This window comes from Salvia splendens, chromosome 3 (genome assembly GCF_004379255.2).
Source record: "Salvia splendens isolate huo1 chromosome 3, SspV2, whole genome shotgun sequence".
Taxonomy (NCBI): Eukaryota; Viridiplantae; Streptophyta; class Magnoliopsida; order Lamiales; family Lamiaceae; genus Salvia; species Salvia splendens.
Window position 1 is genome coordinate 32,593,729 of NC_056034.1, and position 72,089 is coordinate 32,665,817.

At 38.3% G+C, this 72,089-nt stretch overlaps 2 protein-coding genes and 1 non-coding gene across 4 annotated transcripts; 1 reads left to right on the forward strand and 2 right to left on the reverse strand.

Annotated features, from left to right (window-relative positions):
- Positions 1 to 26,102: 26,102 nt before the first annotated feature.
- LOC121793762 (E3 ubiquitin-protein ligase DZIP3-like) lies at positions 26,103 to 27,534 on the forward strand. Of its 2 annotated transcripts, none has more exons than XM_042191795.1 (3): positions 26,103 to 26,399; positions 26,483 to 26,583; positions 27,236 to 27,534. In XM_042191795.1, exons 1-3 carry the CDS (start codon positions 26,238 to 26,240, stop codon positions 27,474 to 27,476), a joined length of 504 nt encoding a protein of 167 aa, XP_042047729.1. In that variant the 5' UTR covers positions 26,103 to 26,237; the 3' UTR covers positions 27,477 to 27,534. The 2 variants fall into 2 exon arrangements, with proteins under 2 accessions (XP_042047729.1, XP_042047730.1); XM_042191796.1 differs by having other exon boundaries at positions 26,486 to 26,583.
- Positions 27,535 to 48,621: 21,087 nt separating this feature from the next.
- Positions 48,622 to 53,244, reverse strand: LOC121797346 (GTP-binding protein YPTM2-like). Its single transcript, XM_042196102.1, has 8 exons — positions 53,106 to 53,244; positions 52,516 to 52,588; positions 49,815 to 49,862; positions 49,683 to 49,730; positions 49,531 to 49,602; positions 49,287 to 49,442; positions 49,015 to 49,118; positions 48,622 to 48,891 (listed from the first exon to the last, which is right to left on the reverse strand). Exons 1-8 carry the CDS (start codon positions 53,117 to 53,119, stop codon positions 48,795 to 48,797), a joined length of 612 nt encoding a protein of 203 aa, XP_042052036.1. The 5' UTR covers positions 53,120 to 53,244; the 3' UTR covers positions 48,622 to 48,794.
- A 17,944-nt stretch (positions 53,245 to 71,188) lies between these two features.
- LOC121797505 lies at positions 71,189 to 71,341 on the reverse strand. The gene has a single exon (XR_006049870.1). It is a non-coding gene; the product is annotated as a U4 spliceosomal RNA (small nuclear RNA).
- Positions 71,342 to 72,089: the final 748 nt, after the last annotated feature.

Genomic DNA, 72,089 nt, shown 5'->3' on the forward strand with positions numbered 1-72,089 from the left:
CTACACCAACCGCCGCTCCACTACCCGAGGTGGACGAAGAAGCTCAACGACGCTTGACAAGAATCCTCCAAAGTTTTCCCTCTGATATGAATGTCGCGACGGTTTACGCCGCTGTAAAAGCCCAAATGGGAGTAACCCTGTCAGAGGACATGACCGTAGCTTCCACATCCCAAAATCCTCCCTGAAACCCTTCATCCACCACCCAAACACAAGCCCCACTTCGTACCACAGACCCTACACCCGTCGCACCTTTAGTGTAGTATAGTGAGGATGACTCCGAGGTGGACGAAGAAGCGCAACCGGCAACCACCGAAGCAGAATCCGTGCCTCCCCCACATGCAGAGGGCACGACCGCTCTCAACGCCCCTACGCCACCGAGTGGAGGAGGCTCCAACTCCCCAACGATTCTATGGAGGACTTTCAACCTCCACCCAACGAAATATTGCAACAAAAGGAGGCGGACTGGAACTGCATTCCTCATGCAGAGGATGAGTCGGTCCCGGAGAGGGAGGAGGAACCATTGCACCGCCGGACGCGCACGGTGGAAGTCGACAGGTTGGTGAGGGAAGTGGAGGCTCGGACGGCCAGCATGAAGAGGGCAGAGGAAGGGCAGGAGGAAAGACTCCGTGTAGCGCGGCAGTTGTTGAATGAGCCGGGGAACGTAGGAGCCGTTGGGGCGATAAACCAGGAGGCCGGAGAGGCCGTGGATGAAAGTATGGCTGTTGAGGACAGCCGCCAGAGAGCTGAGAAGAAAAGGAAGGGGAAGGAGACTGTTCCTCCTCCCCCGAAGAAGATGCGCCCCGCATCCCGGGGCATCGTTATTGCTAATACAGACCAACCAGCCCCTCCACAACAAGGAGTTGATGGCAGCAACACAGAGGAGAGAGAGCTCCGGTGGGCCCGTACTTCCCGCAGGCAACAAGGAAGGCCTGCAACACCCCCCGCTGCTGAACATGCCAAACAAACTGTGGTGTTGACCACGGACCTCCTTCGGTAGATGCTAGTGTTTGAAAACCCCAAGTGGAATGAGGGGGTTCACCACAGGGTAACAGCCACAAAGCTGATGAAGGTAGGCAAGAGACTCCACCAGCCAGCCTTGGAGACGATCAAGGTTGAGGTGAAATTTACCCAGTATATTACTGGGATTGGTTTTGAATGGCTGCTGGAGATCGAGGATACCTTCGTGCCCGAAGACCTGGCCAAGGAATTCTTCACCTCCTTCCGATTTTCCGGAAGTACAAACTTGGAGGCCAAGAGCGTCTCTTTCCGGGTATTCAGGCGTAAGCAAAAGATGAGCCTCAACGAGTTCTCTGTAAGGATGAGACTCCATACCGAGGCCCAGGTAGCTAGTGGAGAATGGTTCGGGCGCGACATTGGCCTTCCTCAGAGGAAGCCAGATTTTGATCAGCAGGCAGTCTGGCAAGCCCTGTGCAACGGACATGCCCCCGAATTTAAAGCTTCTGAGTCCAGAGCGGACTATATTGCTGATCCGACCCTCCGCCTTGCCCAAGCCTACCTGGCCTGCAACCTCCTGGGCCAAGCCAATACATTGTCAATCCTTACTCTAGCCGAACTTTATTTCATGTGGTGCATGAAGGATCACAGGAGGGTGCACCTGGGCTATTGGATTGCCCACTCAATAAGTCAGATTGCCAGTCACCCTACCCGCCACCTCAACGTCTGCCACCTTCTCGGAGCATACTTAAGACGAAATTGGACCCTGGAATTCCAGGATGGTGTGGAGCTTCCCAGTCGCTACCCAAAACCTGATCTGTTTAATATTGATTTCTTTGTAAGAATTCAGGTGCTTGAACGATTGAGCAACGGGAGACTTCGCTTTATCTCGAAGGCTCGGAAGGAGAAGCGGGCAGAGCAACAAGAGACCAGGCGAGAAGAGCTGGAGGAGGCCAGACGTGAGAAACGGAGGAAGCCGACGGATCGACCGGCAAGTCCCGACAGGCAGCCAAGGCAGAGGTTGGAGCTATCCACCGTAGCAGAGCCAGAGGAGGCTGCACATGCTACCAATGAATGGAGGCTCCGCATGGAGCAAATGATGACGCAGCTAGTGGAGAATTCACAAGCACAACTGGTTGCTCAAGCCAAGGTTCTGCAGGCTATTCGCCAACTGACCCTCGCTATGCAACCACCACCTCCCTCTACAAGCTCTCCTCCACCTCGGTGCCCGACATCTTCCAGGCCACCTTCAGCATCCCCAAATCAACCTCACAGGAAACCCTAAGTACACCTCCCCCGATCTCTACTCATTCCAAGTTCCAAAACAATCTTAATTTTACTTATTTTTGGGTATGTATAACTGATATTCTGCTCCACACCACACTTAGACCTATGTTGGGTCTAAGTGTGAGAAGTATGCATGCGTACTTTTGCTATCTGTTTTGTTCACCTGCCTATATCTGTTTTGCTTTTGTTTGGTTATTAGCATGTTTTGATTGTTGGCACTATCTCACACTTAGCCCAGTGTCCGGTCTAAGTGTGAGAAGTTTCCTTTGATTGTTGTTATGCCGTTGCCTGTACCTAACCCTTCTTTCCACTGCATCCAGCCCCTCGAGGACGAGTTCATATGCAGTGGGGAGGGGGGACGAGTTAGTTACAGTAGAATCATACATGCTAAAAAAATTTTGAAAACAAATTCCAGATAGTAATAAAATAGGCAATATGCATGAAATTGGATAAATGGAAGACTTGATTACTTCTTGGGAGAGTTAGAAAAAGGATTCAGTATGCTCACATGTAAAACTTGATTGCAAAAGCTTGATCAATTTGAATGACGCAAGTATGATAGAAACGCTCAATTTCTAAACCAACTGTGAAGCCTCTCTATATGTGAGTTATAAGCCAAAAGTAGAACACTTTCTACTATTTTTACAAAAGAAAAATTATGAGAGGCTGATTTTTAATATTGAGATGAAAATTACACAAGTAGTAATGACTAAAGGCATTAGGACTTAACCATTTGAGCCGTGTTCTTCCTTGGCTCCACAAACCCGCCTCATTAGTCAAGGCACCCCCTAGTTAGCCAATTCGAGCTTATACACTCTTTCCATTTCTTTGAAGCCGTAGAACCAAATTCAAAGTTTCATATCATATGAGGAAAGAGGGTCAAAGAGATGGAGTTTGTCAAGGTTAACGAAAGGGGATAGCAAGAAAAATGAGGGGCAGCCAGGTTGATCAAGTTAGACAATCGGGTTGATCATTGATCATATAAAAAGAAAATGATGAAAAGGTTTAAAAAAAAGAGAAAAGGGCAGGAAATAGTTGTAAACCCAGAAAATCAAAAGCAAAAATAATATAAGGCTGAAGGTCGAAATCTGACCAAGAAGGAGCACCGAAGAAAAAAAAATCCCAATTCTGATCCAGCGAGTCTAGGCAAATCTTTGGCTTTTTGACTCATGTGATTTTTCTTTAAAATTTTTTATTTTTTTATTTTTTATTTTTGAACTTAGAACCCCTAGGACCCCACCCTAATACGTTACTAACCTTGAGTCTCGTTACAACCTTAAAACAAAGACCTTAAGGAACTATCTTGTGCAGTCCGATTCAAGGTATTAAATTTATGGCAACATCGAGTGAACAGTCCTAACTTCTCAGGTAAGGAATGAGTGACTGAGTGAATCCAACAGTGGTTTTTGAATTGAGCAATCTAGACAAGCTGACACCTTGATCAAGCAAAGGCGAAAGAGAATGAACACAAGCTACTGACAAATGGATTGACCTCGACCTCGGGTATGATTGTTGGAAAATTATTCGGTCTAATGCATACATGTGAATACGTGTCTTTATCTTAAGGTCTTTTTTTTCTTTTCGTCTTTTCTTTTACTTAAAAAATAAATAAACCATGCCTGAAATTTGCCCTATCTTTTTCTTTTCTTTTTCTTTATACTTGGGGACAAGTATGTTTTAAGTGTGAGCAGTTTGATAGGGCCTATTTCATGTATCAGTTTATGGGTGAAATACATGCTACTTGATCGGTTTATCGCGCAAAACAAGTGTTAAATGTGCAAAATTATCACTTGACCAAGGCATCAAGGCCGACCTGATCAAGCAAGTACAAAGGCGATAAAAGGCCCAGAATCGGGGGAGTAGATCAAGGGAGCGATCAATCAGTTAGGAGGGGACCATGGGCTTCTGGAAGAAGAGCACGTGAGGAAATGAGCTGGATACAGCGCACCATTCCGTTATCAAGGACGACGTTCTAGAAGGGGACATGTGCTGGAATATGAGACGCAAGGACGAAGCTGAGTCAGGAATTTGTTACCAAAAAGCGTCGACATTCTAGAAGAACAGCACGTAGCAATCAATGAGTCGCTCATTCTCAGAATGAGTGAATATTCCCTAACAAGATCGTTATCCAGCTGGAGGCCGAATCGAGCTTATAAATAGAGGGTGTGCCACCACAAGAAGGAGACACTTTACTTTCCGCTTAGTTTAGTTTAGCATAGTTATCTAGCGTAGTCCAGCTCTCTAGCTTAGTTTAGTTTAATTCTCTAGCTTAGTTAGATAGCTTAGTTAGAAGGGCGACCAAAGGGAGCGCTGCAGAATACTCATTTATGTTAGCGTGACTTAAGTTTCTCGCTGAGATTCTTCTCAGTTTACCGCTTCTTAGACTCCAAGTGTAAGCTTAGTTTAATTTCACACTGTAATCAGTTTTTAGTTTAATCAAGTTATTTTCACTTTAAATCCGCGCATTTACTTTTCTGTTGTTTCCTGCAAATCACTTGACCCAGTAGTTAGAATTCCGTTGATCAAGTTAGCTAGTTTAAATTCTGTCTAGATTAAAACAGTGGTTAAAACTCCCAAATTAAAGTGTGGCAGCAGACAAACCCCCCGCTGTTCACTACTCACACACTCGACACACCAACTTCCCTGTGGGATCGACCCCGAACCTGCCGCTTTACTGTTAAAGTTGTCCAAAATTGGGAGTTATAAATTACTTTGGCATGGCGGAAAGGGCGAGAGCTAGAGTGCATTGATTAAGTGGCAACGACATTTGCTAACTGATCCAATCGGTTCGGTTATCACTCCATATAACATGATCCGCATTCTATTCGTGTTTTCGATCTCTTTCCTAGTCCCCCCTCCACCCACCCCCTAGAAAGCGTGGCGGCAGCCATTCCCAAGTCGTCAAGCAAACAAATGTCAAACACATCATCTCTGTGGGATCGATCCTTACTTCCCTATACTAGTTAATAGTATTGAGGGTTAAGGTTTTGAGAGCGTCTTTTGAGTTCTGATAGAGAGGGGGAGAAATGAGATGTGAGGTCAAACAGGTCTATAGGATTCACTTGACTGCTAAGCCTAGGGACCCTCTAAACTATCTGACTATGTCGTTGGGAGACTCTCAATCACTATCAAAACCTTAACCCATTTACTATTGGCTTGTATAGAGAGTAAGAATCGATCCCACAGAGACAGACGTGATAAGCAAGTGTTCAGAGGACTTGGAAGGGGTCGGCTGCTGCCACACAACTCATGGGTTAAGATAGGCATGCACAAGGGTCACGAACCGCCGGTTCCGGTAATGAACCGGCGGTTCACGGTTCAGGAAATGCTTGAACCTGAACCGGCCCGCCTACCTCCCGGCGGTTCCGGTTCCGGTTCAAAAAACCGCCGGTTGACCAGGCGGTTCAAGACCGCCGGTTTTTTGCCTGAACCGCCGGTTCCGGTTCATGAACCGGCGGTTCAACCGAAATTTAAAAAAAATATTTTTTATTTATAAAAATTGATTTTTATATTTGATGGGCTTGCGAATTTGATGGGTTTACAAACAAATGATGGGTTTACATTTGATGGGTTTATAAAAATTGATTTTTATATTTGATGGGTTTACAAACAAATGAATACAATAAATTCGTAATAGCCCATATATATTTGATGGGCTTGCGAATTTAAGAAACCATTCTTGGTTGTTTCTCTTTTATAGAGACATCCTTGAATGTTTTATGTTCCACTTTCGATGTGGGACAAACTCATTCTTGGTTGTTTCTCTTTTATAGAGACATCCTTGAATGTTTTATGTTCCACTTTCGATGTGGGACAAAATCATTCTTGGATGTTTCTCTTTTATAGAGACTTCCTTGAATGTTTTATGTTTCTCTTTTGATGTAAGACAAAATATGTTGAAGTATTTTCTTTTATAACTACATGTTTAGAGCATTCATTCATCTTTTTCCAATGTGGGATACAAAACTTTCTTTTGTCTTCTATTTTTCTTCATGTTTTGTATGATATATATAAACAAAATTATTATTCAAATATATTCTTGATTGATAAAAATAATTAATTATTGAGAAATATGATTTGTATATAGAAAATATTTATTTGTATAATAATTATGGTTAGGTTTATATAATTTGTATAAAAATTATTTTTTTAATGTGTATAATATTATTTATTAGTTAACATATACATAAATTTATAAATATAAGCAAATCATTAATGATAAATAACTAATGAATAATAGTTTATGTAATAATATTTGTTATTATTACATAAACTATTATGTCCAATATTAAGTATTGATATTTTATAAATATATACATAAATAACTAATGAAATAGAATAATTTGCTTTGATCATAAATACATAAATTTATTATAGAATAATATTGGACATAATAGTTTATAAATACATAAATAATATTGGACATAAACTATTATGTCCAATATTATTATCAATACTTAAAAAAATATCAATACTTAATAGGACATAATAGTTTATGTAATAATAACAAATATTATTACATAAATTATTATTCATTAGTTATTTATCATTAATGATTTGCTTATGTTTATAAATTTATGTATATGTTAACTAATAAATAATATTATACACATTGAAAGAATAATTCTTATACAAATTGTATAAACCTAACAATAATTATTATACAAATAAATATTTTCTATATACAAATCATATTTCTCAATAATTCTTTATTTTTATCAATCAAGAATATATTTGAATAATAATTTTGTTTATATATATCATACAAAACATGAAGAAAAGTAGAAGACAAAAGAAAGTTTTGTATCCCACATTGGAAAAAGATGAATGAATACTCTAAACATGTAGTTATAAAAGAAAATACTTCAACATATTTTGTCCCACATCGAAAGTGGAACATAAAACATTCAAGTATGTCTCTATAAAATAGAAACAACCAAGAATGAGTTTGTCCCACATCTAAAGTGGAACATAAAACATTCAAAGATGTCTCTATAAAATAGAAACAACCAAGAATGAGTTTGTCCCACATCGAAAGTGGAACATAAAACATTCAAGGATATCTCTATAAAAGAGAAACAACCAAGAATGATTTTGTCCCACATCGAAAGTGGAACATAAAACATTCAAGGATATTTCTATAAAAGAGAAACAACCAAGAATGCTTTCATAAATTCGCAAGCCCATCAAATATATATGGGCTATTACGAATTTCTTGTATTCATTTGTTTGTAAAAATTGATTTTAAATATAAAAATCAATTTTTATAAATAAATTTTTTTTAAAATTCGGTTGAACCGGCGGTTCAAACCGCCGAACCGCCGGTTTTGAACCGCCGGTTCACAGTTCACAATTCGCCGACCCTGAACCTGCCCGTGTTAACCGGCAACCCTCCGGACGGTTCAAACCGCCGGTTTCGGTTCATGAACTGGCGGGCCCGAACCGGCGGTTAACCGCCGGGCCGGTTCGGTTTGTGCATGTCTAGGTTAAGACTTGACTAACTACTAGACTTGGGAGAAATTAAATGTGACTATCCTATCTGCTAGACCTAGGGAATAGAAAGAGAATGTACGCATGCATGGATAACAAAAATGAAGTTTTAACTACAGAAATTTAATACCTAACTACTTGACCAGGTAAACGAGTTTCCTAAAAGTGCTAAACAGAACATAAACATGCGGTGGGGACCATTTTCCTGAATTAACAAGTACGACTGAAAAGCTGCAAAAAGCAAACAACACAGATGACGGATACAACTTCTAATTAACTTCTATCTTCATCTTCTCCAACAGTCAAGATAACAGAAACGAAAACAGAGCATCAACATATGAAAATAAAGCAATAAAAATCAACTTCAAACGTTACGATCAAACACAAAACGACTAGATCTAAACTTGTAGCATCCCAAAAATTTTGCGACTTTTGCTTTAATGTGGATGTCGAGTGGAAAATTTTCTTTTATGAAATTATTCGTTCCTATGTGATTGACTAGATTATGTGAAATAATTGTCATGAGCGATGTGGAATGAAATGTTATATACATTATATTTTACAATGTGGGGAATTAATTAAATGAGATCATGCATTTTGTTCTAGCCAAATTCATTGGGAATTTTCGGCCCCTTCAATTATTGGAAATATTTTCTTCTTGGATTGAATTGATTGTTTTGGGATATTTATCCAAATTAAATCCAAATCGAATTATCCCTAATTTGTGCTACATGAAATTCGAATCCTAGCCTAATCTTGTGTGTTTCGAAAATCCCCTATTTTAATTAGGAGGATGAATTATTTTCTTTGATTTAATTGGTGCCTTGTTGATTCCCTTCTTTTAATTTTGAATCCAATTAAATCATGCCACACTTTGTTTCCTCACCCTAATTAAATTAGGATTTGAATTATTTCCTTGTGGCAATTAAAGTCAATTTTCGGCCTTCCCTATTTGTAGAGGAAATATATTTGTTTCCTATTTTGTGGAATTCCTTCTATTCAAATAAATACCAAATTAATACCTATGTCTAATTAATTGAGGATGTGAATATTTTCCTTTTAATTTCCTCCATATCACACGCCCCTTATGCCTTCAATTTTCCTTGTGCTCCTTATTAATTTTCGCCCCCCTCTTTATTTCTTACTTGAAGATTTAATTTATTTGGTTCCTTTTTTATGAAATACTCATTGTTTTATTTTCTAAGTTGTGAATATATTTCTCTCCAAGTAAATACCAAATAAATTCTTAGCTAATTAAATAGCAAAATTTTTTAAAACCCACCCCCATTCCACACGCCTATTCCTTCTTTTAATTGTGAAATTTTATTCATTGACCTCTATTTTATTCCTCCATAATTAATTAATTAATTTGTGGGATTAAACCTAGGACTATAAAATCAACTAAACCTAACCCTAGCCCCCATTCTTTTCCCCTCCCACACGTCCTCTCCCTCACACGCCTCCCTCCTCCCTCCTCCCTCTCTTCATTCTCTCCAAAAAAAAACCCTCCTTCAATCCTTTGTTCTTGTGTCAATTGGAGTTGGAACTTCAAGATTCACCGAAGAATCGCACCAGTTGTTGTTTCTACCGTTTGTTTTTGACCAAAGAAGGTATAATTGAATTCTTTTCCTCATCCTTTTCATTGAATCATTGTTCTTGATTCCCTCATGCATATAGTGAGTGTAGGAATCATAGATAAAAAATTTAATCGGTGGGGATTGATGTGTTGTGTGAGGAAATTTGTGGATGTACGTTTGTAAATGTGTATGTGTGAAGTTTGATGATTCATTGGTAAATGATGTGTGAATATATGAGAACATGAGTGTGAGATCTTTTTTGAAGCCTGATTATGTATTGGAAGCATGAATAAATGTGTTTGGATGAATGATGAATAAACCCTAATTTTGAAATTGTGAAGCATGAAAACTCTGGTGTTCGGATAATGGATTCCGACGTGTGTTTTACTAGCCAAACGATCTTATTTTGACATGAATTTTTAACTGAGTACATCTTGAGATGTCTTCTGTATTGTGTATGAATTTCAGCCCCTTTTGACGAATGATGAAATTTTTATGAATTTTTGAAGTTGACTGCGCAATTCTGCCAGAAACTTGTATTGTCGCCCAGAGAGTTTCGTTCTTGATTTGACCAACCAAATAGTCTTATTTTGATGTGAATTTTTGACTAGATGAAATTTTAAGTGTCTTATGTGTTGTGTGAAAATTTCAGCCTCATTGGACATCAGATGAAGTTTTGACAATTTTTCAATTGAACTGCACAGTACTGACAGAATTTGTGTGTTCCGACCAGAGAGTTGCACTTTTGTTTTGACTGACCAAATAACATTATTTTGATGTGAAATGTTAACTAGATGAACTTGAATGTGTATACTGTGTGGTGACCAAAGTTTAGCTTCATATGAGGTCGGATGGATTTTTGGTGAATTTTATAAAACGACGGCACAGTTCTGCCAGTTTTCTATCATGTTAAAAATAGTACTTGTTGTCAAGTTTAGATGAATTACATGATGCATGTGTGATTAAGGAACATATCCTATGGCGTGGTTATGTTCTATACGTTGAGATATATTATGGTATGTTTCCTTATGTGATGAACGTTTGGGATGGGTAAATTAAGAAAATGATGAAAGGAACGATAGGACATGCATGATAATTTGTATTGATGGAAGGCTGATTGTGTTGTGGTGTTGGCAAGGGTTGTTGTGTGTATGTGAGCACAAGGAACGAGGGTTGCTTTGAGTTGGGTATTGTATGTTTAAGCAAGCGAGGTGTGCTTTCTTTTACAAATCTCTTTACCTTTCGAAAATATGATGTGGTGTTATAAGGGTGGTTTAACTTGTTATGTCATGCCATGTTGTTTTTGTTTATGAGATTGTTGCCTGATGCCTAGTTCGTCTGAGCTTGCTCCGTTAGGCTATATGGCTGTGTTGTGAAGCGAATTCAGGTCTGAGTAGTGCCGCAGACCTTATCAGGCTGTGTACACTGGTGGGATCGTGAGTCGTCCTTGCTAGTCAGCCGGTCTCGTGGGCGAATAGTGTGGCCACACTTTCATCGCACTGTGGAATGATGATTGTGATTGATGGATTGTTGAGAAAATGGGTAGATTGTTTGACTGGCCAGTCTATGAAACGTTTTTGTGTTCTCGATGATATTTCTTAACTACATGTAAAACTCGAGATCACTGGTATGAATGACATAACTGTTATAAAATGTTTTCGGCATAAGCCCATTGAGTACAACAAGTACTCAGCCCTGCATATGTTTTCCCTATGTGCAGGTTGAGCGGGATGTTGCGTCGGCCTAGGAATTTTGGATGCGTTGTGTCCTCATACATAAACTGTTATTGAAACTGTGTCGCAAGAATTTATTTTATTTCGTACGATTTTTGTCTTGTCAAATACTTTGAGACTTTAACCCGCTGCTTACTTCGTTACTCTAAAATGGTTTTCGTAAACTAAAACAAATGTTCTTTTAGGAGTTAATTGGATTTTTGGTATTTATTTTTCCGCTGTTTTCTTTGAAAAATTGTTTGCTAGAAATCTCCGCACTATTTGATATTGTAATTATGACATTAAGTATTTTGAACTAAAATCCGTTGCTTAACTTTTCAATGAACTAAAATATTCTCCTTCTTAAGTTAATTGGGTCTTTCATATGAACTGTCGTCCTTTAAATGTTATCCTTTATTGCTTTCCCGTGGTCACGACCTCCTCGTTTTATTATCCCTAGTATGGGCGGCCGTGACAAAACTACTAGGCCGAGCAAACACACAGAAAGTAGTAAACATCTATAACCATGCAAAATTTAGAACATCCCGACTCAGATCCACAACTCCATTTAACAATTCAACTCAGATCAACCAAAAACCAACTCCAATACGTCAAATCCATACTCCTCAACTCCGATTCAACCGATTCAACGACAAATTAACTTCGATCAAACCGATCTCCACTCAAAATCAAACATCAATTGCGAAAATCATCCAAAATAGTAAATACCAAAAATCAAACATCAGAATCAGCTAAACAGAGAACATAAACTTCCATAGCTACGATATTTAAGGTTCAACACTGAAACAATAAACGCCGAGCTTCTAAAACGATGAAAAAAAAACAAAAACAGTAATTGTATCTTCGCCCTTCACAAGGACGGTGTTACACCACAGAAACTGAGCTAGGCTACCACGAACTCCCAGAATTTTACCCCATAAGTGCTTAAGTGCGCAGAGAAATGTGTGTGAAGTGATGAGCTAAGAACGAAAATGTGAATGATGATTGGTGATGCCTCTCTCTTCATGTTATCTCTATTTATAGTTGAGGCTCGAACTTCTAGGGTAGTTTCTCTGTTGAATTGTCAATTTTGCCCTCCTAGAAAGTCCTTTAAAAAGATACTTTTCCGCTCACAACTGCTTGCTAGATCTCTTGGGTCAGGTTGCAAACTGACTTCTTCACTCTTCTTTTCCTTCAGTTTCCCCTGCCAGGTAGATTTTTCCTTCCGTTTCCTTGACTTGGCATATTCTCTACGCACCTAAACTTAAAACGTGTATTAGTTCACAGAAATCATAGAATTTAACACCATAATCGATGCATGAAATTGGCCTTATCAAACACTCACACTTAAACCATACTTGTCCTCAAGTATGAAAGACAAAATAAAGGAATAAGATAAATTTTGTGCATGGTTATTATTTAACTAACTTAAAGAAAAATAACAAACACAAACTCCTAGACCTAGACACGAAAAGACTTAGACAACAGATGCAAACACACAAGAGAAATCAATCAGAAACAAAAAAGAACAGAGATAAGGATAGATGTATAAACTGGTTTAAGTTTTAGCAATTGTCCCCACAAGCTTAAGGTCTCTCCAATCGTCTACGGTCTCAGATTCCTCCCTCTCCCTTCGTCTACCTAGTCAGTTTGTCAGTTCGTCAAGATAGCCTCTATTTTCTCTAATTGTTGGATTCACTCAGTCAATCATTCCTCACTAGAAACGTTAGGACCATTCACTCATTTATGCTTTTTCCACACCACTGATGCCTTGGGTTCTACTAACACAGGAAAAGTTCCTTAAGGTCTTTCATTTAGTTATAACGGGGCTAGGGGATTGTAATGTATATAGGTGAGAATCCTAGGGGTCTTCATTCAAAAATTATGAGTGCAAATAAGCGAATGACATGTGAACTTAGGGACAAAAGATGGAAACAACCTCCCTATTTACAATTCTGACTTCCCAAAATTTGGAGCTGTTCCCTGGCCATTTTGGCCTTATTGCCTAACTTCCTTCTACTGGGTCAGGTATCAAAACTTTTTCTTGCCCACCTTTTCTAACTTTCTTTTCAATTTTTTTCTTTCTTTTTTTTCGTATGTTTCCTGGGTCAGGTTGCACAATTGTTTCCCTGCCCATTTTCTAACTATTATTTCTACCGGGTCAGGTTACAGAAGCTCCTGGCAGTTTTATTTTCTAACTTTCTAGTTACTTTCCCCTGTTTCTCAACCTAACTTCCTACCCTGAATGGTGAGTTGCCTCCACTCCGTCCCCTTGTTCACATGAAATGAAGGTTGAGGTGTCAAAGGAAGGGACAATTTTTATAGGCTCAACTTGGTTAACTAATGGGTGCCCTTACAATGAGGCGGGTTCAGTAGATTCGAAAGAATTTTAAGCTCAACTGGGTTCTCCTATTGCCTTTAGTCCTCACTCCCCTATGTCATTTTCCCCTAAGCATCAAGTGACAGCCTCTCTTTCTATTCTAATAGTAGAAAGTGTTCTACTCTAGGCTTTTAACTCACTTTAAGAAGGCTTCAAAACTAGATCAAAACAAGGCATTTTCTATCGTTCTCACTTCGTCCAAACTGATTTTGATTCATTAAGGAAAGAGGTCTCAAAATTGACATGCGTCCTCTCTTTGATCACTCTAACTAAGGGAATCTTGCTTTTATTTTGCCAGTGTATACTTAAACACATAATCCTAAAAAACTAAAACTCCACTAACTCAAAACTAACAACAACCTATATGCAAGCTCGACTGACTGCACTAACTTCTCCCCCATCCCACTTCAATCCTACTTGTCCCCAAGCATTTCAGTGAAGTAGAGAACATGGCAGTTAGTACTCACATACCAACAAATCCTTCAGTCAGAAAAGAAATACAAACTTCTCACACTTAGGTCAAGAATTGAGCCAAGTGGGAGAAGTAACAGAACAACAACCAACAAACAAATGCACGAAAAAAACTTCTCACACTTAGGCCAAGCAATGGACTAAGTGGGAGAAGAAACAATCACAGAAATAACCAAAACACGATTACGAGAACAAAAGCTTCCTATAACAGTAAAAACTTCTCACACTTAGACTATGAATTGAGCTAAGTGGGAGAAAACACAAAGCACAAATACGAATAGACACCTAAAATATGCAAGAAAAACAGAAAAACATGCTAAAAACTGAAAAGAAAATTACTAAAAGTAAAATTACTTGTTACTGGGGGGTTTAATTCTGTGTCTGGCCCCCATGGGTGCCAGACTTCTAGGGTGCCTTCTTCTGGTGGTCAGCCTTTGCTTTCTTAGGAACCGATGGGGCTGGTTCCTCCTTCTCCTTCGCTGCTTGATTTGGTACACTCTTCTTAACAGACGTGGTGGTGGGATTGGTCACTACTCCCTTTCTCTTCTGGGTATGGGGACTTGCTGGAGTACTAGGGGCATTCTTGAGAGATGAGGTCCCTGGGCCTAGTTGCTTAGACTCGCTGCTCGGTCGGGGATGCATCATTTGCTGGGCCAGGGGAAATCTCCTCTCCATCGAGGCAATCATCTTCATCATAACATTGATGGCTTCGGCCATCTGTCCATTCTGCACCTCCATGCTCCCCGTGAGCCCTGCAATATTTTTGCTCAGCACGCTCACCTCATTCCGGACCTCTCCCATCTCACGCCTCCATTCCTCACGCTCAACATTAGATGGACCTTCCGACTCTTCCAACTCTCTTTTCACGGTTACCACATCAGGCTTGCCCACATCATAGAACACAATCTCGTCGTCTTTCATATGTAGGAGTCCCTTGTTAAAGAAGAAAGCCACATTGAATGGCTCTGGGGCGTCACAAACTTGCAGGCTAGGCACTAACTTTGCCAACTTCATGCTGATATTCCTTTGTAGATAAGCACCAAGGAGATGGCGTGTGTAGAGATGGCGGACCGTGTGGCTAGTCATAGAGTTGCATGCGTAGGTGAGCCAATAACCCAGGTGGACCTTTACTCCCTTCAGCATGCACCATGTAAAATAGAGCTCCGGAGTTGTGAGGGCGGTGCAAGTCTGACCTAGCAGATTGTACCCCAAAAAGACCTGCGCGAAGCGGAGTATCGGCTTGGCAATGTGGAATCCCTTCGACGAACTCGTCTTAAATTTCCCTCTGCGCTTGCGGGTAATCAGGTCCCATGTCGTCTGCATATCAAAGTCTGGAGTCATCTTCGGGGGCCCAATCCCCCTCTCATTCCATATGCCTTCATCATCTTCTTCCTGTGTAAACAGCCTCATTCGTAAGAACCACTCTCGGATGCTCATTTCCATGTTTTCACCGAAGAGGCGGAAGCTAATAGAATCGACGTCAGGGTCCATGGTGGGATTAAACTTGTATGAGGTGAAGAATTCCTTGGCCAGTGCGATGGGCACCTCTGTTGTGCAGTGATCCAGCAGCCAATCGAAACCGATGGCCCGGATATACTGCAGGAATTCTTCCTCCGATTCTATCTCTTGGAGGGATGGGGAGTCATACATCTTTCTGGCATTTGCTAGCTTTCCCTTCGTAGCGCGCCCATTACACGTCTCTGCCAGCTTCGGGTCATCAAAATGGACCATGGCCTCAAGTAGCTTCTTCGTCAGTAATACTTCCATTGGCTCATACGTCGGCTCCACCTCCTAGTTTATTCATTTTCATTTTCTTCTGTTGGTTTGGCAAACGGGACACTAATTGGTTCCGGGGAGGCTTCTCTAATCTTCAGGGTAGAGGAGGCTTGCCTTTGCTTCTTCTTTAGGGGTGCAACCTCTTGCTTACCCTTTCGTTTCCGCTCTTGTGCATAGTGTTTCTCCTCGAACTCAGAAGAGAACTTCTCTGTTTTGACTGGGTTCTCCTGGGCCTAGGGGATCTCCTCCCCTGTTTAATCTGGCATCTCCTGGGTCTGGGGAATATCATCCCCTGCCTCCTCTTTGCTTTCCGAATCTATCAGGTGCAAACATCTGGCCATTGTAGACGCTCTTGTCTCCTCCAATTTCTTGTCATGACGGTTATTCCGTCGATTTGTCCTTGCAGTGGCCGGTGTATCCTCCAACTCTGGCCCCTTGTCCGGTACAACTATGAATTTGGTCCCCTCAATAGGGTCGGGCCTATCGGACAGTTCGGACCCGTCTACATCCATGTCAACCTTCTCGGTCCCATCATTCTCATCATCACCTTCGTCGACGATCTCCTCTTCTCTTTCTTCGGCTTCTAATTCCTCCGGGATTTCTTCTTCTACACACCTCTTTCCTTCTGCAGTTTCAATAGTACTACCAGTAGGGTTGAGAGTTCTTCCGTCATGCTTTGAGTGGTTGTGGTTGGTTTTCCATGGTGTCGGTTCAGAAATTGGTGGTGGTTGATGGCGGTTTCGCCGGAACTGTCACAAAGAAGAATGGAAAAGGTGAGGTAAAGGGTTTGAAAATTTGTGAATTATGAGAGAGATATTATGCGAGGAGGGAGGTTATAATAGAATAGGGGAAGTTATTTAGGAAAAACTAATAGAAAGAAGAGAAGAGCAAACAAGGAAATAAAATTAAAAGGAAAAGAAACGAAACAAAGAAATAAAATTAAAAGGAAAAGAAAAGGTACGCTTTCCTATCTCATCCAAAAATTTGAAATTAAAATTTTGAATTTTTTTTTCAAAACTCCCCTCCCTCGTTTTTTTTAACCGAAAATTTCTCCACCTTATATTTTCTTCGGAAATTCGTTTAACTCTCTCATACCCACACTTAGAAAGATCAACTAAAAGGTGAGACATCTGAGCAACCTGGTGTGCCAAGTGTGCTCGATGTTTCAGATTTCAAAGCTGCTTGCCAAGTGTGCTCGATGTTTCAAAAATATTTTTGGAAAATTCATTTTTTTTTCTTTGTTTGGATTTTTAAATATATGAAATAAAACATATTTGCAATACTTACAAATTTTGCGTAGGTAATCTCAGGACTATGTTGGGCCAGTTTCACATTAAAAAATTTCTTAACAATCTACCTGACCCAGCTGATTCCTGAAGATTACCCAGCAGCCTGACCAGTTAGGCAATAGTGGAGAGTATACGTAGCGGAATTTCCTCCACCACGCACATCTCTGAACTATCCCTAAATACCTTGACCATGTGACCATTAACAAGTAAAGGAATAGAGTTAGGAGAGACTCCTTGAATTTCCACGGCTCCATTCGCTCGAAGGACAATGATTGTGTATGGTCTAATCCACTTGGATTTTAGTTTCCTGAGCATCAGTTTAAGCCTTGATTGGAATAGGAACACTTTCTGGATAACTTGCATTTCCTTGACCCGGAGGTTTTTGTCGTGCCATAATTTTGTTTTGTCCTTGTACCACATAGCGGCATCATACGACTCAAGCCTTAATTCCTCCAGCTCTTGCAGTTGAAGCTTTATTTCCTCCTCACAGGCTTGGGGCTTCATGTTCATATCTTTGATTGCCCAATAAGCTTTGTGCTCAACCTCGACAGGGAGGTGGCACATTTTGCTGAATACGAGCCTGTAAGGTGACATTCCAATGAGAGTTTTGAACGCAGTTCGGTAGGCCCATAAAGCATCGTCAAGTCTTTTACTCCAATCCTTCCTTGATGGATTCACTGTCTTCTCCAAAATTGCTTTGATCTCCCTGTTCGAGATTTCTGCCAGACCATTTGCCTGAGGGTGGTAAGGAGTGGATAAACGATGATGAACACCATATTTCCTCATCAAGGCTTCTATCGTCCTGTTGTAGAAATGAGTCCCTTGGTCTGAGATGATTGCTTAAGGCCCACCATACCGGTTGAAAATATTGGCCTTCAGAAACATCGCTACTTCCTTTGATTCGCAAGAACTTGTAGCCTTGGCCTCTATCCATTTGGAAACGTAGTCCACCGCAACCAGTATGTAGGCGTTCCCATATGACGATGAAAAGGGACCCATGAAGTCTCAGCTTAAAACGACAAAAAATAACAGAAAACAGTAAATTGTATCTTCGCCCTTCACAAGGACGGTGTTACACCACAGAAACTGAGCTAGGCTACCGCGAACTCCCAGAATTTTACCCCATAAGTGCTTAACTGTGCAAGGATGTGTGTGAATGCCTCTCTCTCTTCATGTTGTCTCTATTTATAGTTGAGGCTCGAACTTCTAGGGTAGTTTCTCTGCTGAATTTTCGATTTTTCCCTCGTAGAAAGTCCTTCAAAAAAGATATTTTTCCGCTCACAGCTGCTTCCTCGATCTCATGGGTCAAGTTGCAAACTGGCTTCTTCACTCCTCTTTTCCTTCAGTTTCCTCTGCCTGGTAGATTTTTCCTTCCGTTTCCTTGACCTGGCAGATTCTCTACGCACCTAAACTTAAAACGTGTATTAGTTCATAGAAATCATAGAATTTAATCCCATAACTGATGCACGAAATTAGCCATATCAAGTTTTTGCATTCTTCTCACTCGAGTTGGAGTAAGTCAAGTTGATCAGCCTGAGTTTCCACTTGATCCACTTACTGGCACTTTGCAGGTACTAGGCATATATACGCTGGCTGGATTAGTTTGACAATCCAACCCGAACAAGCAACAACGATACGAAAAAGAGAACAAAAAAGATATTTGAGCTTCTCAAATGGCGCCGTTGCTGGGGATGATGGCGTTTATCCTACATTTTTTGTGAGACACCTTGGGGGTAAATATTGTTAATATCTTCTGTTTCTTTGTTTTTATTTCAGTTGAGAGATAGCTCAGGGCAACAACAGTGAAGAATCAATGTCCTTATCTATGTGTATAGAGCGTTTTCCCTGCTGGTGTGGACCAAGGGGACTACTAGAGCGAGGGAACACATAGTTGGGCGGAGCGTATCAGGTTTTACTTAAGAATTTTAGTTTAAATCTTGTAAATAAACTTTTTGTTGTTTTCTTTTTTCCCCAGTTCGAAGGCACCAAGTCCAGGAGGCAAACACATGAAAAAGAGAGAGTGGAGCCACAGACTGCTCAAGACGAATCACCTCTCACTCCACCAATTGACTCGGATGCCAATTGTGAAGAAAGTGAGGGCATCACCTTTGTGAGTCCGCGTGACTCAATAGCCACCCTAGACAAGGAGGAAATCAAGGACGAACCCACCATGGTGTGTGATCAGAAAGATGATCTGGAGATAGGTTCACTCTATGCCCACTCGGTGAATGAACCAACATCTGTCATCTCTATCACTCAGGGGCAGGAAGCGGTGTATGTGAACCCAAAAGTGCTAACCACCTTACCTAACTTTTTGGGAGCTAGTGAGGAGAGCCCGATTGAATTCCTTCGTGAGTTCGACAAAATTTGCAGAGTGCAGAGAAGGCCGAAGGGGTCAAGTGAGGAGGATTTCAATCTAAGGGTCATTTCCCTCTCTCTGAAGGGTGAAACAGATGCATGGTTTAGAGGATTGGAACCCAACATCATCAAGACGTGGTCAGATTTCAAGATGGAGTTCCTAAACCAATTCATTCCAACAGAAAAAGCGAATGCACTTAGAAGGGAAATCAGAGAGGCTACCCAAGTGCATGGTGAGAGCTCGAGCAAATAATGGCACAAATACAGAGGTCTCCTAGATACATGCCCAAATCACAACCTGGTGGAAGTGGAGGTCTACTCGAAGTTCTACGATGGAATGGATGCAAGGAGCAAAGACTTGGTGAACTCATCAAGTGGAGGAAATTTCTAGAAGCTAAGGCTGAGTGAAGCCAAGATTGTCCTAGAAAAGCTTCTAAACGCAAAGAGAGAGTACGATGATACAGCAGTGACCCTATTGCAAGAGAAAGTGAAGAGTACTACTACAAAGTGGCACCCCCTAATTACACCTTTTGAGCCTTAAATATGAACATCCCTTCTTTGGAAACCCTAAGCCTTCATGTAATGTGAAAAAGGGAATAGGCTAGGGCAACTCACCGTTTGGGGATAGGAAATAGGTTGTGAAACAGGAGAGTATAAAACAAAGAGTTAGAAAGAAAACAGGCAGGAAACATTGTAACCTGACCCAGAAAAAAAATAGAAAAAAAAAAGAAAAGAAATTAGAAAATGGGCAGGAAGAATGTATAACGTGACCCACAAAAAGAGCAAGAAAACAAAAAATGGGAGGGCAAGGAATGTTGTAACCTGACCCTAAGAAAAAAATTAGAAAAAAAAATAAGGCCAAAATGGCCAAGGGTATCTTCTAGGTTAAAAGTCTCAAAATTGTACATAGGGAGGTTGTTCTAGTTTGTCTCTAAGTTCACATGTCCTTCACATTTCTAAAGACATTATGAACTTAGAACCCATAGGACCCTCACCTTTATACACTATAACTCTTTCCCCATTACAACCTAAATAAGACCTTAAGGAGTTAGCAAAAAATAATATATTTACTCTTTTTTACTTTATTTTCTTTCCTATTTTACTCTCTTTTTACTCTTTATTTTATTATACCTCCATTTAATTTAATCAAAATACTTTAATAAATTTTATGTCTAAAAAGAAATCAATTACTTGGAAGTGATAGAATAGTTTGTAACTATAAGCAAAAGTTTCTACTTAATTTTGTCCTTGTATATCATCTCAAAAGCCCCATGAGATTTGATTAACAACCTATATTCATCTCAAATAAATTAAATATTGAAAAAGTTACATGGATATACTTTGTTCACATGGCCAACTAAAACCTCTCAAGGGCTACTTAGAAAAATTTTAAAATGTATATTATACATGCATAAAACAGTTTGATGAGGCTCGTTTCACGCATGTGTTCTATAGTAAAACTGCATCAAATTCTGTAACTAACGTCTAATTTTGAGCCAGGTGTGTGTAAAAATCTGTCATATTCAGAAAAGGAACATATCACTTGGGCGGATGAACGGATCAAGAAAAGAAATCAAAAACTACGGCATTGAGTTGATCAAGTCAAGAATCAAATGGAGCCAGTAGGAGTTCCGCATGGGAGATAGAGTTGTAGACCCCACCACAAAGTGAAGGGCATGAATGACATTTCAGAGAGGATGGTACCCTAGGGATCAGAGCCTTACGCCTCTCTATATAAAGGAAGCCCAACATAAGAAGAAAGAGAGTCCCGGCCAGTGGTGAAAAGGGGGGTCTCACATACATAATTAGAATATTTTAGGTATTCAACTCTCGTCTAGGGCTAAAATCGGAGCTCTTTTACTTCATCTGCTTGATTTCCGTCACACACACTTGGTCCTGTCCTGTTTAGTTTAGTTTAGTTGGCGTTTGATGGTAGTTTCCTGCACTGTTAGCTTTCAGTTCTGTATTCCACTTCGAGAAGAAGTGATGAAACAATTTACTACTTTTGTAGTTTATTTTCAGTTTGATTTTGGTGTTATCGACATTTTGAATTTTTTGATTTAGTAAATCTAAAGTTATGTTTTCGTTTCCAGCTGATGTGCTCTGTTTTCATGCATGATGTTTCTGATCTGTTTTCGGTTCCTTTTTATGTCGCATGTCTTAGCTCAAAAAAAATGTCTTGTTTTGTTTTGATTTGGTCAGATCTGATGTTTTATGTTTGAGAGTTCTTAGGAAGTTTAGATCTAGTAGTTTATGTTTCGTTTCTGCATGAGTATGAGTTAGTTTCTTGTTTACGTAGTTGTAGCTTAGATCTTAGGAGTAGATTTAATTTTATGAGTTGTTATGATGTTTCATCTTCCGTAGCTTTTCAGATCTATTATTTGCTCTTTCTTTCATGTTGATTTGGTAAAGAAGATGAAGTTGTTAAAAAGTTTTTACTTTATCGTACACTTTGCAGGGACTGACAGTCCCCCGTTTATGCTGTTTGTCCATTTATGGAATGTTCAGTTAAGTTGATCAAGTAAATTTAGTTAAGCTTAGCAAGTTCAGTTTAGAACCCTAGTCAATTTAATTTCTCAAGTCAAGTAGTTAATTTAACCCACCCCTAAAAAGCGTGGCCGCAGCCATTCCCAAGTCCTGTCAAGCAAACAAATGTCAAACATATCATTTATGTGGGATTGATCCTTACTTCCCTATACTAGTTAATAGAATTGTGGGTTAAGGTTTTGAGAGCGTCTTTTGAGTTCTTCCATTCTTCTCACTCGAGTCGGAGTAAGTCAAGTTGATCAGACTGAGTTTCCATTGGATCCACTCACCGGTACTTTACAGGTACCAGGCATATATAGGCTGGCTGGATCAGTTTGACAATCCAACCCGAACAAGCCACAACTATACGACAAAGAGAAGAAGAGAACGAAAGATATTTGAGCTTCTCACAGGTCTTTAGCATAAAATCTCAACTGCTGACTTGTTTAGGTGTTTTTAGTATAATGATAATAAATCTCACAAAATCAGATTCTATGAGATTCGCAAACGTGTATTTTAATCTTGAAAAAATAAACTAATGGACAATTATCAAACAACTTTTACATCATCATCACGTCAAAAATTAAATGTTTATTAGAACGACCCTAAACCCTGAACTGTAAATGTAGCTTATTTATTGATCATATCAATTTCTTCCCCAACATTAAACATTTAAATAAGTACTTGTTTAATTGTGTTAGGCTAAATATTTAATCACATGTGCTTAACAACTTTTATACAACCGAGAAAAGCATCCGATCTACATCGGTCTTTGGAAAATTATTATGTTATAAAACTAAAAAGAAACATGAAAAAAATACAATAAATTTTCAATAACATCCAACATCAAAATCTGTACGAGTCATATATTTTAGCTCTAATATCAATTGAACGGGATTGATTAACAATGATTAGTCGTGGAGATTTTTTATGTAAACAAAATTTCTACATGCTTGGACTGGGGCTTATCATTGGATATTTTATTAATCAAATAGAGTCCCAATTGAGTTGTAGTCCAATTCTATATTAATTTTTATCACTATTGAAATTAATATTATAATCACAATCCAATGTATCTAGACTATCTTTTAGTAATTAATTATTTTTCTCATGTTTAAGATCTCTATTATTCACTAATTAATTAAATTTGATTGGATTTAATTCAATTAATATATTTTGCCAATAATTATCTAGTTTAAGACGCATATAGTATATATATTGTATCCGATTAAATTTCATTGATCAAAGTTTATGTATCATAAAAGTTTTACATTTAATTAGATGATTATTTGGATTAATGAATTTGTATATAAACTTTGAATGCATGCCAAGAATGCATTTAATTCATATAAAAGAATATAAATCATAATACAAGAACTATACGGATTGTGTAACTTACATTTATATTCTCCAAAAAAAAACGTGGCTAGCAAGTTCTTCACATGTTCTTCGTAATTTACTGCGAATCTTCTCATATTCCCTAACTCCAAGTATAATATTTGTGTGGACAAAATCTGATTATACCAAAGGAACTTGAATAAGAGAAATATCCCTGGTGTATTATTGTGTGATTTTCAAAATCCTCATAGTGTAGGAAATGGACTTTTAAATTACAACTTATAGAGGCTAAAATTGCTATCTCATTAAATCTCCTATTTATATAGTATTATTAGAATAGATCATAGGTCCATCATCCATGATTGGACTGAGTCTCATCTATTGGATTAATTTTAATTAAATTTATGCTCAAGTTTAATTTTAATCCAATAGAAGATTATTTTGTGCCGCTATAAAAAATAATATGACATCAAGTCGTAGAATTTGTCACTTACATTTCCATTTTAATTTGTTCGTCTCTAAAAATTTATCATCTTTCACTTTTATCATTTTTTATAGTGAACATCACATTCCACTAAATCATTTCTACTCACATTTTATTATTAAACTAATATATAAAAGTAGGGGACACATGTCACTAACTTTTTGAACTGACTTTCTATTATATTTCTTAAAACACGTGTCTAACAAATAGTGACAAATTATAAGGTACGGATGAAGTACTTATTTATTGTTTATTTTTAAAATTATATCAAAACTAGTTGCGTGTAATATGAATCGCTTATGGTTATATACTTTCTCAAATTAACTAAAGAAACAATATAGTTTCTCGATGACTAAAGAAAATAGATTTCTATTAACTCCTACTTACTCTAATAGTAGTTATATAAATTTAGAAAAATGTATAGTTTCCTAACTTCATCATGAATTTAGTTGTCAAATTGCATTCCGTTGCATATTTCGCTGTCATATATATGCATTATATATACTCTATAAACACCAACTTTCACCAAAAATATAGAGTAATGCTAATAAAAAGAATCCAATTAAAGTTTGGCCTATTTATAGAAAATGGAATGCCCTATAAAATATTGATCAAATATAGATACCTCCTATATAGAATGTTGTTAGTATTATTATTTCGCAATGCATAACTTTTTAATTTTTTTAGTATTATTGCGGACGATAACAAATTATGAAAAATATTATAGTTGTGATTATCCATACATAAAGATAGAATGACATTTTGCCAATCATATTGAATGACTATAGACTGAGGACTTATTGGTAGGGCCACACCATTGTCTCCCAATTATTCGTGAACCTCTATTATTTCTCCATTTTCTTGGATGATAAATCTTCTTTTTGATGGTACAAACTTTGAAAGACCTAAACAATCTGCCTCACTTGCCACCAAACTCCACTAACATGCAAACAGGTCATCTTTCCTCCACTCATAATCATTTTGCAAATTATTATACATTTAAATGTGTCCGCCGGTTAAGACGGCCATTATTATATTTTTATTACTATAAACTATTAAATTTAATTAAGAAAGATTAATACATTACTAAAACGAGATTTGAAGATATGACAGTCCATTTATCACATTCTCTCTTGTAAGAGAGAAATACTCACTCGATACCACTTTAGAGTGCTGGTTTATAATTTTTGAGTGTCCTTAATAGGTCACATATTTCACTAACTTTTTTCTTTTCACATTTTATTATACAACTAATATATAAAAATAGGATTCACATTCCACTATTTTTTTCACTAACTTTCCTTTACATTTCTTAAAACCTGTGCCGAACTCAAATAGTACTCCTAAAGTGGGACGGGCGGAATAATATCTATTTTATAAGACAAATAGAGTATATTGGTCATTGGATACCACCACCGTCCTTGAAAAATACTCCATCCATCCCAAGGAAGATGACTCATTTATTGGGCGGCACATAATTTTATACAACTTTATTTTGTATGTTAACTGGAGAGAGTAAAGTAGGAAAGAACGAATATAGTAGAGATAAATGTGTTTTCAATTTTAGTAATGAGTCATCTCGGTTGTGGCAGACCCAAAAAGAAAGTGAGTCATCTTTAGTAAGATAGAGAGAGTAGAAAATTTTGGAATGACACGGGTCAGTGCACAATTGGTAAAGTAAGGAAGAAGAATGATAAAGTAAGAGAGAGGAAAATAAAAATGGGTAAAGTAAGAAAGAGGAAAAGAAAAAATAGCGGAAGTAGTGTTAGCGGATTGTGGGATATACGTCCTAAAATAGAATACTTAAAAAGTTTCTATTTTTAAGGACACCCCAAAATGAAAATAATAGTAATGTATTTTAGTGGCGGTCTTATAAGGGAATAATATAATTTAGAAAGATTCAATTCTTATTTTATGGCGATCTTGGGGGAATAATACATTATTATAATACTACATCGTCCCTTGAAAATAGAAACTTTATTAGTTTCACTGATTTTGATTAATATCAATTGACATCACATAAGTTCCTGAGTCAAAATTAGTAGAGTTTTTTAATATTGAAACCAACAATTAATATATTTTAAATATCAACTAATATTAATAAATCAACACACTGTTTTAAAATTCTCACGTGGTTCGCAATTAGTTACTAACTCTATATAGCATATAAGATATTCTTTCCGTTCTAACTAAGATGACACACTTTTATTTTTCATTTGTCTCAATCAATATGACACATTTCTATTTTTGTTAACCTTCTCACTCCAATTAATAAACTCAACCATTTTTTCTCTTTCTAATTAAATATTCAACTATTTTTCTCTCTCCATTTAATACTTACACCAACTCTTTTTCTCTCTAATTAACCATATTAATCAATAATTCTTAAAATTGTGTGCCGATTAAGAAATGTGTTATCTTATGTTGGACGTAATATTTAAATTCTAAAGAGATTCACAGCTAAAAACAAAGGTCACACACTAAACAACACAGCACATAAATAGGACTATTCTTCACAGCTTTAACTCCACCTTAAATTCCATTGAAACCATCGAAAAAAAAGAAGAAAACAACATAGATTTGGAGTGTTTATCAATGGCTGGTATGCTGCCGGGAGTTGAAGCAGCAAGAAGAAGAAGATTTCACCAGAAAAGCGAACCATCTCCGGCCATCTCCGGCTGCTCCACGCGGCGATCGTCTCTCTGCTTATACGTCAGCAGCCATGACTTCCATCTCTGCAACTCAACGCCTTCCTCGGTAGGATTTGTAATCACTACAAAAACAGATCAATTAGATTTTCTAATTAAATTGTGTAATTTGGTTGATTTGATCATATACAGCAGAGAAGGCAGATAATGTGCGACGAGAGCCGGCTTGGCACTGAGGCCAGAGAAGCCAAGAAAAGACTCGACTCGAGGCTGTGGACATCGGAAACCACCAGGTCCGGCCAATTTCTTTTTTCCTTCCGGCGATTTATTTTATTAATAAATGAACATTAATTTGAAATTTTGCATGTCCTTGTCATGGAAACTAATTTCTTCATCACTCCTCCATTTTTACTTTATTTACCAAATGACCCTTGAAACTTATTACAGTAAGTCAAGTTAAGTCAGGTCAAAGTCATCAACCAACCTTGTTTTAGTTAGTTCATCCAATACAATCCAGTACCAAATTAAATTGGGTATTGACGCCTAATATTGTGAAATTTTTCAAAAAAATGTTTTTCCCCGAATTTTGAATTTGGCATATAATATCACGAACTTACATAGTTGTTGAATTTTTCCCAGCGACGACAAAATCCTACTGCATTTCATTTGTTATCACATCACCTAAGGTATTGTTACCACTGAAAAATGATGATGATGTACAAAATTCCTAAAAGTCAAATATGGTTATCCATCTAATTTAAATGTAATCGGATTTGGTCGGCTGTTGGAAAAAATTCAACAACTATTTAAGTTCGTGATGTTATATGTCAAGTTTAAGGTTAGTGAAAAAAAACAAATTTTTATAAAGTTTCATGATTATTAAGCGCCAATTTCCTAATTAAATTTGTATAGCTAGGTTGATCAAAAAATGTAATTGGTGGACAGGGTTAAGAATGGTTCGGAAGTAAAGAAGAACGAATCGAAGAGGCTGAAATGGTTGAAGCTGAAGTGGAGGTCGTCGTCGTTGGAGGAGTGCGTGGTGTGCTTGGACGAGATCAAGGCTTCGCCGGAAAATCTAATGAAGTTGAGATGTGGGCATAGGTTCCACACTCACTGTCTGTTGCCTTGGCTAGAGGCCAATGCACACTGCCCTTGTTGCAGAATGGAAATTACTAATAATTCATAATCTACCTTGTATCAAAATTAATGCACAACATTAATTAATACTACTTCTTTTACTTCTACTTCCTTTATTTTTTAATAGTAATTAGTTATTGTGATTCAGAGTTGGAAATAAAATCAGATTAAAATGTGAGACAAGTTTACAAATAAAATTCTATCCCTACACCAAATAGGCCATTTCCGCTAGCTACTGCAAAATTAATTTCAATTAAATGGAACTATGGTCCTTTAGTTGACTGCCAAAGTAAGTATTACTACTATTAATCTCTTAAATTTAATTTTTTGTGTAGCCCAGCCCCAGGTATATATTTGGCCAGGCAATCTATGTCGTTGTGTGGTCCAAATTATTTGCCCAATCGGTATCAATATCAATCTTATTTTGTTTTATTATAATTAGGAATCAAATGAATTGTAATGATTTTTTCAAAGAAATATAAATACATATATATTGATAGAGTGAAAACTGTCAGTTTTCTACATGTAATGCGATTGTCATTTACTGGATCCGACAAGAGGTGGCGATTTCTTGAATTTTCAGTTTCAATATTACTTAATAATGTCTCCACCGTGAAATGAAATCTCATGTCGCAATTTCTAAGCTAAGCTGGTCGGGCCTCGAAAGAGTCGGATTAGATTGATCAAGTTACATGGAAGATAATCGACCGGATGGATTAGTTAGCAAATGTCGTTGCCACTTGATCAAGGCGTATCACTCTCGCTTGCCGCCAATGTAATTTATAAGTCCCAAACTCGCACAACTTTAACAGTAAACCGGCAAGTACGGGGTCGATCCCACAGAGAAACCGGTGTATCGAGTGTGTGAGTAGTGAACAGGGTTCGGCTGCTGCCACGCTTTAGTTTTGGGAGTTTTTAACTACTGGATTTACGCTAGGCAGAAAGTAACTAACTACTTGATCAAGGAGACTTCATGCTGACAAATAAATAAACAAATAAAAGGAAAGCATATAAACAATGATACAAAGCAGGCATAGGAATGTAGAATATTAGGATCCAAAACACAATCGACTTTCTTGAATTACGGTCTCTAGAGTTATTAAGTCGGTCACTTAACTGGATTAAACCCTCTCCCGAGGTGAGAAATCCGTAGATTAGGTGTTGAAATCAAAGTCCCCTTTAAATCTCTAACATCTAACTCCTAAAAGATCGTTAAGACCAATGACCTCACGTGAAACCTCAACTCTCCCGAGTTCTATTGAATTAAAGTGTGAATTATCCATTTTCCAAGTCAACTATTTCCTCTCGAGTACTCTAATCAACTCTAACATGTATTCAAGAGGTAGCTAATCAATTGAATATAGAAAGCGCAAGGATGAATCAAATAACTACAAAAGCTAACAAGGAAAATCAATCGAATATCTTCACCAAAAATTCCACAATTGATGTTTAACTCATAGACAAGTAAAAACTACAAATAAAGTAAGAGACATGAAAGAAATTGATAAAACCCAAGGTTGAATCTTCAATCTTCAGTCTTCTCTTGCCTGGATCTGCAGAACTCCGCTCCAATGGAAGATGGATGAATTTAAGGGTGGAATATGGAATGGAAGAAGTGTAGAGAGAGAGAAGGATTGAAGGCTCTGAGATAAAGATTATGAATTAGGTTCAGAGGTATTTATAGGCTGGAAAAAGGTTTATTTTTGATAAATTTCGTGCCCTACAAGAAATAGGAGAGATTTGGTTTCACAATATAATAATTTCTTTTCTTCCGTGAATTTCCGCATAAATTCCCGTCAGTTTTAACTGCACTACGCAACGTTCGTAGAATTGTCATAACTTTCTTAATAGAACTCCGATTAAGACATGCAAGATATCCACACGAAGATCATTCGAAGACGAAGAGAATGGCATGTAGTAAGCACTGACTGGACTTCAAAATCGCTGTCAGAATGGGCTCGAGCAGAGGCTGCTGCACTTTGGCCATTTTTTCACCTTTTTCTATCTTTTTCTATCATTTATCAACAAACACGTCAAAAATACCAAATGTATAACATATGCAATTTAAGAACGTAATTTGCATGATTGACATTTAAAACAAGTCAAATCTAGTCCTTAAAAACATGCAAAATATGTGTTTGTCAACTCCCCCAAACTTAATTATTTGTTTGTCCTCAAACAAAACAAGAGAAAAACTACTAAAGAAACACAGATGCTAAGAACTAGACTTCATAGTTGCCTCAAAAATTGTAACAAGAAATAAAGAGTTTGACAAGAATACAAATCAAATCAAGCAAAACTTATTAGTGCATTTTCATTACTAGCTCGTTGATCACCTTGAAGTACATGTTCTCACAAGTGTTTAGAAGTGTGTTTATCACTCACTTTCAAAGTGTATAAGGTAAAGAATATATGCTCTCAGATCATGCAACATGCAAAGTTTATCATAGGCTTGCTCAATGTATAATCCCTCCTCTACTTTATGTGATTAAAATAAAAAATCCGAAAGGTCTTTATTTTGGGTTATAATGTAGGCTCTTTGGTGACTAATCCCAAACATAGCAAAAAGTGATCAATTTCTACTACATCAAACATAGCACCGCACCAACAATTCAAATCTCAGTAAATTCTAGACTTTGTCTAAATTTCTTCTCACTTCCCAAATTCCTTTGATTTTTTTTCTTTTGTACATCTTTTCTTTTTTTTTTGTTTCTATGCACAACCAATTATCTCATTCAAACCACAAATGTCTATGCACTTTTCACAACTAAGCACACTACTTTTCTTTCTATCTTATCTCTCCAACTCTTTTCACAAAATATAAACTAAAATTCACCGAGAATGTATGGATATTCCCTTTTATTTAGCTTCCAAAGAAAAAGGCTTTAAAGGCTCAAAGTGGCTAGCTAGGGAAAAATATTTTGAATAAGGTCATAAATTTGGATATTTAAAGTAGCTAAGAAGGATGGTCTAACGTGCTCTTTTATCATTTAAACACTATGTAAACTTAGGCAGACTAGGAGCAAGTTTTAGAAACAAATAAATGAATGCATATAAATCACACAAGAAATAAATTTATGGCTCAAGTCTTACAAGGTATGAGCATGATTCAAGGCAAACAAGCAATTCATTATTTATGTACCTTTTCACTAAACCTTCAAATCAATGCATCAAGTCAACTCAACCAGCACATAAACGAAATTTTTATCATAGGCAACTCGGTCTGATGTTCCTAAACATGATCATTTCTAAATTTTCTATGTTATGCTCATGACAAGATTCACCTCGGGTTTATTTAAAAAAAACAAATAAAAACAAACAAAAACAACTACACTCACGGTCCACCACTTCATCCCCCCAAACTTATTCAAAACTACGTTAAGAATAAGTTTGAAAAGTTGGTGGAGGTGTGAGTAAACTTACAAAACAAATCAAACTAAATAAAAAAAGATACCAATGTTGGGTTACCTCCCAACAAGCGCTTGGTTAACGTCTTTAGCTTGACGTTCTTTGAGGCTCATAAAATAATATCCCCCATTCTCGGGATTTTCTTTGGGATGCCTTATGTACCTACAATTTCGCAATGTGAGCATAGAATGAAGAAAATTATAGTAGAGTACAATGCATAACATGTGGCAATCCCCTAAACTTTAATCATATCAAGGCATAAAATATGCAAATCAAATTATCTACCTTAACATGATCATTTTTCATCCTCCGTAATCTTCTCTATCCCCCAATTAATTGCAAATATTTTCAACAATAGACTAAGATCAAGCAAAAAAAAATTTAAGATCTAGAAATATACACAATTCATGCAAGATAAAATAGCCTCGCAATGCTATGAACATGAACTATGTGTATCAACAATCAAACCAAAGTGATATTCAATTTTCATCCAACAAGATCAACATACTCAAGCACACCCAACAATAATTAATTCCAAAAATCCAAGACTCACAAATTCATCATCCTCCATCAAACTCCAATCCAAACTTCCAATATATAAATCAACAACAAGGTCATTCAAGGAAAAAATTCAAAATCAAAGCTCAGAAATTAAAAGAAGAACATACCTTGGTTGATTGACAGTTGAGCATAAGAATGAGTGGAATCCAAAAAATGTCATCAAAGTGGTGTGAATTTGGAGTATGGGTGTGTGAATTGTGTGGAGGAAATAAAATATAAAGAGGGGAAGGAGGTTTTTTTTAAAGTTTTTTTAGGAAAAAAAAAGAAAATCAGAAGTAAAAGAATAAAAAGCAAAAAAAACTGAGAAAGAAGAGTTAAAAGAAAGGATTTTTTATAAATATTCTTTTAAAGTTCAACTATACAGAGAAACATCAGCTCTATGGAGGAGAAAACTAAAGAAGAAAACTAATAAAAACAAGGGAGCAATCAAATGTATATATATCACCCACGCTCTACGGAGCATATCAAGTGTTGTAGCAGATAATTCTATCTTGTACTGGAGTAATCCATTATTATGCTTCGTGCTCCTTGCAAAACAAATAAAACAAAAAAAATTAAAATAAAACTATACAAAATATTACACTCTAAATTAGTATTATCAACCATTTTACAATATCAGCTTAAAGCAATAATATTCCCCGGAAACAGCGCCAAAAACTTGATGCACTATTTATTAGCACTATAAATACCTGCAAGTTTACAGGGTAGATCTAGTATAGCTAAAGGTCAGTACCGAGATATCGAACACAGGGAATAAGATTGCAACTGACTATCATATACTAAGCGTCATATACTATTTAAAGACACGAATGTTTTTTTTGGTTTGATTTTATTAAACTAGACTGAAAAATAAATAAACAAATAAAATGAAAGCATATAAATAATGATACAAAGCAAGCATAGGAATGTAGAATATTAGAATCCAAAAGACAATCGACTTTCTTGAATTACGGTCTCTAGAGTTATTAAGTCGGTCACTTAACTGGATTAAACCCTCTCCCGAGATAAGAAATCCGTAGATTAGGTGTTGAAATCAAAGTCCCCTTTAAATCTCTAACATCTAACTCATAAAAGATCGTTAAGACCATTGACCTTACGTGAAACATCAACTCTCCTGAGTTCTATTGAATTAAAGTGTGAATTATCCATTTTCCAAGTCAACTATTTCGTCTCCCGAGTACTCTAATCAACTCTAACATGTATTCAAGAAGTAGCTAATCAATTGAATATAGAAAGCGCAAGGATAAATCAAATAACTACAAGAGCTAACAAGGAAAATCAATCGAATATCTTCACCAAAAATTCCACATTGATGTTTAACTCATAGACAAGTAAAAACTACAAATAAAGTACGAGACATGAAAGAAATTGATAAAACCCAAGGTTGAATCTTCAATCTTCAGTCTTCTCTTGCCTGGATCTGCAGAACTCCGCTCCAATGGAAGATGGATGAATTTAAGGGTGGAATATGGAATGGAAGAAGTGTAGAGACGGAGAAGGATTAGAGGCTCTGAGATAAATATTATGAATTAGGTTCAGAGGTATTTATAGGCTGGAAAAAAGGTTTATTTTTGATAAATTTCGTGCCCTACAAGAAATAGGAGAGATTTGGCTTCACAATATAATAATTTCTTTTCTTCCGTGAATTTCCGCATAAATTCCGGTCAGCTTTGACTGCACTGCGCAACATTCGTAGAATCATTATAACATTCTGCACAGAACTCCGATTGAGACATGCAAGATATCCACGCGAAGCTCTTTCGAAGACGAAGAGAATGGCATGTAGTAAGAACTGATTGAACTTCAAAATCGCTGTCAGAATGGGCTCGAACTGAGGCTGCTGCACTTTGACCTTTTTTTCACCTTTTTCTATCCATTTCTATCATTTATCAACAAACACGTCAAAAATACCAAATGTATAACATATGAAATTTAAGAACATAATTTGAATGATTGACATTTAAAACATGTCAAATCTAGTCCTTAAAACATGCAAAATCTGTGTTTGTCATGTCCCCTTCTAGAACGTCGTCATTGCTAACAGATTGATGACCACCAAACAACTCATTAGCCTTACGTGTCCTTCTTCTAGAAACCAGTGGTCCCCGCCTAACTGCTTGATCACCCCCTTTGATCAGTTCACCCGGTTTTTGGTGTTTTTAAGTTTGATCAGCTTAGCCTTGTAGCCTTGGTCAAGCGGCATTCGTGTACAATTAACACTTGCTTTGCCCGATAAACTGATCAAGTAGCATACATTTTACCCCTAAACCGATGCATGAAATAGGCCTTATCAAACTGCTCACACTTAAAACATACTTGTCCCCAGGTATATAAACAAAAACAAAAGAAAAAGATAAAACAAATTTCAGGCATGGTTTACTCATTTCAAGAAAGTAAAAGAAAACGAAAAGAAAACAAGACTCAAGACAAAGACACATATTCACATAGATGCATTAGACCGAATAAACTTGCAACAATCTACCCGAGGTCGAGGTCAATCCATTTGTCAGCAGCTTATGTTGCTTCTCTTTCGCGTTTACTTTATCAAGGTGTCAGTTTGTCAAGAATGCTCAATTAAAACCAACTGTTGGATTCACTCAGTCACTCATTTCTCACCAGAGATGTTAGGACTATTCACTCAGTATTGCCACAAATTTAATACCTCGAATCGGACTGCACAAGATAGTTCCTTAAGGTCTTTGTTTCGGGTATAATGGGGATTAAGGGGAGTAATGTGTTAGGGTAGGGTCCTAGGGGTTCTAAGTTAAAAATATAAATTGTTAAAAAAAACACATGAGTCAAGAGACCAAAGATCTGAATAAACTTGCTGGATCAGGCCGAACTATTTATTTTGCCACTAGATGTCTCGCTGGTTCAAGTTGGGACCTCTAGCCTTTAATTGTTGGCTTATTCCCTAACTTTCGACTCACTGAGTCAGGTTACAACTTTGTTCTGCCCTTCTTTCTCTCAAACTTTTCTCAACTCTTTTTCCCGACATATATTTTCCAACATTTTTTTACTTGATTTCTGACTTGATCAACCTGACTACCCTTTTATTTCAACTTTCTATCGTTACCCCCTTTTCCTTTGAAATGATTCATCTCTTAACCCCTTTTCTCACGTGTTTGTAAAAAAAAGGTATAAGTTGTGGGTTTCGGTTTCAAAAGAACGGGTGAGAGTGTATATGGGCTCAACGTGGTTAACTAGTGAGAGCCTTGTTTAATGAGGCGGGTTCGTGAAACGAAAGAAGAAAAGGCTCAAATGGTTAAGTCCTAATGCCTTTAGTCCTTACTAGTTATGCAATTTTCATCTAAATATTAAAAAAGTAGCCTCTCGTAAAAATTTCTTTCTTTGTAAAATAATAACCTTCTCACACTTAGACCAGACACTGGGCTAAGTGGGAGATAGTGCCAACAATCAAAACATGCCGATAAACACAGAAAAGAATAACCAAAACACAAAGGCAAGCAGAAACGGGCAATTCATGCATAACCTTCTCACAATTAGACCCAACAAAGGTCTAAGTGTAAGAGTAATCAGAATAACAATTTTTACAGACCAAAATAAAGCATAAAAAAAATTGTTTGAAATTGAAATGAGTTCAGGGGGGAAATACTAATGTTGCCTTGAGGGTTGACCGGGGGATGCCGAAGGATTCCTAGAGGATGATGGGCGCCGAGTTGGAGGAGAGCTTGTAGGGGGAGGTGGTGGTTGTCGGGAAGGGGTCTGATTGCGGATAACCTCCAGAATCCTGGCCAGTGCGACCAGTTGAGCATGTGAGTTCTCCACCAACTGTGTTAGCATCTGCTCCATGCGGAGCTTCCATTCGTGGTCAGCACGTGCAGCCTCCTCTGGCTCTGTCCTCGCCGTGGGCACCAACTCCAGCCCTTGCCTTTGTGTCCTCTCGGGGCTCGCCGGGCGATCAACCTTTTTTCTCCTCTCCTCTTGCCTAACCTTCTGCTGCTCCTTCTGAGCTGTTGTGTAGAACTGAAGTTTCCCGCCGCGCATCCGTTCAAGTACCTGAATTCTGACAAAGAAATCAAGGTCAAATAATTCTGGTTTGGGGCAGCGGCTGGGTAGCTCTACATCCTCCTAGAAAACCAGGGTCCAATTGCACCTCAAGTAGGCTCCGAGAAGGTGGCAGACATTGAGGTGGCGGGCAGGGCGAGTGGTAATCTGATTGATCGAGTAAGCGATCCAGAAGCCAAGGTGCACCTTCCTTTGCTCCTTCATTCTCCATATAAAGTAGAGCTCCGCCAAGGTAATGATAACCATTGTGTTGGCTTGACCGAGGAGGTTGCACCCGAGGTAGACTTGGGCGAGGCGGAGGGCTGGATCAGCAATATGGGTTCCTCTGGACTCAGAGGCTTTAAAGTCTGGGGCACTTCCGTTGCACAAGGCCTTCCAGACGGCCTGCTGATCAAAATCCGGCTTCCTCTAAGAAAGGCCAATCTTGCGCCCGAACCACTCTCCTCTATGTAGAGTCCCATCCTCACGAAGTACTCGTTCAGTCTCATCTCCTGCGTGCGGCCGAACACCCTATAGGAGATACTCCTGGCCCCCAAGTCCATGCTTTCAGTAAACCGAAAGGTCGTGAAAAATTCCTTGGCCAGGGCTTCCGGTACGAAGGTCTTCTCAATCTTCAACAGCCAGTCTAAATCAATGCCAGTAATATACTCGGTAAATTTTACCTCAACCCGGATAGTTTCCAGGGCTGGCTGGTGGAGTTTCTCCCAGCCTTTAGCCACTTCTGGGTTGTCACCCTCTGGTGGACCTCCTCCTGCCACTTGGGGTTATCAAATTCCAGCATCTGCTGGAGGAGGTCCGTGGTCAATACCACAGTAGGTTTGAAATAGTCGGCGGTGGGGGGTGTTGCAGGCCTTCCTTGTTGCCTGTGGGATGTTCGGGTCCATCGGAGGTCCCCCCCCTCAGTTTCACTGCCCTCATCCCCCTCTTGTGGGGCGATAGGTTGGTCCGCGTCAGCAATCACAACGCCCTGGGTGGTAGGGCGCATCCTCTTAGGAGGAGGAAGAACACTCTTCCCCTTCCTCTTCTTCTCTCTCTCAGCCCTTACTTGGCTGTCCTCAATAGCCGCACTCTCCTCAACGCCCTCACCGGCCCCTTGGTTCTCCGGCTTCTCCTCATCCAACAGCCGCCGCACTACGCGAGGCCTCCGCTCCGGTTCCTCCTCCATCCTCATCAGATTGGCCCTCCTGGCCTCTATCTCCTCTATCATCCGCTCCATGTTCATCCGGTGCGTCCGGCGGCGCAGCGGCTACTCTTCCCTCTCCTCTGGCTCATTCTCCACTACTTGGTGGAAAACCTAGTCAGCCTCTCTGTCACGACCGCCCATACTAGGGGTATTATAAACAAGGAGATCGTGACCACGGGATAGCAATAAAGATAACATTTAAGGATGACAGTTCATAAGAAAGACTCAATTAGCTTAAAAGAAACTTAATGTCATAAATTCATTATCAATTAATGCAAAGACTTATAGCAAACGATTTTTCAAAGGAAGCGACGGGGCAAAATAAATATCAAAATCCAATTAACCTCCAAAAGAACAATTATTTTACTTTACGAAAACCCATTTTAGAGTAACGAAGTAAACAGCGGATTAACGTCTAAAAGGATTTGACATGCCAAAAAATAGTACGAAAAATAGAACTCTTGAGGCATAGGAAAAAAATATATAGCAGAGATTATGGAGGTTCGTCGATTTAAAGAAATTCCATACAAGATAGTCGGCTCATCGCCAGGGGCTCGAAAAGAAATTTGCCTCTCCTTGCATATGTTGCATCAAGAACTCGGAATATGTATCAAGAACTCAAAGTTTAACCAAACAGTCTTAACTTGGATATGAACCAATTTTGAATTGTAACAATTGGTTATGATCATCCCCACGGAGCTTGGAAGAACATAAGATAGGTCATGAATATGAGATGGAATCGAATTAAAGTCAATTCTCATAGTAGGCTACCAAACAAGATAATTCAGTTGTTTGGCAAAATTTGAAAGGTCCACATATCAATGGATAATGACTTATAGGGTTGAGAAAAAAAATGATCAGTTGTATGAGGATTGAGAAATGTAGGCAGTTGTCACAAAGCGGTACTGATCATGGTTCAACGAAAATCATAATGTGGAATAATATAATCACATCAATGGGTTCATATGTTTGTGAAAGGCAACCAAAGTCAAATGGGCTTTTGAAAAAAAATCAAGTGGATTAAGTTTGTTAAGGCAAGGTACAAAATATAGACTTTGTTTTGTAAAAAGAATGGTTCTATTATGGAAAGAATACATATAGTGGAACTGAACCAAAAAGAATTTCACTCTATGAGAAAGAACTTGACACAGACATGGTTACAAAATGAAAAGCTGAACAAAAGTTCAAAGAAGAATATCACATAGAAAACATGTCAGTGAAACGTGCCTATATTGAAGGACATGACTGCAAGCAGCCTTAGGAATGAAGTTCAATAGCAAAGGCTCACAAAGACAAAATATTGTTCGTATAAATAATAAGTCAAAGAAGACTACAATCAATCCAATTGTCCAAAGTTATGAAGGCAATACCACTTTCCAAGAATTGAAAGTGAGTTATGACTCAATGGAGGAAAAGAAATAATATACATCACTTGCAAGGGGTGAATGAAACAAGCTGTTATATAGACAAGGGCTCACGGTTATTTGAAAGGTCCTGAAAAATAACTTCTTAGAATCCAAGTAAGAACTGTTGATTAAATTAGTTTGTTATAGCTATTAAAGTCGCGCCACCTCGTTCATCTTTCGCAAGCCGAGACTGGTAACATCACTCTAAGAACTGTGGATTCCACGCTGGAATTCTTCGTGTCAATGCCACTAATAATGATAGTCGGAGTCCATATCTCATAAAGTTCTCTGCATGTCATAATGATTATCCTCGTAGGATATTGTTGTCATCCTCGTGCTCCTTAGCAGGGTATGAAGATCATCTCCATCGTGTTGCCACTTACGCAAGATTACACTATACTAATTTAAATCGCGTGTATGACCGCTCGTCGTTGCATGAAAATATCACTTAGTTTCAGCTCTTCTTGTCTCGCACCTTAACTTAAGGGTTTGCCTCAACTTTCATGTTCTCGTACGATTCATTGCTCAGAGAAGCAATAGTTAAGTTTTCAACTTAGAACTATGATTCGCGCGGTCAACTAGGCTTATATTTTAGGTACTCTAAGTTCACAACACAATTCGCCATCTCATAGATCATCATCTACCACAATTTACGTCATTCAAACCTCAAGATAAACACACAACATTTTCACATTCCATAGCAAAACACTTTCGAACTTCACAATTATATTCAAAACTTTTGAAACAAAATTTCTTTACACTTTCACACCTTCCCAAACAAAATTTCCCACATCTCAATTTTAAAGTAAAAGTTTTGACTCAAACTAAAACGTACTTCCGCATCAACTTTCATCACTCGTATAAAACACTCCATAAAATAACGCATCATACTTCGCACCTCATAACATACATAACATCACACTTCCATGGCTTAATTTTCCAAACGAAAAGGTAATTAAAATTTTTTTTAAACAATTCATAAACACAACATTTTCCATTGATCAAATAAATTTTCCCAAAAGAAAGAACTAACATGTTTTCATTTAAAGTTCAAAGATATTTTTTTTTTCTTTTAAAAAAAATTTCAACAACTTTCCACAACATAAATATTTTTTTCTCAATCAAACTCCACTAGAACAACTAGTCATTCATATTACAAAACATCAACCACAAAATCCTTTTTCTTTTTTTTTCTACGTATCAAACCATGCAAATCTTTCAAAACTCATAACACATTTGTATTCTAAACAAAACACTCATGCACTTCACATATATGTTTGAAACAACATTTTTAAATTACTCTTTTTTTTCTCAAAAAAAAATTTAACATACTCAAAACAACTCATTAACCTTCATCCTTCATGTAAAACACTCCATCATCCTATGTTCACATGCTCACGTCGTAGTACTTTCACACATATAACACATACTTAGTCATCATACTAATCTTGCTCATGCTCCATATAATCACACCATAATAAATACATAATCAACATACAACACGTGCTTAGATCATCTTGTCAATCATGCTCATACTTCACATAATCATACTATCACAACATAGTATTCACATATATAACACGTGCTTAAATTATCATGTCAATCATACTCATATTCCACATAATCATATCATCACAATTCATCTTCACGTATAACATTCATTCGCATGCATACACTTTCCAAAACATCATCATCATATCATCGTCAATTTCATGCATCGATCTCACATGCTTGCAACAACTTAAAACATACCTCACTTTCTTTGGTTGAGCGCGATGCTTTGGATGTTGAGCCTTCGTGACACTTCTAGTTTAAGGTTTACTATTCTAGACTTAAGGTGAAAGAAGACTCTCGGACCAGAGCGAAAGAACGAAGCTCTGATACCACTCTGTCACGACCGCCCATACTAGGGGTATTATAAACGAGGAGATCGTGACCACGGGATAGCAATAAAGACAACATTTAAGGACGGCAGTTCATAAGAAAGACTCAATTAGCTTAAAAGAAACTTAATGTCATAAATTCATTATCAATTAATGCAAAGACTTATAGCAAACGATTTTTCAAAGGAAGCGAATAGGCAAAATAAATATCAAAATCTAATTAACCTCCAAAAGAAAAATTATTTTACTTTACGAAAACTCATTTTAGAGTAACGAAGTAAACAGCAGATTAACGTCTAAAAGGATTTGACATGGTTGCTTGTGTTGTCCCTTTCCTTGGTTGGCTTGATCAACCCCTTCCACTTGGTTGATCCATTGAGGTTCAGAAGTTGACTTGATCAGATAGAGATGCTCCTCGGGGAAAGCGTCAGAGATGGCCCCTCCGTTGTCTTCTTGCAAAATTCGGCTCAAATGATCAGCCACTTTGTTCTCGCTTCCCTTTTTATCCACTGCTTCCCAATCAAACTCATGTAGTAGGAGTACCCGTCTGATCAATCTCGGCTTTGATTCCTTCTTCGCCAGCAGGTACTTGATGGCCGCGTGATCAGTATAGACTATCACTTTTGAGCCTAGCAGATAAGACCTGAACTTTTCAAAGGCGTAGACCACCGATAGCTTCTCCTTTTCGGTCGTGCCGTAATTCTTCTATGCTTGATTTAGAGTTTTAGAAGCATAGAAGATTACGTAACTCTTTCCTTCAATCTTCTGACCTAATACTGCCCCCCACAGCATAGTCACTGGCGTCGCACATCACCTCAAAGGGGTGACTCTAGTCGGGGGCTCGTATAATTGGAGAGCTTATCAATCTGTCCTTCAGCAGCTGGAACACGTCCTTGCAGGCATCAGAAAATTCAAACTCCACATCATTTTGGAGTAGTCTTGTCAGGGCTGGGCTATCTTTGCGAAATCTTTAATAAATATTCTATAAAACCCAGCATGTCCTAAAAAGGCTCTAATCTCCTTCTGGTTGGTGGGATATGGGAGTTTTGCAATGACCGCTATCTTCGCTTGGTCGACCTCTATTCCCCTGCTCAATACCACATGACCTAGGACAATTCCTTCGGTAACCATAAAATGACATTTTTCAAAGTTAAGAACCAAGTCCTTCTATCGGCATCTTTCCAATACTCTGTTCAGGCTGTACAGCCCTTGATCGAATGTATCTCCATAGACAGTAAAGTTGTCCATGAAGATTTCTATGCAGTCTTCCAATAAGTCAGAGAAGATGCTCATCAGGCATCTTTGGAAAGTGCTCGGGGCATTGCAGAGTCCAAAAGGCATTCTTCGATAAGCGTAAGTGCCGAAGGGACATGTAGAGGTGGTCCTCTCCTGGTCATTCGGATTCACTGCTATCTGGAAGTAACCACTGTATCCGTCCAGGAAGCTGAAATACTGTTTCCCTGCCAACTTCTCTAGCATTTGATCAATGAAGGGCAGCGGGAAATGATCTTTCTTCGTAGCTGCGTTCAGCTTCATGTAGTCTATGCACATTCTCCACCCAGTAACTGGCCTTGTTGGGATCAATTCGTTTTACTCATTCTTCACTACTTGGATCCCTCCTTTCTTGGGCACCATGTGTACTGGGCTGACCCAGATACTATCCGGAATGGAGTAAATGATCCCTATTGAGACCAACTTGACAATTTCCTTATGCACCTCTTCCCTCATGTTGGGGTTGAGCTTTCGTTGTTGGTCGCGGTGTGGTTTGGCTCCTTCCTCCAGTCGGATATGATGCATGCACAAGTTTGGGCTGATGCCTACCAAGTCTGTCAGCTTCCAACCGATAGCCTTCTAATTTCTCCTCAACACTTCCAACAATCTGTCTTCCTGCCCCTGGGTCAACTGACTATTGATGATGACAGGCTTTGTTTCTTCCTCCCCCAGGTAGGCATACTTTAGATGTGCTGGAAGGGGCTTCAACTCCTTCGCTGGTGTTGGCGTTTCTGCAGGCAGAGGATTTTCCTATGTTTCTCTTTTCATCGGCTTGCCTTGATCAAGCAGCTTCTCTAGGCTAGATACCTGAGCTTTCCCACTTGACCCAGTTGGTCTCGGGCGCTCACAAAAATCCATCATCGTTTTCATATGGCTTGGTTGTCCATTTCTCCGACTTTCATGGTTGCATACCACTCTGCAACTTCTTTCTCGACCCCTTCATCAGCAGCGGAGTCAGTGAACTGTCTTTTCAAGAATTCCTCCTCTAAGTACTCTTGTACTAAAGGCTCAGTCACATCTACTGAGTACACGTTCTCGCTATCGGCTGGTTTTTTCATGGCTTCATCGATGTTGAACGTGTACTGCTCTCCATTGAAGTCCAAGTTGATCATCCCATTACGGACGTCTATTATGGTACTGGCCGTAGACAGGAACGGCCTTCCCAATAGGAATCCATTGAAGTCCACTCGATTCCCTTGCTGCAGGCTCTGTCATCTTGATTACGACAAAATCGGCTAGGTATAGAAAGTTATCCACCTTCACGATCACGTCTTCTAGAATTCCCTCTGGGTAAATACATGATCTGTCGGCCAACTGTATTATTATATCAGTATCGACGAGCTTGGCCTCTCCCAGCTTCTTATAAATTGAGTATGGCAGAACATTAATCGACGCCCCGAGATCGCACATCACCTGCCACCTGGATATCTCCGATTGAAATTGGGAGCGTGAACATTCCCGGATCGGTCTTCTTTGAGGGGAGGTCGCTCCTCTGGATCACGGCAGAGACATTCTCCTCTGTAATTAGTCTTCCCTCCTCGTTGACCCTCCATGCCAGGTAGTCCTTGATGAATTTGCTAATCGGGGGCATTTTCAAGGCCGTCAAGAGCGGCACCTTAACCTCCACATCTTTGAACATACTCGCCACGTCAATCGTGGCATCTTTTTTCCTGGTCACCATTCCACGGTTTGGATATGGCTTGACCTTCTCTGCTTCCGCTCCTTGGCTTTCTTCTGAGGATTCACCTCCCACTTTCGCCTTGCCCTTGTCTTTCCCTTTTGCTTGGTCAGAGGAACTAGACTCTCCTTTTTCATTATGGCTCTGTCCGAGTATACACATTGGAGGCACCCAGGGCTTTGATATTCTTTCCCCGATCTCAGGGACACTTCACTGATGTTTTCACGACCAGGTGGCTGCACATTGGCAGGGATTTTTCCATCATTGCCCCTTAGCTCTCTCAGCAACATCGCAACTTGAGACAGTTGCTTCGTGAGCATATCCAACGCTGCTCTTTGCTCCTTCTGAGCCTCCTGAATTTCCCGCATCGCATCATTGGGATGGTGCGGGACTATCATATCTTCTTGACCTTCGTTGGGGTGCTGATTATATCGTTGATTCGGTGGCCCCCACCGTGGTTGGGCTGTGGATAGTTGGGCTGCCCAGAGTGCTCTTGCTGGTATTGCGGCTGGTTGTGCTGTTGGTTGCCTCTCTGGTGTGGCGGGACATAACTCACCATCTGGTTGTTCGGTTTCCTTCACTCATTGCTTGTTTGGGGGCCTTGATTTCTGTACCCCTAGTTCCTTCATTCTGTTTGCTTGACCAGTTGCGTTGTCCTCCACTGGATCAGTTCCCTTGAGGTCCACTTGACCAACTTACCTGACCTCCCTGCATTCGGTTTCCTCCGTTGTTGGATCTTTCTTGGTTCAGAGCGGCCCAGATGGGCTGCCCTTCAGAGGATTGTATCTGCTGTGTCAGTGGTTGAGGCAGATGGCTTTGATTCTGATCAGTCCACCTAAAATTGGGGTGGTCTCTCCACGGGGCGTCCCTTTGCTTCCCCTGGATCCAGCTGCCATTTGCATTCAGTGGCCGACAGCATTCACCTGAGGTTGCGGCTCCACTTCAGGAGGAAACTCGCAATAATAATAGTGGTTCTCTTCGGGCGGGGGCGGTGGCGGCAGCGGCACATATTGATTTTCCTTTGGTGCAGGTGGTGGGGGCGCTCTAGACTTCTCGACTGCCTCCAGCAGCTTCTTCTCCATTTGCTCGAATCGAGCCTCCAACTTCTCATCACTGCGCTCCTCTGCTGCGTGCGCTGCACCTCTTCTGTACTGGCCCCGAGATGTCTCGTACGATCACTTGGCTTCGATCAACCTCTCTAGTATACTCTTTGCTTGGCTGAATGGGGTTTTTGAGAAATCCCCTTGAGCTGCTAGGTTGAGATCGTTCTTGCTATCCACTGTGAGTCCGCCGTAAAAGGTGGAGTAGATCTCCCTCTCTCCCATCTTGTGGTTGGGGCATGCTTCGAACAGCCATTGGAATCTATCCCAGTACTGGCCGAGGGGCTCATCGTACTCCTGTCTAGCTTCTGTAATCTCCCGTTTAAGGGCACTCGTCTTCGATGCTGGGAAGAAGCGATCTAAGAATATCATGCGAACTGTGCCCAGGTTCTGATTGACCCTTCTGGCAATCTCGAAAGCCATACTCCCGCATCGCCTTTTAAGACAAAGGGAATAGCCTTCAGCCTATAATCTTCGGATGTGGATCCAGCTTGCACGGGCTGAATATCACAGTATCTGCAGAATTCTTCCAGAAAGGCGTATGGACACTCCTTCGAAAGGCCATAGAAATTGGACAAAACTGCCAGCACTCCTGATTTGATTGCGATGGTCCACATCCCAGGAGTAATGGCAATGGCATGAGTGGGCTCCTTCCCGTCATGAGCGTGCAGAGAGCTAATTCCTGAGTCATTGTCGACGAGGGCCATCTTTGCTTTTGCTTGTTCAAGTGGTGGTAGCTGGGGTGGTGCGTTCCGTTCTCCTTCTTGTTCGCTGGTCAGTTGATCAGCGGCTGTTGCTGCTGCTAGTACGGCTCTGTATCGTGTGGTAACAACACCGGCTTCCTGGACTCTCCAATGAGCGTTAGTGTCTTTGTATATATGAGGATGATTCCAGTGTCCACCGCGTTGGTACCTTCTCATAAAAGGAAAGAAAAACTGAGAAAAGAAAGAAACAAAAACTATTTACACCTATGCACTTCACACAAATATAAAATAACACCATGCTTCCCCGGCAACGGCGCCATTTTGGTCGGGCCTCGAAAGAGTCGGATTGGATTGATCAAGTTATATGGAAGATAACCGACCGGATGGATCAGTTAGCAAATGTCGTTGCCACTTGATCAAGGCGTCTCACTCTCGCTCGCCGCCAATGTAATTTATAACTCCCAAACTCGCACAACTTTAACAGTAAGCCGGCAAGTATGGGGTCGATCCCACAGAGAAACCGGTGTATCGAGTGTGTGAGTAGTGAACAGGGTTCGGCTGCTGCCACGCTTTAGTTTTGGGAGTTTTTAACTACTGGATTTACGCTAGGCAGAAAGTAACTAACTACTTGATCAAGGAGACTTCATGCTGACAAAACTCATGGATCAAGTAAACGACAGGCTGAAATGAAAACTAACTACCTAGTCATGCTATGAAACTGCGAAAACATCTTGACATTCAACATAATAAAAACACTGGATCAGATACTCAAAAGCGAAACTGAAATGGAACAGTAAACGCGATGACGAAAACGAAACAACTCTAATTTTATATTCAAAACTCAGAGAAGTACAACGAACACACAGAATACGAAAAAGATTGTTTCTTTAACTACAGAATTAGACTAAGCTAATAACTTCGTAAAATAAGAAAGCGAGGAAGGCCGAGAGTGTTCTCGGTCGAAAGCTTGAGATAACACTGAACAAATATTCAGTATTCTGTCGCGCTCCCTTTCGGGCTCTCTCTCTCTCTAACTAACCATTACTCTAACTAAGCTAACTTTGGGCCTGGAAGCTAAACTAAGGAAATGAAAACTACACTTCTAAAAAAGGAAGCTCCTCATTGTGGTGGCACATCGTCTATTTATAGGCACTTCACACAATCTCCAGCTGGATAACGATCTTGGCAGAGGATATTCGCTCACGCTGTGATCGAGCGACTCATCGATTGATACGTGCCTTTCTTCTTGAATGACATCGTTCCTCAAAACAGAATGATGGCTCATCTTTGTCCTTGCGTCTCATGTATCAACACGTGTCCCCTTCTAGAACATCGTCATTGCTAACAAATTGATGACCACCATCCAGCTCATTAGCCTCACGTGTCCTTCTTCTAGAAACCAGTGGTCTCCGCCTAACTGCTTGATCACCCCCTTTGATCAGTTCAGCCGATTTTTTGTCTTTTTTCGCCCTTTGTTCCTGCTTGATCATCTTGGCCTTGTTGCCTTGGTCAAACGGCATTGCTGCACAATTAACACTTGCTTTGTGCGATAAACTGATCAAGTAGCATACATTTTACCCCTAAACCGATGCATGAAATAGGCCTTATCACAAGTGCTGCTCTTGAATCACACACACTCTTAAACATTATTGAAATTTTGGTCTCCATTTCATCGAAAGAAAACATATGATGAAGCTTGAGATTAACAACCTCCTTTTGTATTCATAATTTGAGTTTTAATAGATTTGGAATTAATGAATGATATATCTCACTTAATAGATTATAGCTATCTCCAAGGGGATAAATATATTAAAAATGTATATTATCTATTTATCTTCTCAAAAAGTGAAATATATCTTTTTAAAAAGTAATAAATTTCATTGGGATAAAATATATTAAGAGGTTAATTATTTTCTAATATAAAAAAAATACAAGATGCATTTCAAAATATAAAAATATAATACCTTCTCAAGTACTTTCTCCCTTCTAAAAATTTTTCATGAAAAAATAGGCATTATGATAGTTATAAGATTTTACCTCTTTATTGATGGAGAAGTAAAAATACCTCTTTAAAATGCGAAAAGGTTATGGTTCCGAACTGAAACCGTGAGTTTAAATAAAATCGAAACCGTCATTTTTGGAACCGTGGGTTCAAGTTCCAAAATTCTGAAACTAAAACCGTGCTGGAACTGTCGGTTCCGAGCGGTTCCAAACCGGAACTGTGAAAAACCGCCCAAAAACCGTAAATTCAAACCAAAACTTCAAAAAAACGCCATCGGTTTGGAATCGAACCGAACCACGAAAAACCACCAATTCAGAACTGAAACCAAAATCGGTGATTTTCGAACCGGAATCGTAACCGGGAAATACGCTCAAGGTCGGTTACGATTTGAGATTTTTCGGAACCAAACCGGCGTTTCGGAACCTTGGGCATGTCTACATACCGCATACCGCCGAAAACTGCAGTATGACAAAATATCATACTGATACAACCGAATTTTCGGTATACCTGCGGTACACCAAAAATTTGGTATGGTTAATTTTTGATACTGTACCTTACCGTTATTGCGGTATGCCGCACTTTTACAGTATACCGAAGTACGGTACGGAATATGGTATTACCGTTATGCAAAAAAAATCCATTACATACACAAAATATTTAAAAGTAAGATTTTCGGATATTTTTTCTTTTGAATTCTATTTTATATATAAATATATTAAATATAATATAATATTTATATAATATTTCAACATATACCGATTTTTTAGTACGCAACAAGGATTCGGTATACCGCGGTATATCGCGGTATGTAAAAATTTGATAACGTTATTGTATCAAAAGATTTCGGTACAGTATTATATCGTACCAAAAATTGCGGTATACCGAAAAATCGGTATTTTCGGTTTGGTATAATAAGTGCGATATTTCGATATTTTTCCCCACCCTAATCTATAGCCTATTACTTATCTAATTAAGGAAAACGAAAGAAATATTTTGATAGAAAATAAAGTGAATGAAATAAATTATTAAGTTTAAACTAAGGAAAGAATTGAAATCAACTTTTAAAAAGAAAACACATGAATTCCATAGATGAATTAAAGAAATATGTTTCTTGATGGCATGAATTCTTTGATAGTACTAATAGATAGTACTTGATTTGAATCTAAGTATTCAACATCATATAATACAACGTTGTGCCATGGATTTATTGGGGTCTGAAATATATTTATTTATGACATTAATAAATGAATTAAAGAAATATGTTTATTGATGACATGAATTCTTTGATAGTACTAATAGATAGTACCGGATTTGAATCTAAGTATTGAACATCATATAATACAACGTTGTGCCATGGGTTTATTGGGGTCTGAAATATATTTATTTATGACATGAATTCTTCGATAGTACTAATAGATAGTACCTTATTTGAATTTAAGTGTTGAACATCATATAATACAACATTGTGCCATTGGTTTATTGGGACTGAAGGTATGACAAGGAGCCAAGCCAGACTGAAGTCTGATTCAAATAGTAACATGCCAATACGAATAAAGTTAAATTCTCTCCTCTAAGGCCATCATTATCTTCATCTTTGAAAGAGCTTCAAGTGTGGGCTTTGCACGCCTCAATCAGAGTCTAGACGAAAGAGTTATGGCCGTTGTACGGAGACTACGCAGATTAGTGCAAAACCAGCGACTCTTTGGCTTTTCACTGAGTCCAGAATAGTCACAGCGAGTCAATGGGATGGCCAGGCGCAATTTTTGATATTTTTTCACCTTTTTTTTCCCTTAATATTTTTGATGAGGGACTTTGTTGAATTTTGAATTGTAAGCCTCCTTTGTGAGCTTCCTTCTTTGTGTATTCATAGGATAGTGCTTGCATAGATGAAAGTAGCCTAAGGTTGTCCTCATCCTTTTTGTGGGAGGTCTTCCGTCTCAAGGACAGTGCCTCCCTCAATACACTTTCTTTCCTTGCTAAAATATTATAAAAAATAATGGATATTTGAGCATAGAAGTGGTTCATAGATAAAAGAGGGAACGATTATGAAGTCATCTTCCTAAACCCCTAACTAGTTCAAGCTCCAATTTTACATGCCTTGATAGACAAATTGATGTCAACCCAACGCACGGCTTAAAATTTCAATTGGAGCAGCAGCCAGTTTTTTGGTTAACGGGTTGTCCTCTAATCTGCACGCTTGGAGGTCGAACATTATTCATTGCTGGTTGACTCGCCATCCTTGAAGTCGATACCAAACAAATTTCAGTAGATATAGAAGTGTTTCGATAAATTCATGATTAGCAGAATAAAGACATGGTTGCACAGAGCATTTCAAAGTTTTTCGAAGATGAAAATGTATACCTGTTCTTGATGGAAGCAGACATAGCCATGAAAGCCTGCTCCACATTAGTAGCATTCTTAGCACTTGTTTCCATGAATGGTATCCCAATTTCGTCAGCAAATGCCTGAAATTGAATAACGGTATTTAATAAACACTACTCAATCTCATGGACAGAACAACAACAATCTTGTATGACTTTTATTATTGTCTCAAATGGTTTGTATCTACACATTTAATTCGAGCTACCATCATGTTCAAATAAGCGAGTGTGATGCAGATTAAAAAATTTTACCTGGGCTGTCTCCGTGGAGACAACTTTCTGGGAGGTGAGATCACACTTGTTTCCAACAAGAAGCTTATTAACACTGTCACTTGCATATCGATCTATTTCATTCAACCATTGTTTCACATTGTTGAAACTTTCTTGATCAGTCACGTCATAAACTACCTGGTAAGTGTGACCATTACAACGGATGAATTGATTTCACAACGACACTGGTTAATTAATTAAACACATGGATCGAACTGGCACTTACAATGATACCATGAGCACCACGGTAGTAACTGCTAGTGATTGTCCTAAAACGTTCTTGTCCAGCTGTATCCCACTGCCCAAAGGAATACATGGTTGGTGATTATACCCATCCAATGCAGGTTGGTAATCCAGAGTTGAGTTCCAGATACTTACTATTTGGAGCTTAATCGTTTTTCCATCCTGCTCCACTGTGCGTATTTTCTACATCATAGAATAATACTTGTACATTAATGTGAAAAATATATAAGACCACCGCGTTAACGTGAAATCAAAACAATCACTTACAAAGTCTACACCAATGGTACTAATGTAACTCTCAAGATATGAGTCATCCTGCATAAAAAGGTAAGAAGATGAGAAAAGAAAGTTAACATTATCCCGTCTATCCTAAGAGACATTGTAGTGCAACTAGCTAAAATCAGAGGTAACAGAAAGAAAAACTATGAATCGATTGCAATGGTTGCACTCATGATAAATTTGATTATTTAATTTTGCCTATGCAATTACATGCAGAAGGACGAAATGAAGTATCTCGATTCTGACATGTTGGCAGCTGGCATCCTATTAGAGTCCAGTCCTGTTAGTTAGAAACAAGGAATGGACTTTTAAAGGCGATTCTGTGGGGACTATCGCGAACATCACAAACACACAGTTCTTGACAAGGACCCAATTCCTGACATTCAGGAGCTCCTATACGAGTTGTACGACACACATTGGTTCAGCCAATTGGATTTGTGCGCTGGGTATCATCAGATTCAGGTGACCCACTCTAACCTACTTCACAAATAGGTCAGATCGAAAGGTGTATAATCCGGATGCAACATAACCAAGGATTCAGTGATAGACGTAAGGTGTATACAATAAATAACATCGAGTTGAGGGTATACGTAAGAAATTCCTTACGGGTCCATCTAGAGCGAATGCGCTCTGGTCGAATGGCGGCATTATTTGACCATTGATGTCAACGTGTAATTATAACCCATGCATCAGTGACTGAATAAATCTACATGCTTAACAAGTCCTGACCTAGACCAGGTCAGGTCAGGTCAGATCAGGGGGAAAAACTCTATAACGCATGGACAGGATGGGGAAGTGTTTTGTCGAAGGAGTGATGAGTAAAAAGCTACTTGCGGCATTACTTAACTATAACTGTTGACATGAATGTGATATAATGCATCAATGACTAAATAACGTGCACATGCTTAACAAGTCTAGACCACCGATCAGGTCGTTTGTTTTTATTAATCTTTTCTTTTAAAGTTTTCAGCTTGATATGCCCAATACCTCGGTTAGCTTTGATCTACCAACCAACCAAACATCTTTTAGACAATCTCAAAGAGAAAGAGATTTAGAACTTGCAACTCCCGTCGGTTTTCAGTTTGATCTTTACAATACCTCGGTCAGCCAAGAGCCTTTGATCAACCAAACAACCAAACATCTTTACTATAAACTCAGAGAGCCAGAGATATTTAGAACTTACAACTCCGTGTGGATAGGCCCTATGTTTATCACTGGCTATATTTAAGGAGTATATATAACCTTCGGCCGTTTATAAATTTAAAACAAGTTCTCGTTCTGACCTGGTCAGGAGGTCTTTTTAGTCCTCTTATATAGAACGAAACAAAATATGCTAGGAAAAGTGTTTCAGCATTTTAAGCTCAATTTTACCAAGGAAAACTACCAAATAGGAAACACCAAATTTCGTTAGAAGTAGACTGAACCGAACCGAATTAACTTAACAATATTTTTTTTTAATTTCAATTCACCTTTTCTTTAATTTTGTTTTACAAAAAAACCCATAATTTTTTAATTAGTTTAGATTTATGTGTAAATATATATATATATATTCATTTCATTGAATATTTTATGCATATACTAATTCTTTTTTAGTTATTTATTTTATGCAAAATGAAAAATACAACTTTTGAAATAAGGATTGAAAGTTAAATTATACTCACTAATATAATACTTCCTCCGTCCCGTCCCATCCCATCATTGTTGAAGCATAATATTTAGTGAGTTAAGTGGAATGTGAATAAAGTAGATAAATAGAGAGAATAAAGTAAGAGAGAAAATAAAGTATGAGAGCATAAAGTAAGAGATATTAAATATGAGAATAACTGCCGATGACGATGACGGGGACGACAAACAACAAGGAAAACAAACATGTCAAAAGACGAGCATAGCATGGAGTTGGGTTCGAGGTTACTAGAGGAGTTACTATGGAAAGATAATCGGGGGAAACATGAGAATTGGGGAAGACATGGGGTGGAGGCTTGATCGATGGGTGGGGATGACGGTGGGACTGGACTGGGGTGAATATAGTTTTCTTTTTGACATTTCATTAAGGGCAATTATGTCTTTTTACATGAATAGTGGATACTGGTTATAAAGGTGGGTATAATTTGCTTATACTATATCAAATAGGATATTTCTTATGACTGCCTCATTTTATTTCGGTCTACTACGTAGGAAAAATACGAAATTGGCCAAAAAACTGACTTTTTTTGTTAAAATTTAACCAAACCAAAAGCTTAAAAACTGAACCGTACTAACCAAAATGTGTTGGTTGAAAATGTTACGTTTTTACAATTTTGTGCAGGCCTGCAGGGTTCCTATTCATAGCTACTATGTGTATTTAGGCCAAACCTTTGCAGCAATGATATTCTTATGCACATGGTATAGCTTACAGATATGGAACTTTACATTCCAAACTAACAACCAAATCTCACTCAGTTCTAAATTTTAAGAAGAGAGTCTACCTTTTATATTGTGAATAAAGTACGAAAAGCATTTCTAACGGAAAATATCATCATCCACTAGTTGGCCATGGATACGGAAAAAAAAAACAGAACCAGTGCTATAGTAACAGTTTTACACCATCAAACACTAAACTCAGTAATCCATGACCATGAGATATTCTAACTGGTAGAAATAAATGAACAATATGTTACACAAGTCAGTTCAGTATCACAAAAGAACTTACAGCAAACCTCAGAAGAAGGCATGACTTCCCTACGCCGGAATCTCCGATTAGCAGAAGCTTAAATAGGTAGTCGCTGAGATAAAAATTTACAAAATTGAGATTAAGAGAAGCACCTCTGCAAGAAGAAAATTATTATTCCATGGTCTAACCAGAGAAATCCAAGTCTCCTTAGTTCATGATTTAGGAATTAAGAGAGCCAAAAGATTTTAATTTCCATAATATATTTCAGATCACATAAGCATAAAACATAGCAACGAGAATTAGAGTAATCAGATTCTATAACAATGTATTAATTTCCAATATAAAAGACAATCACAATGTAAAATGTGAAATATATAGTTCCATGAATATCATCGGAAGAAAAAGACAGATGGCTCCAAAATCTACTCTTTCCGAAACACGGTTAAATGAAATACAAATACGCCTTGCAAACACACAATCAAGATCAGTGCGGGGGTGATCAGGTGAATCATTCAGCTGATTTAGGTCAGAAAAATAGTGATGATCATCATAGAAACCAACCAAAATCGAAGAACATAGGGTAATTTGGTGAAGTGATTAAAACTATAAATTCGAGAGAGAAGGCTTACTATTCAGGATTCATGGCCGGCGTTAAATGCTGAATGGTGATACGAATGAGATGATCGGAGTGAGAATGAATGGGAAATTTCAATTTTCCCGGCACCGATTCTATAAAGAGGGAGTTTCAGAGTTGGGATGAGAATGAAGCCTAAAATGTCGCTTTTAAGGTGGGGTGGGGGGCATGACGTGGCAACCGTAGAAGTAGACATGCACAAACCGAACCAGACCGCTTGTTAACCGGCAGTTCGGAACCGCCGCTTCATGAACCGGAACCGGCACCGGCGGTTCGGCGATTCAAGCGGGCCGGTTCAGGTTCGGGAATATCGTGAACCGTAACTGGCAGTTCAACGGTGGGATTCCGTCTAGGTGTGCAGAAAAACCGGCAGTTTCTGACGTAAACCGTCGGTTTTCGTCAGAAACCCCCGGTTTGAACCACTGGTTTCCGACGGTTCAGGTGCTTTTTCAGGTGGCAGAGCATAGGTGGCAGTGTATAGGCCTGAAAACCGGTCAGAAACCGCCGGTTTTGGACTGAACCTCCGGTTCAGGCGGTAAACCGGCCGAATTTGAAATTTGAATTTTTTTTTATTTCTTCCAATTTTACTCCTATGAATACCCTTCTTCCCTCATCATTTTACTCACCTCATTATTGTGTTAACAAGGATTTCCTTCTCTCAATCTCAATTTCTATATTCTCTCAGCATTCTCTCTAATTGATCAAGTTGTTTACTAGTTACTACTTACTATTATATTTGTTGTTTTGTTCATAATTTACCATTTATTCAATACTCCATATTCCATTCTACTTTCATTTTGCACTATGTCTTCTTCTCATGGTGGACCGGGACGTGGTGGTCGGGGCAAAGGAATTGCCCAAGATCAAAGTAGTCTTCCCTCAAAATCAAGGCGACCTAGTCGTCGAGAAGTTATGGAAGAGGTTTCCCGAGTGGCGGCTGAACGCATGCAAGTAAATTCTAAAAAATAAAATTATTTTTACAATTCATAATTTCATAAGATTGAGTTTTTTTATTTTTTTTGTATTCCTAATTAAACTTCAACTTATATAATATTTATAGATAGAAGAAGATCATAGAACCGTCATGCTACTCGCTGAAATGCATCAAGGTGGGGGCAGGGGCGGTGGTTCCCAACAAGATGACGAGTACGACATGTCTATATCGTCGGACTCGGACAACAATGATGATAGATCTCATTCTCGTATTCCCTCTAGCACCGGCGGAAATGAGGACATGCCTCCTCCCCCTCCACTCACTAACACAACAAAAGCTTTGAAATCTGATATTTTTGTTAAACACTACAAGAAGGTCCCGGTGGTGATTCCAAGTCCTCATGATCCACACTCTCAAGAAGAGACATCGGCGTTTCATGCATATTGTAACTATTGTGATAAAGTTTACAAATTTGCGAGTGGTGGGGGATATGGCACCCTCCGTCGTCATTTGGTAACAAAACATCCGGTAGAATGTGGCACTACCTCTACCCAAACCCAACTAAACTTCCAACCCGGTGGCTCAGGTCGTCAGGTACGCCTCTTTTTAAATATGATCAAAAAAAATTTGCTGACGTTATGACTAGATGGGCTGCAATGAAACATTTTTCTTTTAATGTTTATTATGACAAAAAATTTGAGGTTACTATGCAAAGTTGTTTGAACGTAGCTATCAAAAGAATAGGTCGAATGACCATTCAACAATCTACCATTAGACAATGTTTAGAGAAAAAAGTTGAATTATCACGTTATTTACTAAACTTGGGACACAAAGTGAACATTTGCTCAGATGTATGGACTGATTGTTTTAACCGGCATTCATACATGGGCATTACGGTTCACTTTGTGGACAATAGTTGGACTTTGAACAAACGTTTAATTGGTTTTAGGGAATTTGAGACACCACACACTGCACCCGAAATTGGTTCTTTAATTATTCAAGTTTTGAATGAATTTCAATTACGCAATAAGATATTTTCTGTTGGTTTTGATAATGCAACTGCTAACACTGTAAGTATTAGTGACTTGATTGCGGCTTGTGCTCCGGTTATTGGAGGTAAGTACTTTCATCGAAGATGCATATGTCATATTTTGAATTTATGTGTACAAGATGCGCTTAAATTATGACAAAAGCATGTTAGTTCTATTAGAACTGCATTTAAATTAATCCATCAAAAGCCACCTATTGGCAAAGCTTTGAAGAAGTATTGCCATCAAAAAAATGTAAGATATACAGATTTTACCATGGATGTGTCTCATAGATGCAATTCGACATATAATTGTCTGAATTCTACTTTGACGCATAAAGATTCTTTGTGTGATTTTTTTAGAACCTATCCCGTTTCTGATTTATATCTTTCGCATAGTTGTTGGGATCATAGCGTGGCTTTATTTAAATTGTTCAAATATTTCAAAAATGCAACTGTTGAATTATCGGGTGTTTATTATCGCACTCATGTTCGTGTTTTAGAGCATTGCATGTATATATCACTTGGTTTTAAAAATGTGATAAAAAATGCTTACTCTTCACCTGAATTGATGTGTGTTTTATATTATATCATTGAGAAATGACTTAAGTATTTCAGTGAGATTCCAATGGTGTTTTTGATTGCAAAGGTCTTGGATCCAAAATGGAAATTAGCCGGTACCTCCAAGATTTTAGCTTTTTATTATAACAATTTGAGTTCTATTGATCTTGGTCCACTTAAAGCATTGCAATCGGATACCAGTGACGAATTCGGAGTAGACCTCTCAGAAACATTTCAAATAAACCTCCCGAACCGGTCAATTATCCAGCAAACCTTCGAGTTTAACTTGCGTGCTCTCTACATCGAATATGAAACCAAGTATAACAGTACCCACCAAGTCAGAATACCTCCCCCTCCTCAACAACATAACTTTGGCTTCGCATTTCAAGCCGATTATGATGACCCCGACGCGCAATCCCAATTAGTCGACCTATACAGCTACAGCACCGGCGGAAGGTCGACCTCAGGTATGGTAAGTGAGTTAGATTTATATTTCGATTCACTCTTTTCCTTTGGTGATAAAGGTCCTACTGCTCCCGCCCAAATCGACGTCCTCGATTGGTGGGGAACACACGAGAAAGATTTTCCCATACTTGCGTCAATGGCCAAGGATATTTTTTTTGTTCCGGCTTCCACTGTCGCCGTCGAGTCCGCTTTTAGTGTTGGCTCACGTGTGTTGGATGAATCAAGAAGTAAGCTCTCCGCGAAAAATATGGAAGCCGTGATGTTACTTGATGATTGGGCCAAAGCTGACATCAGAGAACAAGAAAATAATTGGGATGATCGTTAGGAGGGATCACAAGAAGAATTCACCGGTGATGAATCGTAGGCCAACCGTCAACCGCCGGCCAAGCCAAATAGGTAAGTAAAGTAAGAGAACTACGTGGGCTTTGATTCCCTAATGCAAATGAGCATTGGGGATACGTAGGCACCTCAACTTAAATTTTAAATTTAAGTTGAGCTCAAGTTCTTTTACCTTTATTTCTTTTTTTTCCCATTTGTTTCTAGTTTAAAAATATGCAAATAATTGTATTTGTATATACTCTAGTCAATGAAGTAGATTTCTCTATAAGGCTAAATTCGGGAAACTTTTGACAATTCTACTATAATTGTTGATTGTTACACTAAACTCAACATTTAAGGTTGAATTGCTAAAGATGTCCTCAATTTAGTTATGTAGAAAGATCTCCTTCGCCGACTAAAGGTATATATATTTATAAATTTATTGTTCAGAACTTCAAGTCTTTATTGTAATTTGTAATTAGCTTTGTTGTAGTTGTAGACTAGTAGTCTCGTTGTATTTAAATTTTTGTTTAAGACTTCAAGACTTCAAGTTTTTTGTGATTTGTAATTGTTGTAACTTTTAATCTCAATAAAATTGCAACTTTCATCGTGTTTTTTTTTTATTTTATTTACGCACATTTCATAGATAAACAAATTAAAAATGCAAAAAAAAATTACGAAACCAGCGGTTTAAGCCAAAAATCGGCGGTTTTTTTAACCGAAACCGGAACCGCCGGGACCCTTGGCGGGCCGGTTCCAGTTCATGGTAATGATGAACCGTGAACCGCCGGTTTCCGACTAGTGTGCATGCCTACGTACAAGTGTTTCACACGCTTTATTCAATTTATATTTTGAATAAAGTTAGATTAGTAGCTTAATTTTTTTTATTGTAGTGAGACTTACATGATATTAGAGTGGTGTTTATTCAGCCGGTTTCAGTTAACCGGTTATTATTTTAATGATTCCCGAAATCTTAGGGACCACAGAGGAGTTATGGGTCTGTCACCTGGCCATCAGGGAACCACCGGAGTAGGGGCCACTAGAGAACATCAGAATTTTTGTCGTGAGTTGTCGAGTTTGAGAAACCGTCGATATTTATTTTTTGCTTTCAAGAGATAGAAAAATGAGATGAGAAATGATTGGAGTGAAGGGGTGAAGAAATGGGATGAAAAAGAGGGTATTATAGAAATAAGTGGGAAAATAAAAAAAATATACTACAAGGTAATTGGCGGGGGCACATGCAGGGGCGGAGCTAGGAATTTTTAGGAAAGAAGGAAAATTTATATACGAAGGAATTTTAAGAACTTGAGGAGGGGCATTAAGTTAGAGATTAAAAGAAATAAAACTTATAATGAAAAAAATATACATGTGGTAAAATATATGAGGTGGGGCAAAAAGCTTAAGGTAGATCCGCCCCTGGGCACATGCAATAGCGCTGATAGGGCGCCGATCGACACGTTCTATCTGGAGGGCGTATGGATCGGCAGAGGCGTCAGGAAACTCCTTGCAATAGGGCCTGTTAAAATAAAGAGTCGGTAAAAGGGATCATTCTTATTCAGTGTAAATAGAATAAATGGAGTACATGTTTATATAGACAAGGTATTATCTACATATGGTAAACCTAATTTACAATAATTATTCCTCTATCTTTGGCAGAATATACTCCCATATCAATTCCCTGATTTCTTGCGATATTCTTCTAACACTCTCCCTCGAGCTATGTAACGGGGTTGCTGATACTTAGCTTGCACAATACTTGTCAAAACGACTTCGAGTTCACAACCTTTGTCAAGATATCAGCCAGTTGATCTTCAGATTTGACATAAGGCATTTCTACCACCTTGGCTTCGATGTTCTCATTAATGAAGTGTTTGTCTACTTCCACATGTTTTGTTCTATCATGCTGAACCAGGTTCTCAGAAATGGTTGTCTTGTTGTCACAGAACAGTCTACATGGGAGAGTAGATCGAAGGTCTAGCTCCGTTATCAATCTTCTTATCCATAATATTTCGGTCAGTCCTTCTAATCCCTCTGAATTCTGCTTCAGCACTAGAGAGTGCTACTACCTTCTGTTTCTTGCTTTTCCACGTCACAAGATTACCCCCCACAAAGGTGAAATACCCAGCAGTTGACTTCCAGTCATTTGGGCTGCCCGCCCAAGTCAGCATTTGTGAAACCATGTATCTCCGTGTATCCGTGCTTGTCAAACATGTGAGATAGGTAGATTAGCTTCCCGACCAGCCTCTGGTATCTCCCCCTGTCAGCCAGTTTAGCCCCTTCATTTATTTGCAGTCCATGATTTTGAACCATCGGAGTATCTACTGGCTTACAATCAAGCATCCTAACCTCTGTCAATAAATCCAGTATATACTTTCTTTGATTTATGAATATTCCTTTTTTTGATCTTCGTACTTCTATTCTCAAGAAGTATTTGAGGAGACCCAGGTCTTTCATCTCGAATTTCTGAAGCAGATTCTTCCTTAGTTCGGCTATCTCTTCCTTATCATCTCCAATAATGATCATGTCTTCTACATAGATAATCAAACATGTGTCTTGCCATTCTTCTTCTTGAGCAACAGCTGAGTTACTCTACTTGTAGTCGTATTTCTTCATTACTAATGTAAATCTCCCAAACCATGCTCTTGGAGACTGTTTCAGCCCGTACAGTGTCTTCCGGAGTTGGCGGACCTCCCCCTCTTGGAACTCATCAGTTAATCCCGATGGGGGTTCCATGTATACTGGTTTTGGTGACATCAAACTAGTGCAGTGGCCAATCTTTGTTTGCCGCGATTGAGAACAATACTCTCATGGTGTTAGTTTTAGGTAATTTGTCTTTTACCCACATGTTATTCTTCATAAGTGCCTTCATCTTAGTAAGCATGGCTTCTCTCCATTACTTATGTTTCATCGCCTCGTTGACTGACTATGGGATTTCTTCTTCCTCATATAGTGCAGCCTCAAATGCTCGTGCTATCTTAGTCAGATTCCCTTGCACAAAATTCGCCACTCCATAGCGGCTTTTCTTCCCAATCTATTCAGGGGAGTATCTTTTCAGCGGAATTCCCCTTGTACACCGAGGGGGAAGTATGTATATCCCAGTGTCTCCATCGACAGCGTTCTCTTCCTCCAAGAGTTATGTTTCAATAGGATCAGTAGTAACCAGATTCTCAACTAGATTCGGTTAAGGAATTACCTCAGATATCGTTGGAGGAGGATCACATGGGTTTGGATGAGATGGCTCTTGTGGAATTTTGGCTTGTTTGGATAGTATATCAAGAGGGGTTTTCATGATAAGAATTTTGGTAGGCAGGCGATTGATGAGGTAAATGGATGTGGCAACCGCTTCTGATCAAAAATATTTGGGAACTTGGATTCGATCATGAGGGCCCGAGTCATCTCTAAAATAGTTCTATTTTTCCTTTCAGCTACCCCATTTTGTTCATGTGTATAGGCACAAGAAGTTTGATGGATTATGCCGTTATCTTTACAGAATTGTTTAATGGTATTGTTAACAAATTCCCTCCCATTATATGACCTAAGGGTTTTGATAGTGGTATGAAATTGTGTTTGGATAGGTTTAAAGAAGGCAGCAAATCTATCAGAAACTTCAGATTTATGTTTCAGAAAGTAAATCCACGTCATTCTAGTGCAGTCATCAACAAAAATCACAAAATGTTGAAAACCATTCCCCCCAACAATTGGTGCATGACCCCTTACATCAGAAAGAACACATGGATTGCATACGAGTGTTTGTCGGTTTAAAAGACTGTCTGTGGCTTTTGGCCAAAACACAAGTTTGAATCAGAAGGAATTGAAAGGTTTAGATAAAGCAAATTAAAATAACCAGGAGAGGGGTGTTCTAGTCTTCGGTGTCAGAGCCAAGTTTCCTGTTTCGTTTTAAACCAAACCCTTTACCTCCTTGACGGCGCCGTGGCCTGACTCTGTCCGTTCTGCAAAATTTTCGGCGCCTCATACGTTGCCGCCGGTCGATTGACTCTCCTGACAGACTGCCACTCCTAGCCCAATTGTTTCCCCATCACTTCTCCGTGAAGGTCTTTCGCCACTCACCCTGACTGCTAACTTCGCATGGGCTTGGGTTGTTCTCGCCTTTTGTCATTCTTCCCACCATTCTGGATAGCCCAATCGCTTAAAACAAGTCTCCCGCTTCTGCTTCCCACAGTGAGAGCACCACAATTTTGATATGTCGGGGCGGTTTCCCAGAAGGCCGGTAGCGGCGGGGCGCGGTGGTGGTCTAGATATCGTTGGAGGAGGATCACATGGGTTTGGATGAGATGGCTCTTGTGGAATTTTGGCTTGTTTGGATAGTATATCAAGAGGGGTTTTCATGTTAAGAATTTTGGTAGGCAGACGATTGATAAGGTAAATGGATGTGGCAACCGCTTCTGATAAAAAATATTTGGGAACTTGGATTCGATCATGAGGGCCCGAGTCATCTCTAAAATAGTTCTATTTTTCCTTTCAGCTACCCCATTTTGTTCACGTGTATAGGCACAAGAAGTTTGATGGATTATGTCGTTATCTTTACAGAATTGTTTAATGGTATTGTTAACAAATTCCCTCCCATTATATGACCTAAGGGTTTTGATAGTGGTATGAAATTGTGTTTGGATAGGTTTAAAGAAGGCAGCAAATCTATCAGAAACTTCAGATTTATGTTTCAGAAAGTAAATCCACGTCATTCTAGTGCAGTCATCAACAAAAATCACAAAATGTTGAAAACCATTCCCCCCAACAATTGGTGCATGACCCCTTACATCAGAAAGAACACATGGATTGCATACGAGTGTTTGTTGGTTTAAAAGACTGTCTGTGGCTTTTGACGAAAACACAAGTTTGAATCAGAAGGAATTGAAAGGTTCAGATAAAGCAAATTAAAATAACCAGAAGAGGGGTGTTCTAGTCTTCGGTGTCAGATCCAAGTTTCCTGTTTCGTTTTAAACCAAACCAAAGGGTCGGTTGACTCTCCTGACAGACTGCCACTTCTAGCCCAGTTGTTTCCCCATCACTTCTCCGTGAAGGTCTTTCGCCGCTCACCCTGACTGCTAACTTCGCCTGGGCTTGGGTTGTTCTCGCCTTTTGTCATTCTTCCCACCAATCTGGATAGCCCAATCGCTTAAAACAAGTCTCCCGCTTCTGCTTCCCACAGTGAGAGCACCACAATTTTGATATGTCGGGGCGGTTTCCCAGAAGGCCGGTAGCGGCGAGGCGCGGTGGTGGCTGACCGTTGCGGTTTGATGGGCTTTGACTTTGGGCGGCGATCCCATGTCCGATCTCCCCCCAAATGTTGAATCGGTTCCTCTGTTGGCTTCTCCGGTGGGTGGAGAAGATGCCGGTGGCATGATGCGACGTCGAGCCACCTCCGTCTTCATCCACCCGTAAGCAGCCTCCACTGATGGGGTTGGTTCCTCCTTCAATATTTCCCTTCGAATTGAATCATACTCTTGATTCAATCCTGTCAATAACTTAATCAACCGTTTCTCGCTTGAGTGTACTCGGAATTGATTGATCCCTTTGTCAGAACGACTGATTGGTTGTTTCTGAAATCGGTCGATGTTGATCCACAACTCGTGAATCTTTCGGTAATATGTCTTTAGATCGAGGTTTCCCTATTTGATGTTTATTGTCTGTTCTTCTAGGTCGTAGATGAGGTATCGGTCCGCCTTGCTATCGAATGTCACCACCAAGTTGTCCCACAGTGCTTTGGATATTTGGTGGAGTGTGAAATCGGCGATAATGTTGTTTTTGATGTTGTCGATGATCCATGAGAACACCACCAAGTCATTCTCCTCCCACTCATCGAATCCTTTGCTCCCTGGTTTCAGAGGTTTGTTTCTAGTGTATGAGTAGGCTCATCGGCCTCCTATCTTCACTTTTATCAACCGTGACTAAAGGGGGTAGTTTCTTTCATTCAATTTGAATGCAACTGTGATACTTTTGCTATTCCTCAAAATTGTTATCTGTTCTGGTTTGGTTTTTGTGTCCTCTGTCTCGGACATCTTTGGTTGTAGGATCTGATTTCTGGGTTGTTTTTGGCCGAAAGGGTCGACAAAAAGGTATTATCGGCTAAGATGAAAGTTTTTTGAGCCAAGATCGTTCTGCTCTGAGGCCATGGTAAAATAAAGAGTTGGTAAAAGGGATCATTCTTATTCAGTGTAAATAGAATGAAGGAACTACATGTTTATATAGACTAGATATTATCTACATATGGTAAACTTAATTTACAATAATTACTCCTCTATCTTTGGCAGAATATACTCCCATATCAATTCCCTGATTTCATGCGATATTTTTTAACAACGCTGATTTTCCTGCCAATCGCGTAGAGCGGGAAAATCAGCGCTATTGCGAGTGCCCTAAAGTAAAATAGAAGGAAAAAAGATAATTGAAATAGTGTTAGTGAAAGATACAGTCCATGTCACAAGTTTTCCCTTTTTGTCATGTTCTTATCTCCGTCATACTTGAATTGATGCGCCAATCCACCGTGGGAGCTATATGCCAATTCTTTGTTTGGCTTGGAATGTGCATGAGCTACCTAGGTTTCTTGCGTGTAGTTTCCTTCTTCACGTGGGGCAAGAGTACTAATACATCAATTTGAATTAGGATTCTTAGCGAAGACTCGAAGAACAGTACTCCCTCCTTCCACTTTCTAAGTGATGCATTACTTTTCGGCACATGTTTTAAGAAAATAGAATTTTATTAGTTAAGTGGAGAGAATAAAGTGCTCCCTCCGTTCCCTCATAGTTAAGGCAAAACTTTTCGGCAATGAGTTTAAAAAAGTAAGAAAGAGAAAAAGATAGAGAGAATAAAGTACAAAGTGAATAAAATAAAGAGAATAAAGTAAGAGAGAGTAAAATAAGAAAGAGAAAAAAGTTATTGTATATAGAAATGACTCAACTATGAGGGAACTTCCCGATGGAAAAATGACTCAACTATGAGGGAACGGAGGGAGTATAATATACTCTCTCTGTCCCAACTTAAGAGTCCTAATTAGTTAGGGTACGAGTTTTAAGAAATGTAAAGAAAGTGGGTTGAATAAGTTAATGGAGTATGAGTCTCACTTATATATATATTACTTTTATAATAAAATGTGAGCGAAATAAGTTGGTGGAATGTTGGGCCTACTTATCATTTATGGTAAAATTGAAATAGGACACTTAAGTTGGGACGGACGGAAATGGAAAAACATGAATCTTAAGTTGGGATGGAGGGGGTATGAAAAAGTAGACAGGAAAAGGTAATAGAGAGAATGACAAAAAAAGAAATGACTCACTTCGTTGAAAAGTCCCAAAAAAGAATATGAATCATTTAACAAAGGACGTAGGAAGAAGAAGTAGTAGTTGCTTTCGACGCTCGCTTCAAAAGTGCTTAGACTTCTGGCTACTGTTATGCATGGAAGGATTCATCACAACATTGGCAAGTAGAGAAAATCCTCTACTACGTGATGTTGCGATAAATTCATGCTTATCTATATATTCGCCTATTTTATAGTAACTGGTAGTGATATCTATTACCTCTGTCTACAAAAGTTAGACTACTTTTAGCATTTTAGGTTTTCTAAATTTAAAATTAGACTAATTTTAAATTTAGAAAGTTTTAAACAAATAATAACTTTACACATCATTCTAAATGTAGACCCCACAATCCACTAACACTACTTCCACAACCTTTCGCTCTCTCATTTTACCAATTGTGTATTAAAACTCGTGTCACTCACGACTTTGTCTATTTTTGTTGGACGGAGGTAGTATTAAACATGGGCATAATAAAAAAAATATGGTGCTGCATATCTTAAATCCTATATCTAATTTATCACATAAGAAAAGGACGATATGAATAACACACTATCCATTCTTCTTTTTCCCTTTTCTTAAGCTACATAACACTCTTTTGTTAGTAGGTACAAAATCCAAAGGCAAGTAAACTCATCCCCCTTTACATTCATTCCAACAAGGTATCCATCCAACCTCAAATAGAACAAAAATGAAGAAAACAACAAAATAAGCAGAATGTTATGTTGCTGAGATTATTCCATCAAGGGTGGACAAGATAAGGGTACAACACTTGAACTAGGGAGGAGCTCTGCCTGTGGAAAGGAGGCATTGGATGGGATATCTAGCAGCAAGTCCTGGTCCGAATGCTCACATTCGAAATAGGACGTGTCCAGCACCGAGGAACCATTTTCATTTTGGATTGAGAACAGACTCTGAGCACCCACGAAGGAGTCATCTCTATCTGCGACTAGGACTTCTTTTTTACCATAGCTCCACTTCATTATATTTCTTCTGGGACTCTTCATCATAACTTTTGATCCTGGGTGAAGAAAACAAGTTATAGAATAGCCAATCTGGATATTTTTAATTGAACAACGATATCAAGATGCTTTTTAGTAAGAAATAATTATATTGACATTTTTAAAAGAAAAATACTCCCTATGTCCCGTTATAAGTGGCTCGTTACATTTGGACAGGTAGATCAAGAATAATGTGTTTCGTGTTTAAAGTAGTATGGCCCTACTAGCTTTCCAGCTACTTTTGTGCTCAAAGAAGGGTCCTTTTACAGAATGACCCTCTAATTGTGAGACGACCCAAAAGGAATACAGGTCGCTTATAATGGGACCTGGGGAGTACATCAGCTAAAGAAAAGAAACAAACAATGCATAGAAGAAATTTCTGGCATTATGATTTAGTGACCTGATTCGACAATGAGGAAAAAAAACATAAGTGAAAGCAGAAATACTAAACTAGTCAACAGGAAATGATCACATTGTGAAAATCAAGGAATAAAAAAGAAAAACCTTAAAACCTATAAGTGGTGAGTTTATAAAATGGAATTTTGACAGGAGTTACAGCAGAGATAAAAACTATCAGTAGAAAAAACTCAATTATAGGCCCCAAAAATTTAATGCATGATACAAAATGTCTACATTTAGATACTCTACATATAAAAATATACTCCCTCCGTCCCATAGAAATACCTTTTTTCTGATCTGTCTTCGGCTAAAATGGAAAAACAATATATCGCATCATCTAACAAAATCCTTGATAATAGGTTCATCAAGTGTTGTTGTTCTCCATTTGTCAAATGACTTGAAAACAATTCGAAATTAACGATGTCCTGGATTGATATCAACGTATCATAGGACTGCTTAAGACTCATAATCATACACTGTTTCAAGATCAACCAAAATGGAGAATGGGCTGAGGAATAAGTTGAATCAGATGATGAGGCGAAGTACTTCGTATCCTCGATCAGATTTTACAGTTAAAAAGCTATACTATAACTAGCTGAAAATGTACATAGTAAAAAGAAGTGATATCAGTGTATTGCTACAAAAACCATGAGCTATATAGAACCGTTCACAAAAATATTTATATATGTTCGATTTGTTTCTATGGCTGAATAGGGAACTGGGTAAAACATGCATCTGTATCACTACGTCTACGTGTAAATGTGAAATTGCTTATTAGTATCAACAAAACATTGCTTTGCAACTTACTTGTAGATCATGTAACATAGTGGAGAATTATGATGTGCAAGAATCGATAATTTTACAACTTGATCCTTGTCTCTGAAATTGAATAAAAGAAGATGCATTAACAGCATATTCAACTGTGTCCGGTAGCAGCTCATAAATTACTATTCGAAATGAGTTCATTAATAACTTTAGGTTGAACAAAAGTCATATTTGGTTAGAATTTCATAAATACATCTCCTATAGATCTGGAAATACACCATATTAATCATATCAAAGTTACAAACCAGCTGATTTTTTTTCCCACAAGTTGCTATGTGTTATTTTGTTATGTTAAATTTGGACGAAAAAATATGCAACTATGGACAGGAAATAAGTAATAAGAAATCTACGAAGTTTGTCAAAAAAGGTTTGTTTCATAATGGATTTGAAATCTTAATCTATACACTCATGTGACGTGCTTTTTCTAAATGCAAACTTTCAATCAAAATGTAACCAACCAAAATATTTAGCCATTTGAACTTATAAAATCACATAATTTCTCTACGGGGTATCTGTAGCTGAGAAATAATACTTCCGAAAATTCCTTGTGTGCTCATAAGAACACAACCATTTTATAGAAATGTTTTTCTTGGTTTTCCATTTCTATTTGTGGTGTTTGAATTGATGGTATGTTACCTATACTCCTTAATATCATATGTTTGGTTTGTTATTTAAAGTCACACTATAATAGGAAATTCCAAAACTATCCTCCGACTTTTTCTATATTTCCAGGGCTGAGAGTTGTATTAGTAAATTCCACGTAATTTAAGATTGATATAGTGTTACACATATTATAATCACTCAATTTTTCATGATAATAAAACACTCTTTTGCAGCCTTAATTCAACGGGCTCTTACCCATTGAATGTGCCACACAAAAAATTTAACCAACATGTCAAACACTAGATTGGACTATTAAATGCACTTTAAATGCGCCCATTTACCAATTCAAACCCACCTTAAGGGTGTGTGAATTGGAGTTTATATTTCATTTAGATAAGAGCACAATCATTTTGCAACAATGTTTTTCTTGATTTTCTAATTCTATTTATGATGTTCTAATTGATGGTATATTATCTATAGTCTTTGATAACACATGTTTGATATTCTATGTACTACTACCACTTTATAGTGTGAAATTCCAAAACTATCCTCTGACTTTTTATAATATATTGAATCTGAAGGTCATATTAGTAATTTCAGTTAATTTAAGATTGACATTTTATTACTATCACTGAATTTTTATTGATAGTAATACACCATTTTCTTGCCCTAATACAACGGGCCCTTGCCCTATGAAAGGGCCACAGAATAATTATATGACAATTCAAACACTAGATTGTGCCAGTAAATACCCTTTAAATGTTCATATCTACCAATTCAAACACACCCTAATTTGATACGGGTAAGATTTATAAAGAAAATTGGATAATAAAAATTAATAGAGTCTGAATTCTAATTTTATATATTAAAATGTGAGTGAGTGAATATAAAGTTCATTTGTCAAATATAATGAAATAAAATATTTAATAGGGGAAATTTCAAAATATAATTTTTTTTTAAAAAAAGTAGAACATGGGGACCTATTATTCATGATTCAATTACTCAGATAGTTGAAATTAGTTGGATCGGTGAATTCCATATTTTCTTCCAATTTTCATAATTCAATTATACTAACACTATAAATGTCTTTAGTCTTAATTTATTACTCGATTGATATTTAACGAACTAGAGTTTTTACCAATTTATTAAAGGCATAAAATAGTCTAAAGTACTTCAAAATTAATTAAACATAAACGTGAAGGACCAAATACGTTGGAATTAAGTAGTACTCCATCCGTTCGCCATTTATAGTCTCATTTTAATTCTGTATGGTTTTAAGAAATTATTTAACTTTATGAAAAAAATTGAGAAATGAGTTAGTAGAATGTGAACCTCACTTTTATATATAGATTTTATAATTGAATGTGAGTGTAATGAGTTAAGTGAATGGTGTGGTCCATTTACTTAGAATGAAAAAGGGTAAATGAGGCTTTAAATCGTAGACATCCCGAAATGGCAAAATGGAACATTATTTCATGGAGGGAGGGAATAGAAAGATAGTGTGAGTAGAAATGAGAAGGAAATTGGAATTGAATTCACGATAGTATACAATTTGATTGAAGGGAAACGTTGTCTTTTCACCTAATATTTATCTTATTTTCCGAAAAAATTGTTATGATGTGATATTTTGACCTCAACAGCCCATCTTGGTGGCCAAGCGATGAGAGAAAGGAAAAGATAGTATAGCAAAGATTTATTTAAAATAACCTTAAATTTTCAAGTTGCAGTCACACTAAGATCAGACTATTTTATGTTATTGAGATCACGGATTCAAATCCTGCAATCTTCTGGAGATTTTCGGCTTTAATCTCCAGTCGAGCAGAATTAGTCAATTTCTGCCAAAGGCAGATTCATATTTCAAAACACCTAAATAACATTAGAAGACACAATTCATTCGAGTTAGAAGTCAGAATTGTATGTGGCACATATCCTATCTAGAATTTCTTATTGTGAGTCATTCTCATATCTCCGTTGGTACCATCTATATAGTGAAAGCTAGACAAAGACTAATTTGAGCTAGACAATCTTAGTGGAGTTTATTGTCCGAATTCAAAGAAAATGTCAAGAAAAGGAAAACATTTTTCACAATGCAACTAATAATTTACCCCTACATCCAAAGACACGAAAAACGGATGCAATAATTATCACAATTGCCAAGAAGGTGCCACATGAAAAGAAAATATTTCCATGCATCATTATTTGCAATCCCGTTAAACTCCTATAGCAAGGAGGAAATTACAACTGATGTTATCTTGAATAGGCAAGATATGCTTGATATGATTCGGCATAAGTATGAGAAAGATGTTACAATAATCATGTCAAGTCAACCCCCTCTCTTTGGAAGCTTGTGTTCTTAAATTTCGATCGTGGGTTAAGTGGGGGATCCAAACACCACAACAAGACTACATGGCATTCTCAAAATGATAATAAAGCGGATTGCACGCAAAGAATCCATAAATGGTATAATGAACTGCAAACACCCAAGCGAAAGGGTCACTTATCTTTTCATCAAAGTCAACAAGAAATGTGTTGGCGGCACGTGCCCACAGAACATGGGAATCCCACTTAAGGGTTTAACCGTCAAGTCTACTATGACAAAACACAAGTTCAACAATTTTACCTTTCGTGGCCATAGTCTTCCCGTCAATAAAAACAGTGTGCTTAGCCATTTTAGAATACAAGTGTCGTATCCGCAAACCAGAACATACATCCAAAAAAGGCATAACATGATTAACCACACTTGGGATATTCACGTTATATTTAGTTGCAGGGTGTCAAGTAGTTTGTGTTACCATTGCTGCAAGCGATGGAATATTCATATGAGCCTTCATAGAAACCTATGTTTTGTTCTCTAGCATGGAAAGGGTCACCATGCTCTATGTGATTACATGGACTATTTGGGATGTAAGAAATAAAATCACCTTTCAAGAATTTCAACCCAATTGGGAGTTCGAGAATAAATGCTTATTTTGGAGACTTGGAGCTTAGACTCGAGGTTGGTGCCTGAAATTCCCCTTCTCAGTGGAACAAATGAATGACGAGTGAAATGAAGTTAGAGCTTGGAGAGAACCAAAGAATCAACGAAGAGATAGTAGCTCCTGACGGGATTTGGAAAGCTATAGCATAAATCGAGAAATTGATTGTGAGGTAGGCATAGCTAGCCTCATCCTTTTGTTTTATCCTGCTTTTGTGCCTGCTCGTGCTTTTAAGAGTTTCTTTTGGTTGCTTTAGCCTAGGGTGGTGTTGTTCCTACTAACCGTTCCCTTTTCTATCTTGTTGGGTTAGGGCTTGGTGTATCTGTCTTGCTAGTAAGAGGTAGGATGTTAGTTAGTTTTGTTTTTGGTGTATTATTGTTATTTTGTTGGAGGTTTTGACTGTCGAACAATAGCTCGCCGCAGCTGCAGGATTGAGCTTATGTTTTTTCTCTCATTGAAAAGAATGAAGGGGTCATTAAGGTATGCTAACTTAGATTTATCATTAAGGGACATAAGCAATGGCGGATCCAGGAACAAAATATCGTGGGGTCGAACAAGATAGTAAATATTTATGTAAAATAATTATTTAAATTATTTAATTTATTTATTTTTATAAATATATTTTTTAATATAAATAATTCATGCGAGTGTCGATATTCTTAAAACAACATACTCCACTTTCTTCGTCCCGTCATAAGCGAGACACTTCTTTTGGATATATAATTTAAGAAAAAGACGTTTATGGAGCTAAGTGAAGAAAGAATAAAATATGATCTTAGATAAAACAAAGATGCAAATAAATAATAAAGTAAGAGACACAATTATGTTATACCACGTATTTTGACAAAAAAATGACATACACATAGCATAATTTTTCTGTAACATACCAAATCTTTAAAGATTTAAAAAATTGAATATGAATAATAAGGTTGAAAATTTAAATTATAAAACTAAGAGAGAAGAAATTAAGAAATAATTACTTTATATAAGTAGGTGGTTAATTTAGATAAGTTGATTTTGATATACTGTAAAAATACTACTATTTAACATTAATTGATATTTTAAGATGAGAATATATTTTTAATGGACTTCTAAGAATTAATTCAAATAAAGAAAAATATTTCAAAGCCCATTTTATAATTAGATAACATATTTAATATATTTAATCTTTTAAATTTAGTTAAATTTATTGATGCTGGTTTATTCGATTTCACGAGTGAATATAGGGATGAGAAAACAATAATGACATCTCCAATACCATTCCTCTTTCTCTCCGAAAACAAAAACCGCGGAAGGACTCTTCCCCTCCAACTCCTTCGTTCTCGACAACAGTCTACCCATTCGGCTGCCTCACTTCCTTCCTTTCTCTCTGATCAGTCTCCTCATCATCTTACACAGCGTGAGGACGTGAGGTGGGAGCGGAGACGTGAACGCCGTAGGGTCGGAGGCCGAAGAAAGTAGCTTTCTAGTGCACTCCGGGGCAGGTGGTGGGGTCGGCCGACCCCGCCCGACCCCACCTGGATCCGCCAGTGGACATAAGCACAAATTTTATCATATCAACAAAGTCACTAATGATAGGACTACCAACACAAATGGACAACATAGGGTTACTAATATTAATATCATATACGCTCACTCTAAGAATTCATGTTTTTTTTAGGGCTCTACCATAAAAGGGAAGCCCTTCCAAAAATTCACGACGGCCAAAGTTTAGCCTAGGCCGAAGAGGGGTTTTGGAAATAGTTTTCAACCAGCAATAGACGCGCTTCGGTTAAAACCTCACTAGCTGCGTCATTGCTCCATGCACAAAGATACTCTAACAGTTCATGCTCAACACACAAAACATGCTCTAGAGGTTTTAGGTGAAAATCTATTGAGATATCTCACATCAACATATTAGACTTAGAAAAATCAATTCCTAAAGCATGCTTCATTAAACTACATGTAGCAACATAACGATGGAAAGATGGTTGTACACTTAAAACCTTCGACAGGAAGCCCCTCAACTTGTTGTAGTATCCCTCTAGCCTCAATCGGTACTAGCATCTGTGGATCAACATAAGAAGACAAACAAGGAGAGTTACTTAATAAGATATTTCCTGCATTGGTATGTGGTCACAAACTCATTTGTATTAAGAGGATAATGCACAAACAAATTAGTTATGTGCATGAAGGGGTAAAATATGACGCATGATGTCGCTTGAGCAAACAAGGTGAAGTGAAGATGAATTGCTGCCCAAACTGACCAAGTGAATATATCATTATGCAAAATTGGCGCGCATGGGTGATGCACTTTTTATTAGCACTATAAATACCTGCAAGTATACAGAGTAGGAATAGTATAGCTAAAGATTAGTACCGGATATCGATCACGGGGACAACAATCATAGACTGGCTACCCTCTACTAAGCTTCTTTCACTATCTGGAAAATCGGAAAGTTTTGGAATTTTGAAAACTAAAAACAAGTTGAAAGCAAGTAAACAAGTAATTGCAATTAATTAAAGAGATGAAATATTAGAGATAAGAAAATTCCAGGGATGTGCGTTCACAGTAATGGTTA

Bases quoted from the DNA above. Each gene is read 5' to 3' on its own strand.
- LOC121793762 (XM_042191795.1), top strand. From the start codon at position 26,238: ATGGCTGGTATGCTGCCGGGAGTTGAAGCAGCAAGAAGAAGAAGATTT. The intron at 26,400-26,482 runs GTAGGATTTGTA...GATCATATACAG, and splicing joins GCAACTCAACGCCTTCCTCG to CAGAGAAGGCAGATAATGTG. The intron at 26,584-27,235 runs GTCCGGCCAATT...ATTGGTGGACAG, and splicing joins TGGACATCGGAAACCACCAG to GGTTAAGAATGGTTCGGAAG.
- LOC121797346 (XM_042196102.1), bottom strand. The intron at 49,731-49,814 runs GTAAGTGATTGT...TCTATGATGTAG, and splicing joins GTACCATTGGTGTAGACTTT to AAAATACGCACAGTGGAGCA. The intron at 49,443-49,530 runs GTAAGTGCCAGT...CACACTTACCAG, and splicing joins GTGGTGCTCATGGTATCATT to GTAGTTTATGACGTGACTGA.